This window comes from Cariama cristata, unplaced genomic scaffold, assembly GCF_000690535.1.
Source record: "Cariama cristata isolate BGI_N322 unplaced genomic scaffold, ASM69053v1 scaffold7744, whole genome shotgun sequence".
Classification (NCBI taxonomy): domain Eukaryota; kingdom Metazoa; phylum Chordata; class Aves; order Cariamiformes; family Cariamidae; genus Cariama; species Cariama cristata.
Window position 1 is genome coordinate 1 of NW_009612283.1, and position 57,668 is coordinate 57,668.

Below are 57,668 nucleotides of genomic sequence, written 5' to 3' on the forward strand. Positions count from 1 at the left end.
TGGATATTAGGAAGAATTTATTCATTGAAAGGATTTTCAGGCATTGAAATAGGCTGCCCAGGGAAGTGGTGGAGTCATCACCCCTAGAGGTATTTAAAAGACGTGTAGATGTGGTGCTTGTTGACATGGTTTAGTGGTGGACTTGGCTATGCTAGGTTTACGGTTGGACTCGATGATCTTAAAAGTCCTTTCCAACCTGAATGCTTCTATGATTCGATTCTATGATTCTATTTTTCTTCTCTTATGAGTGAAGCAGTTAGGTATAAGAGGCTGACAGTTCACAGAGTTAAAACTTTGAAGGATGTGGTGATACCAACAAGATAACATTTTCTTTATTGATTAAGTTGCTTCTGAAGCCAAAACTATTTTCTTTTGTATCCTGTTCACACTTTTACTATACCTCTATTGAACTTTTTTTTAAAAAAAACCCTATATTTTACTTGAACTCATGGTAAAACAAGTACTTAAGGCAATAGCATAGAAGACACAATTCTTAAAAAATGTTTTCTCGGAAATATTTTGGTAAGTTTGGATGGTTGCCTCCATTTCTTCTTAATTTTTTTTTTCTGCTTTTGTTACGTATATTTTATTCGTGTTCTGTATGTGGATAAGAAGAAAAACTATTTGTATTTCTTCTTCTTTTGCTACCCATTATATCAAATGTCAAGCTTTGCACAAGTAGCAATCTAATCTCATTTATGTTGGATCATTTATTTTTATTGTGTTAATTTTAATAAAAAATAGAATGTTTTAAATAACTGTGTTTTAAGGCAGTCTAACCAATCCCAATTTTCAAGCTAAGGTGGTTAAAAATAAAATATCCTATGCCTGATACACAGAAACATGCTCTAAAATGCAAAAAAAAAAAAAGATGAGGAAGCAATAGCTAATGACATTATAGGTGTTTATTCTGTAGTGCCACACAGTAATGTAGTACTCATCTGAACTAAGAGCAAATGATTTCTTTTTTTATCAATGATGGATTAAATCATACAAATGCAACTATGTCACAAGAAAGACTATTACATCAGCAAACTGAATGATCCAAAATATTTTTTTCCTTTGTATGGCAGACAATAGTCTTATTAATCAAAATCACAAACCCTTGCTCACTAGTTGTTAGAATTTAAAACAATTTATAATATACATACATGCACACATCAAAGTTTAAGAAATGCCAGATTAACACAGTGTTTAAATTGATGTAATGAGTATTTTAATATAATGCTCCCAGAACAGCGTATGAGAAACGTTAAGTTGCATTATTACTAAAGCAGGCAGTTAACTATTTTTGTTCTTTATAAACAGGATGCAATTTTAAATCTCTTAGGCTTTTCATAAATCAGTCTGTTTTCCCATTGAGATTTTCAAAATTATACCAAGAACATTTTCATCAGATTAAATTTTTTAACCTATTTTACATTTCTGTATTTGCAGCACAGTGCATGCAAATAAATGGGGAAATATACATGCAAACTTGGCTAAAGTTACATTGAAGTAACCCTCTCTTTTTCAAGTAATGACATCTGAAAAACATATTCCATACATTATACAGTATCTGTTCAAACAAACAAACAAAGAAAACAAAACAAATCAGGCCCAAAACATATAATAGTTGCTCTGGTCACAAAAGCAGTTTCCTTCAAGAAAAGCACAGCACAGCACATTAACTAACAGGCATAAAATAATTCACAATACATACAATATCAGAGGTTTACATACCATCAAGAAGGCAAGAAAAAAAGTGAAAAAGGAAGGCAAAAGAACAGGGAAAGATATGGGGAAAGGGAATACTACGAAAGTACTACATACTTTATGTGGTATGCAATATTTTTAAATTAGGTCTGATTTTATTTTTATGGACCTAATATTGTAGAAGAATAACCACAAACCAAAAGCATTTAAAATTTTCTACATCCATTCCCTCCTCCTGACTGTTGTTTTTTTTTATTTTGTTTTATTTCATAGCAAGTAAAATTCATAAATGGTAGTAAAAGTGGGAAAGAGATTTCCTAGAGAAATGTAGGCAGGAAGTTAAAGTTTTAAAGGTATCATCAGGTCTGATCTCCATGTAACCTGAGGCGTATACTTATTTATCAACAATTACATCACAGTTAGTTCTTGAATTACATTACATTAAATAAGAACACCCAAACAGGTTAGGAGATGATGTTAATATTACCTTTGTAAAATGAGTGGGCAAAGCTCTGCTCAGGAATTAACTTGGCAAGGAATCCATGGTTCAAACTTGGGTGAGGGATAGATGGTATGACCACAACTGTGGAGAAAATCATGGAATCAAATGTGAGCCAGCTAGTATTCATGTGTGGCCTGGTCCACTGTGGATCCATGACAGATATCCTATCTCATTGAAACATGCAAATATGGTATTATCAACAAAAAATGCATTTCTAAAGGAAGAAAACAAGTTCTGTATCAAGAGATAGGAAACAGCACACCTATTATTTGGGCACTTCAAGAGCAACATTCATGGGGAAAAAAAGACAGAGAGAGAGAGAGAGAGATATACGCACACAGGCAAGACAATCATGAATGAAATAGTTCACTAAACTAGCAGTTTCTTAGTGCAGAACCATAACATATAACCAGGAAGGCACAAAAAATTATGATTTCTCATAACTGATTATGTTCATGTAGTATATTTAAAATGGAAAGCCTACAAGCACATGGACTTTAAAAATTATGTATAAGTAGTAAATCAAAACGTCATGATGAATCAGAAAATAATGACTAAATGTAAATATGACACAAATTGGAAGATAAATTCTATGAAGAATGAAAATTAGCAACTCCATAAATGAAGAAAGCAATTAAAAATCAATACAAGAAGAAAAACGTACATAAAGAGCTTCATGGACAAATTCAGTTACTGTTTTCAGCTCTTTTAACACAGAAGGTACAGTTATAATCAATCCAATCAGACTTGAAAAAACCTACTGATCTGACAGTTAAAATATTTGAAACAAAGTGGGGTAAAGTTTGGATCCCTAATTTCTGACAAGTTCTGACAGCTAACAGACTCCCTCCCTCTCAGGCTGATGAACGCATGCTAGTAAAGATCACTACTACTAATAAAAATCACAAACAGTTCAGTCACAGAAGGCAATAGAAACGTTTCCTTTTTATTATATTGTTTCCATAGACTTTTAAATGCAGGCACCAACACAGCACGCCTCCAAGAAAGTACTCAGTCCTCCACCACTATCCTTTCACAAACCTCCTCACTCAAACAAAAGGAATTCACATGGGCAAACAGCTGTGTTTGTTCTTTATACGTTTCATGGTATAGAGTTAAAGATATCTGTTCTTCCTAACAAATAACAGATTCAGGAACTTGTGCTGATCAACTATCTTGTACTTTACAGCTTTAACTCCATCAGGCACCCTGCTTCTTTTCAATTATTTTCAAATTAAAGAAAAAAAAGCATAAAAAAAGCAATATGCAAATGAAAATTAGTTACAGCCTATAAGCAAATACACAGAATAACTGAACTCTGCCAATGTATGTTAAAGAACCGAATGATTATAGACAAAGAAAGTAGCAAGTAATTTCCTATTAGGATCTTGAGCTACTCACTAAAAATACCTGTTGTAAAATAATTACAGTTCTAAAAAAAAAAATCAAGTAAGATTTGAAGAAAATAAATGTACCTGTACTTGTTGGTGAATTTATTTCTTGTCTGATATTTCTACCTGCCTGGCTCCCAGACCTTGCAGTTTCTCGTTGTGGTTCTAGTATATCGCGGTATTTGGAGACCATCAGAACGGAAATAAAGTAGACTACTGCCAAAGCTAAGAACTGAGCCTGTTTGCTGTCATCCTGTGTTGGAGAAAAAGGAACAGATCTAAAATATCAAAAATTTCCATAGAATTTTCACACAAGATCATCACGAGCCTTAATAAATAATACCCTTCTGAAACTCTGCATCTGTTAGCATAGTAGCAAATGGATTACGTAGAAGATCTCATGGATTTTTTCAGTAGAGTACTATGCACACCACATATATTGAGTATTGAATTTTACAGGTAATTTGGCAACTACACAAATCTCTGGGACTGTGGAGTCAATGGGCTTTTCAGAACAGAGATCTGACTCCGCTTTGAGAGTGCTTTCAAGGCTTCCCAACAGCAAGGGCAAGTGACTTTTGCTACCCCAAGATGAGACCCTGAAAGCTCCTGCCACAAGAAGGTAAGAGGTACTACTGCTGAGAGGGAAAACTAAGCTCTCTGATGCTTTTCTAGCTAAGACTGGATGCATGAGCAGGCCTAACAGCTCCTGGTAACATGTAAAAGCAGGAGGGATATGGCCATTGTTTTTCTTCCAGCAATAAATCCCAGCTTATACATTCTGACTTCTCCTTCAACAGGATGGTCAGCTGCAATCCTAGTTTTTTCCAGGACTCTGATTTAAGGAAAAGCCAGGACCACAACTTTGCTGTCTTCTTTTCCTCCCACCCCACATAGTCTGCTGTTCTATGGCAACCACCATCTGTGGCTTAGATATCATCTTGATTGAGCTTAAGTTGCTGTAGTTCAACTGAAATGTCTATTATTATTATGGTGTAAAACTCAACATGGCAGAATCAAGACTTCAGCCTCTATCTACTCAATAGTGCTTTCACCTTTTCTCTATTCCACAAGTATGCATTTTCTATTACAAATCCAGTGCTTGCTTTCCATGTTTTCTGGGTGTTATTTAGTTTGGCTGCATGTCTTTGCGATTCTTAAAATAAATAGAAATCCTCTTATTAAGTTCTTCCATAGAAATGCCAGAAACAATATTTCCCCTATTCCCTCTCCTCTAGTTAAAAAAAGAGTAGGTGACAGAAGATCTCCACCGAAATTCAACCTTTCCCTCTCAAGATGATCAAGTCATCCTGACAGATAATTTTTTTTTGTGTCAAGATCTACTTTCTTCTTTTTAAAGCTATTTCTAACTTCAGTCTTCACTTCAATCCACTCCAACTTAGGTTGGAGAAATTTAAACATACCTATTTGCACATATATATAATAATAATTCCTATTGTACTACTTTCAAAAATAAACACATTGTGGTGCAGTTTTATGCTAAAAACACTTTCAATTAGCTGCAGCTCTGTAATACATATAATAGTTCTTCCTCTCACCCTGGTTGGACAAATAGCTGACACCTTTAGTAATTAAAACACCAGTTTTAATCAATGTAGGTCATAATTGATTTATTCTGGATGTGATTATTTGGCTAATATAACATCAAGTCTGACTGTTAAACACAGTTAGCTACTAATCTCAAATAGCTTATCAGTATGATTTTAAAGCACAGAAAATGGCTGGTAGTTACAAAGCCACAAGCAGATGGTTTGCAGATAATATACAAAGTGCAACACATGAAGGATATTTTTAATTCCGGTACAATCAAAATCTCTTTCAAAAGGTAAGTGATGATTTTGCAGAAGAAAGAATTACAGCACATATTACTCACCACATCACGAAAAACAACTGCTCGTAGACGATTAATATCAACATCCTGAAGAAGCCTATCAGGGTCTTTTATAGGAGAAAGATTGCCAGGGACATTTTCAAGGGGAGTCTAAAAATAAAAAGTAGTGAGATTTTTTTTTTCCACCCCCAAATATCAAAGCATTTCTGTTAGAACCTTAATTTGACACCTTTTTTAGATTTTGCAACAATCTTTGATGCTTTTTTACTACCAATATACTTCCAACATAATACTCAGACAAGGATTCTAGAAATACAGCAATGTTTTGAATTATTGTCTTAATACTAACTATTTAGATATAAATTGTTACTTCTTTCCAGTACCTCAGAACAACTCCATCTCTTTCCAGAGTTAAGATAATTATTTGCATGCAAAAGGTTATTTCAGATTACAGTTGTTTCATAGCAGTAGAATATATTATTTCTAATATGTGTGTTAAATTTAAAAATGAGCAGAAATATTTAAAAAAAATCAGTTTATGGTCATGTTACTGAGAATTATTACAGACTACTTACAGAATAACTGCTATTATTACAAAAGCATAGAGTAGTATGCTTCCTTTACAAAATGATAATGTATTACAAATGATGCCTAAACACCTAAAAGTCTCCTTCTAACTGATTTGTTTTGCATTGAACGAGATAACATGGAGAAATGTAACATTTTTGTGAGATTTAATGAAATAATATTGTGAAAGGAGCTGAGTTTGTAAATGCTGTCTGAAAAAATCTTTAGAGAAGAAAAAAACACAACTTAGTAATGAAAATATAGTAGCCATAAAAGGAATCCTTTACATCATACAAAATGTTGTATTTTAGTCATGGGCTGTGCTAAATTCTTCGAGGTTTTAGTTTCAGGACTCCTAAAGTCTTAAAGCTGTAAACAAGTTAAAAAAACAACAGATGAGCAACGAATTAATGAAACTGGAAAAACTAACCTGTAATTGAATATTAAACAAGTTTCATTCCTAAAATCAGTTAGAAAATACTGATGTCTAATACGCATGCAAAGGTCTGTTGAAGTTACCGGGACCCAGATGTTCCACCAACAAAGACGTGATCGCAGGATTTAATCAAAACTGCAAGTGCCCCGACAGATTAAAAAAGCTATGCAGCTATATATGACAGATGTGAGTAAGGGGATGTGCTTTTTGAAGTAGACTAAGCAAGAGTAAAAAAGCTCTTCAAAATTTCTCCAGTCATACTACTGCATTAACGTTTTCTTGTTTCAAATAAACCCCCTCACATGTTTTTACTTTAAACCAATTAATAGCAAAAATCTAAGCTTTTGCCAAGTATTTGGGAAGGCAGTTACAATTATTTTCTGATCCTATAAAGCAGTGGTTCAAACTTGTCATTGCTGTTGGTAACCGAAGACTGAATTACCTTGGTTGCTGCTGATGCAGTTACACCCTGAAGAGCATCTTGAGTTTTACTGCTGATTAACGATGTCTTGTTCACTCTCTCTCTCTGTCTTTGCCGACATTCTAAGCAGTTTCTCACAGCCACACAACAAACTAAAAAGAAGTTATTAAAATGCTACAAATTAGAATATTTTCTCATTATTATATTCAGAAAATCAATTAGCAGTTTGTACATCTAGTTTGATAATAAACATGTCCAAATAGTAAGTGCAACATAGTTCTCACATTAGACTCTCTGTCGCTACCAACAAAGCATTATGGTGACTTACTCAATTCATTCTTCAGTTGAACAACTAAATGTTTTACAAAACTGCTATATCACTGCATTAAAATTTGACAATTATTAGTCCTTGAACTGGAGTTCTCACATGTTATTGATCAGTTATCAACACTTAAAATTTAAAAGTACTTATGTACAGCTGGAATAGAAAAAAGTAGACAGTAATTTAGAATTTTATGAAAATTGATCATTGAGAATAAACCACAAGTTTTATAGCAAGAGTAGTACAATTATCAGTGACCTAATAAGTGGTATGAATAATAACAGGACAAAAATTTTTCATCATTTGAGAGATGAAGTAGTATGTGGAACATAACATTAGTAAAACAATATTGTGCCAGATGACAGTCAAAATTTAATGTGCACAAGGATAAAGTGATAAAGTTTGCATAGAATAGTTTGAATTATTCAGAAATTTTTACATTTCCTAAATTAATTGTAACAGTATATAGCAAATAGTGAATAGTGAAGAGAGGTGCCAGACTGTTGCAACATATATTAGGGTCTACAGAGTCTGCACATGCATCCCATGCTTTTAATCTTACACAGCCTATAAATAGTCTTCCAAATCCATGGAGACTTGGATAAGGAAACCTGCAACATGCAGGTAGCAAAGCAGTTTTTAGGGAAAAAAAATATTTCTCCATTTACTTACTTATATTTACTATTTTTATTCCCCCAAAATATATACAACTTGAAATACATAAGAAAGAACAATTTCAGACATGTCATTTTAACTTCTTCTTGTGCCTAAATTGAATCAACCTTAAAACTATACCAAATCAATAATAAATGGGATTTTTATTTTATCACTTCATAGTACAAGTCCTCCCTTACATGTGTCACTACTTGATCTGTCTGTAGCTCATTGATCTGTAAGTAATTATTTAATACATACTGTCTACCGACTTACCAAGCCTTAGGCACTGTCGCATTAGACCTCCAGAAGACATGTTTTTTTCAGCTTCAATCTCACTAAAATTTAGAGAACTGGCAAATACTAGTACATCAACCATTGCCATCAGACGGCTGAGAAAAGTTACTGCTGTCTCTGCTGACATTCCTTGTGTCACTTCAATATTTTCCAATTCAGTCTTTAAAAGGAGATAATTGAATTAAACAGTTTGAACACAACTGAAATATAAAGACAGCACATACACATACAAATCTAAATTGTTACGCTTAATGACAAACACATTGAAAAGTTATTTAAAAATCTCCTAGTATTACCATTAACATAAACTGTGAGTGAAATTTGAAGTAAGACAGCATGAAGAGTGAGAAAATTATTTATATTTACATGCTATAATAGATGAGAAAACTTCTAATATAAATGAGAAAGTTAATAGCAATTACATAAAGACAAAGTGTGGCCAGACAGTAAAACAAGTCACAGTATAGAAGGGTGCAACGTACTCTTATATTCTTCCACAGGCTAAGCAAACTGACAGGTAACAGATGAAAGTAATTACTGTCTGTATAGCTTTTATGTTCCTTTAGATAAACAAGTAAATGTGAGGAGTGGAGTGGGAAAAACCAGACAGTTTTGCCCTGTTTCCATGAATTGATTCTCCCTGGGAATACTTATACCATATAGGAACCTGACAGAGCCCATTCCTCCTGCAGATCAGAAGAGAGTACATTTACTCCCTCACGACAGCAACAGGGGGGAACTAAAATTGAAAACGGGATTTAGTACTTGACTGCGTCCACATTTATATGCCTAAATACTATTTTTAAAATTGTTTACAGATGGCTGATTCTTATTGTCAACAAGAGTTCAGATCGCAGATCTTTTCTGAACACAGAGTTCAGTCTCTTTGAAAAGTATTACTTTTGTTGTGTTTGTTTATTTTTATTAATTTGCTTAGTAGTATGTATAAAAAAAATTCAAAATATATTTTGTGCTGTTAAGGCCATTTCCTTCCAAAGAAAAAGAACTATAGAAAAATAAAAAATCCTTTATTTCCATACTTCTAAAAAATAAGTATCCTTACTTATAAGTCACTTTTTAGAATATTTTGCATGCAAAATGACAAAAGTGCAAACTGTGCCAAACAGTATTAAGGAAACAACTGTTTTGAAAGATGAAGGATATAATGTGGCGCGTGTCGCTACAATGATAGATACCACTTAATTTAATTTCTATTAAGGATGTTTCAGTTACATGGGTGATTTGGGAAGGGCTGCCATCTGTCTGATTCTCCCAATAATACCAGAAAAATGGTAAAACAACAACTCTCAGAAGAATGATTTCCAGCCTATCTTCTCTAGCCAGGTCTCCCCCGCTCAGTGTGTGCTGTATTCCTACTTTTTGGAAAAATGAGTTGCTGGTTTTTTATAACAGACTGGAACATCATTTTTCAAAGCACTCATCCAAAGAAAATATATTTGCAAAAATCTATAGCCATAACAGTCTGCTAGAAAAACTCATAGGGGGTTATAGAAACCTGAACTTCAAACTCATGCTTGAAACAACATCAGGCTTGCTAGCAGCCAATTGCCTGCTGTTGATTTTTCTCAAGCTTCAACTGTACTACATCAATCATAGCCTTAAATGTTCCCAGAATATCTATTGCTTTTTTCTTTTTTTTTTTTTGCAAGTTATATAATAAATTCTTTTTATATAACACTTGAGTGTATTTTACCAAGATTTTTGCAAACTTTGAATTGGGGAAAAAAAAATAAAATCTTTTTTACAATTCACCCTAAAACTCTGCTAGATGGAAGGGAAAAAAAAAGACTGACAGTTTTACAGCAAAACTTACCATCAGTTCTACCTGTTAAAAACAGCACATTGATATTCTAATAATGTTTAAAATAAGCTTCATTTTTGAGCAAGCTGTCTTCACGTTTTAGCAATATTTTAGATAGCTGTAGCTCAAAAACTCTCTAAGGAGTGAACTGATCACCTTTCCGTGACTACTCAGCATAGTTTAAGAACATTAACAAGTCTCCCATACAATTAACATGTTCAGGACCTAAAGAGTTTTTCTATTGACAACCATATTTATAACTTAAAATTAGCCCATGGACCTGCCTACGTTCAGTCCGGTAGCTGATAGTAAGCATCACACTTGACAATGCATTAAGTTACTCAAGGGAAACACGTTAGGAAAAGTGAATGATTACACCCAATATATTCCTATTCACATCCTACTATATGACACAGGAAAATAATAATACTACTAATAAAAAAAGCCAAAATATTAAATGATCAAAAATAAGATATTTTTGAAAATGCAAAAAACTGAAACTTACAGCGGCAATACTAACCTTAGAACCCTGGACATGCAACAGACAAAACAGACAACAGATCACAACAATAAAAGAAAAAGAAAATTATTTAAGTTAACTAAAAATACAATGTAAAATTGAAACAAATTAGTATCTTGGAATTATACATTTGTTTAATTTATAATTAGAACAGCAAAACATTTCAGCTCAGCATGAACATATGAAAATAAAGACTTCTAAGAGATAGCTATGCAAAGGAAAACTGTAAATCTTGTATTATGATGGAGTTCATGTAAACACTGATTCTTCCAAACCAATGTACATCTTTTATATAGTACACAGAGCAATTTTATGAAGCGATGTAAACCAAAGTAATGTTTTCACTGATTATATAGAAATAAAATGAGCGTTTTACAACAAGCCATTCAACTGAAATGTAATAAAGTAGTTAATCCTTGTATGAGGAGGCAAACACATTTAAAATGTTTTGACAAAACAAATATAAATCACAAAAAGCAAACTGGTTCTTCATGCATAACACTCCTTCCTTTGAAGCAACACAAGACAGCTCATTACATATATTACATTTTGGTGGGATTTCTTCAATATAAACCAATATCATACTGGATATTTGAATGATTTTGAATCACAGAAAAAAAATTAAGATTCACTACGTCCCTGGGACTGAGTCAGTCTTCAAATTCCAATGTTCATAATTAAATAGGTGTGTTAAAATTTTATGTTTTAGTTTTAGGTAGAAACACTTTCTCTCTTATCATAATGGGCTAGGAACTAATCCTAATTTTCATTGGTGATGTTTTAAAAAGAGAAAGAAACTGAATTTTCAAGAGCATGTCAGTATTTTTGTCATTTAAATAGTTGAAAAACCTAATCTAACAGAAAGAAAAACAAGCTGAAACAAAATGCTTGCTTTCCTTTTGGAACAGAAATTACCATGTTCAACGAGTTTTCAAATGTGTCTTCCTCTTTTGTAGCTGGATGCGTCTCAAGAATCAACATGTGGGTATTATCTCTTGATTACTAGCTGACAATTTTCACATCAGTATGCCACTGTTGATTCTCAGAATTGTTATAGATCACACAGCACCTGCAGCATCACGAGTCATGAACATGATGATCCTAACACTATACATGGGACACACAGAAAAATACCTCACCTTGGCTTTTAATCCACAGACCTAATAAAGCCATCTTTAAAAGTTTAACTGAGTTTTGTAGACAGCCGCTCATATAACACCAGCAGTCCTCAGATCACAATTTGAGAGCTGCTGTTTTAAATGCTGCCAGCAAGAATTAGAAATATAGACTTCATAGAACAAGTGGAAAAACAAACTAATTGCAAGGGATCTGGAAATTTACTTTCAATTGTCACATATATTTCAAATCCTCAAATCTCTTTTGCCTTACTCAATGTCCTCAAGTCCTTGTCACAGCTGCTATCCTTGTAGTAAGCAAAGATTACTTCAAATTCCTAGCTTGTACATAAAGTGTTTTATCTGGCCACCAGTTGCTATTAACAGAAAACATCTTCTGCAAACCTTTTTCCATACAGCTCCCCAAGTATGTTTTTTTTCATCCTTGTACATCATCTTAAAAATGTCTTTCTTATAGGTGTAATTAAAAAAAAAGCCTCAAAGATCTCCCTCACAGAAAGGAGGAAAAAAAATAAGGAAAACAGTACTTTATATTTTATGACCTCCTTATAATATTGGTAGAGTTATCCAATATCTCCAATTTAATAATCAATACATCAGAATCAACAGTGGAAGACTGCCCAGCTTACATTGTAAAACAACAAAACACTGGCTTTTTCAAATGTTTCATACATACAATTGACAACCCTTTAAAAACACCAGCATTTGAAGTAAGTCCTTATACAGGCCCTGAGACAGAGGTGGTACAGAACTGAAATCAAAATTGAAATGATTGAAATATTAAAAGATCTGGGAATAGATTACTGTGAATTACAGTAAACTTTCCCCTGTATTCCATAAAAATGTAAAATCTTCACTGTGCTCTTGAGTCACTCACAGATTTGTGAGTTGTTTGTTTTCACAGACAATACATTTTTTCTTTTCTTATTCCTATTCATATTTAAAGGCTCCTGTTCGCAGCACTATTCAGATCATCCTAGTCTGGATTAAAAAAAAAAGCAAGGCAAAAAAGACAGATTTCTACTACAAGAATTCAATAGTGAGGAAATTCTATAACTAAGATTGCCTGTTCTACAGCAGACAAAGGATCATGGAGTAATTTTCCACTCAGCCCAGAAGAATTGCCATTTCACTCCAAATGCTAACTATGCAAAGGAAAAAGTCTTTTTGAAATGGGAAATTTACCAAACATTCATCTTTGTAAAGAAACTGTGACAGTACTTCTTTTTCAGTAAGTGAGGAAACACAATACAGAATCTGTGGCAGAAAGAAAAGAAACACCTGCAATTCCTCCAGTATTCTGAAAGTAATTTTGCTAAATTTATCTCTTGATTCTTTTCTGCATATAGCCTTAATTAATTCAAGCATCCAATATTCAGTATCTATTCTACTAATGAGAAACAGGCAAAATGTCTTTAAAAAATGAGATGCAAAGGACACGTGTAGTAACAACTAACTGTATAGCAGATTGTTGAGAAGAAAGCTTTGTATTAGACATTTAGGACTGTTTAAGAACAAGCAGCCCAGGATAAGGCCTTGTTTGAACTCAGGCTGACACACTGAAGTCAAGGAACTGTGGATAGGTAGGATGGGGAGACTGATAAAGGAACTGTGTGTCTCTGTCTGTCATCTTCTCTGTTAGAAAACAGGAAAGCTAACTTGTAAAAAAAGAGGCTGGATTCAGCTCCAGGTTAACAATTGTTTCAGTCGATGGACCTTACAGGGATCTGGCTGACCAGCTATTACATGTCTACACCAGAGACAGCTGAATCATTTGCTTCTATTGAATAGATCTCCATTGGCTATAAATCTAGTCCACATGTAAGTACTTCAAGTGATACCTCAATTTACCCTAATCTCTTCCTGAATTCCATCCTGTTTTATCACCCCGAAGTAAAAGGTTGGAATGACCTTTACTGTCTGTCCTATAGCCTTTTTGCTCTCATATTTCTTTATTCCAGACAAAAAAAGTAAATTACTTTTTAGAAGTAGATGTAAATACATGTCCTGTGCAACACACTAGGAGGAAATGAGTAAGAACTACTACTTTAAAATTTCAATATGGGCCCAAAAGGCTTTCAGTGGGAATATTTGAGAGTTGCCATTCATGAAAGTGAAAAAGGAACAAATGAAGTAAAATGAGCTCATAGTTGTTGATAAACTGAATATATGTATTCTACAGGATCTACAAAATGTCTCATTTGACACCCCAGAAAAGGTCCACAGAACAGAGACATGGGGGATCAGAGGCATCCAAAGACAAGACAGACTAAACAAAATAAAGACTCTATGGATTCAAACAGGCACACCAGGAAATATGACTCAAGCCTACAAAGTTGTAAATGATCTGGAGATGAATAAAGACATGATTAACCACTCCTTTCATAGCATAAACAGTAAGGAACATAGTGACTTTATACATTTAAGCAGGCTTAAAATAAACAAAGACGAGAAGTGCTTCAAAGGTTACATAATTATTTTGTCAGACTCAATGTCATAGGACATTATGGAGGCCAAAGGCGTAAGAAGCTTCAAAAAATATTAGATAAAGTCCAGAAGGATAAATTCCTCAGTAGTTATTAAACATGACAGCCCAGACATCCTCTCAAACTGTTAAAAGCCGAAATGATGAAACAAAGTATCGTTAGAGCAATCAATATGCTTGCTCAGAATTCTGTATTTGGATGTAAGCTGCAAACAGTCACTGCTGGAGGTAGAACGCTAAACCAGCCGGGTCCTTGGGCTGACCCAGTACGGCAGCTTAAGTAACATGCGACCAGCTTGCTTTCGTAAGAGTAATGCAGTACTGCTTGACCAGACTTCTAATACTCTGCCCAGTTTAAATTACAGAATTACAAAATCACACAGAATCACAGAACAGAGGTTGGAAGGGATTCACGAGACGCAACGCAAAACTCGGACTGTACATCCTGTGGAAAAAAACATTCATTAATGTAATTAACTACAATTCAGCAGGTTCCATCTGAAAATCAAGAACCACTTTTTCACTGTGAGGGTGACCAAGCACTGGCACAGGTTGCCGAGGAAAGTGGTGGAGTCTCCATCCTTAGGGATACTCAAAAGCTGTCTGAACACGGTCCTGGGCAACTGGCTCTAGATGGCCCTGCTTGAGCAGGGGGAGTCGGACCAGGTGACCTCCAGAGGTGCCTTCCAGTCTCGACCATTCTGTGATTCTTTGATTTGGTGAGGGAAAAACCATATTAGCTCTTTCCCCCCTTGAGAGTTACTCTGGCAGAAAGTGTCACTAGAAGGCCTGCTATAAGGGTTTTTATGCAGTGGAGACGTCATATAAATCTTCCAGTTTCAGACCTCTCCTCTCTTCCAATTAGCAGCTCTTCGAGGGAGGAGAGTGAGACAGAGTCTTTTATAACTGACTGTAAGCACTGGACTACTTCATCCTTTCAAGACTGAGAAGAAATACATGCCTAAACAGTAGTTTCTCTGTTTAGGCATATCCACTTTCTCCACAGCAGTTCAAGGATGCAAAAGTATTAGAAGTCTGAGAATCAGTATGAAACTTCTTTTCATTCATCATACGATGGATATTCAGAAGTGGTCTGATACCCGAGAGGGCATCTGGTGCCTTCATAACTGTGATCCAGAGCAATACTGAGGGAGAGCACCTTCTCTAAGCAGGAGGAAGGATGTACTGGGCTCTTCGTATCTGTCACAATGACAAAAAAAATCCACCTTCCTGCTAATATTTATGGACAGGCAACGACGGAACAGGAATGGAGTTGAATGGGAGGGAAGAAGCTCTTTGCTAGGTGGAAATGATTATGAAATCATCATCTAGACAGTAACAGTTATTTCCAGGTGAAGGTAATTTGTGATTTTATCAATTACTTCTCCCCACCCTCCTTGTACATCTGGAACAAAAGTAATCCTTTTTTTTAATTTCACAGAGTAAGATTAATTCAATTTGAAGCCAGCTACTGATCTTTCAGTGAATTAGTTTATTTCACAATTTATTTTATTATCCTAAACAGATGGTAAAATTGAACATTTAAGTAATACACACAGTCCCTACGTAGTGGAGAAATGCAGGCATAATATACAAATTTGAAAATGTAATCTTTTGTATTAATGGATTAAAATCTGCTATTGTAGCAAGGCAGTATCAACATAAAATATTTTAACAAATGGACATGTAATTCATAAAGCTGTATCAGCTATCTATTCATACACACACATATATATTATCCAGAATTGTCCTGGTTTCGACTGAGACCCTTCTATTGCGGGGTTGCTGAAGGCTGATGAACAGGTGCGAATCACTACGACAACGGTGCACTGGCACCAATATTGCATCAACCATGACTCCCTGATTCCCATCCATACACTGATTTGTCAACTGGAGAGCCATGGAGCGATCAGCAAGACTTGCTCACACTTGAACAGCCCCTTATGGCCAGTGCGAAAGTCTAATGGAGAATGGAGACTAACAGTAGACTATCGTGGCCTGAATGAAGTCATGCCACCGTTGAGTGCTGCCATAGCGGCCAGGTTAGAATTTCAATATGAGCCGAAGTCAAAGGCAGCCAAGTGGTATGCCACAACCGATACTGCTAATGCATTTTTCTCAATCCTTTTGGTGGCAGAGTGCAGGCCGCAGTTCGCTTTCACGTGGAAGGGTGTCCAGTACCCCTCAAATCAATGGCACCCAGGGGGAAACACAGCCCTCCCATTTGCCACGGAACACCTGCAATATGTTGATGATATCATTACGTGGGCCAATAAAGCAGAAGAAATTATTGAGAAAGTGAAGAAAATAACCAAAATCCTTTTAAAAGCCAGTTTTGCCATAAAACAAAGTCAGGTCAAGGAACCTGCACAGGGGATTCAGTTTTTAGGAATAAAATGGCAAGATGGACAACATCAGATCCCAGTGGATGTGATCAACAAGATAACAGCTGTGTCTCCACCAACTAGTGAAAAAGAAACACAAGCTTTCTTAGGCATTGTGGATTTTTTGAGAATGCACATTTCAAATTATAGTCTGATTGTAAGCCCTATCAAGAAGGAATTGAGTCAGACAATGGGTCTCATTTCCAAAACAACCTTATAGACACTTGGGCCAAAAAGCATGGCACTGAATGGGTATATCACATCCCCTATCATGCACCAACCTCCAGAAAAATCAAACGATACAATGGATGATACAAAGACTACACTGAGACTAATGGGTGCTGGGACATTCAAACATTGGGGTACGCATTCAGCAAAAGCCACCTGGTTAGTGAACTCTAGAGGATGTGTCAATCGAGCAGGCCCTGTCCAATCAAAACTTTTACCTACTGTAGAAGTGGATAAAGTTCCTGCAGTGCACATAAAAATTATGCTAGGGAAAAACAGCTTGGGTTATTCCTGCCTCAGGCAAAGGCAAATCCACTCATGGGATGGCTTTTGCTCAAGGACCTAGCTGCACTTGGTGCATAACGTGAGGATGGGGAAGTCTGATGTGTACCTCAAGGGGATTTGATTTTGGGTGAGAATATCCAATGAATTAAATTGTATGACGTTAATTGCTATATAACAGTGTATATCATCACTTCTATGGTGGCTATATGCCATATCAAAGGTATTACAGTAAAAATCACCCAGATTAATAAAAAATGAATTTTAATGAAACCGGATAAGCTCAGTGGTGATGGAATCAGAACTGGCTTCAGCATGCAACAGTCCAACACCACACACCATCTCTCATGCCCTGAAAGACTATCATGACAGATGGAGCCCAAAGTGATTGACTAAATGAACTCAAGAGACATTTCACAGCGATGACCCATAGACTAAGGGAATGACATCTGTGTGTATATATTAAAAGACAGGAAAGGTGATGGTGGTTAACTGGGATGTATTGGAAAGTGTGGGACTTGGGTATGACATAAATGTTATAGGATAAAGGGTGGATACTGTCCTGGTTTCAACTGGGATAGAGTTAATTTTAACATACTGATGATTTAGTTGTTGCTGAGCAGTGCTTACCCTAAGTCAAAGACTTTTCAGTTTCCCATGCTCTGCCAGGGAGGAGGTGCACAAGAAGCTGGAAGGGAGCACAGTCAGGACAGCTGACCCCAACCAGCCAAAGGGATATCCCATACCATAGAACGTCAATGCCCAGGATAGAAACTGGGGGAGCTGGCCAGGAGGGGTGGATTGCTGCTTGGGAATGGACTGGGCACAAGTCAGCGGATGGTGAGGAATTATATAGTGCATCACTTGTTTTTCTTGGGTTTTATTTCTCTCTTTCTCTTTGTTATCTCCTTTTTCATTACTATTATTAATTATGATAAAATTTTATTTGCATTATTAAATTATTCTGATCTCAACCCACGGGTCTTACCTTTTTTCCAATTCTCCTCCCCGTTCTACTAGGGGTGGGAGGAGTGAGCGAGCAGCTGTGTGGTACTTAATTGACTGCTGGGGTTAAACCACAACACTAAATAGAGGGAAATGGTGAACTGCAAAATTACTGTTCTGTAGAGTGGCTCTGCAGTCATAAGCCAGGATGAGAGCTAAAAACCACAAGGATCATTCAATGGAATGGCAGCCTAATTAATGCTGTGCCTGTTTCATATTTTTAGATAAAAGATGGCAAAGAAAACATCTTCATTTTCAAATGATGCCTAAAAAGTTTGTTTTAAAAAACATCTCCAAATGTTGTTTTATCTAAAGACTGATAGTACAGTCTGCATCTCAAGATGGCTTGGTCTGCACTCTCTCATACTTGTCAATATTTACAATGAAGCACTTACAAAATCTTTTATTCAGCAACCTTGGTGTCATTCTTGTGACTACGGACAACTAAAGTCTTTCCTGCGAGTCTTGCACTTTTGCTTATTGCAAATATTTTCCCAGTTAACACAGTGAAAATAGTAAAGACATAGCATTTTACCACTAATTGCCTGGCTGAAAGTCATATTAATGTTTAGCCAATTGCTAGTCCATACCTTCATATCTTTCCAATAAAATCATGCAAAACAGGGGTTTTTTGCTAGCTAAGTAGAAATAATAGCAGAGGCAAAGTAATCTCAATTGCTGAATGGCTAAAACAAGGAATTGAGCTTTTACTGCCAAACTACACTTGAAGCCTCCAGTGCCTACTAGCCACATTACTTCAGAGAAGCCTCTTCATCCCTGCTGCGCCTCATTTTCTCCCCCTTCAAAGACCAATATTAACTGCAGATGCTTATGGGATTCTCAAGAGAAAACATTTAGTATGAAAGAAATAGTTACAGATATTATATGCATAGACAAGGTGTCACATTCAAATACTGTAATTACTATTGACAATCATGCAATATTTACAAAATATTTCTCCCTTTTTTGTGAAGCATTCTATTAGGCTACTCTGCCTGCCTGAGCTGTGATGAGCTAAGAGTTTACAACTTACTAAGAACATCAGAGTGGATAAAAATATCAGCCTATTTCAATGCAAGATTAAAAAAAAAAAACACAAAGGAAACAAATGTCAGGATCTACTGAAGGAAGAAGTAAACAGAGCAGTGAGGGGATGACTTCTGGTATCATTTGGCATGCAAACAAATGGTGGTCATGCAAAACAGATTTACGAATATCAATGACTAGCCATCATAAAGCATGTAATTTTGTTACAGTAATTATGATTCGTAACCATGATCCTAATGGTCTTCTCTTTCAAATGAAATATTAAATACCTATGAAATATTATTCTTACTTAGTACTACTTCTCTAATAAAATTAGCATTTCAAATGCAAAATATTATAAACACTCTGTATATCAAAGCTTAACAGTTTCGATTATAAATTTAAATTTTTTGAAGGAATTAGCAGACAGGGGCCAGGAGTCCCTAGAGAAAAAAAGTCAGCTGCAAAGAGTGGTTTGTGTTATTAACAACAATTTCTAATATGACCACTAGGTGGAAATGTTGTACTTACAGTTGGGGAAGTGGCGGCTGACAGCAATGGTAAAATTCCTCCACAAGCAATAATAATATTGTCTACCATCTGGGAAATGAGGTGTATTGTGTTGTGTACAAAAATAATATTTTCATTGCTATTGACAAAGTCCATCACAGACTTTGTGGAGTGACTGCAAGAACAGAAGAAAGGATGGATTAAAAACAAACAGTTAAAATAAGTTTAGATAAATTTATTCTTTGCAATCAGACCGCGAACGTTTTTTTGATATAAGGGCAAAATCTGGTCTACAAAACTTTACATGTAAATTGTCTAAAAATAGGTACAGGACTCATCTAATGAACAAATTGATTGCTATCTATTTTTACACCATGATTATTTTCCAATATCCAGTTGAGAACAACGGCTCATAACCTTTTATTCCCATCAACCAGTACTTCACTTCACATGCAGTTCTGCTGAAAGCAGTGGGGTTGTTTCTTCAGTGTGAAAGTTATTATTCAACATAGTTCACCATACTGCACCAGTGCCATTTGAAACACCGTTTATAACACCTAATGATAACACCTGCTAGTGTTTTAAAGGAAAAACTTGGTAATATGGTGATATCTTGATTACCTAAACACAAAGGAAAACCCCCTCCCACATATTTGGCCAAAATAGATTATCAAAATTGTCTGTTTCCTAGTGACTATCACAGAACAGATCACCAAATTGTAAATTAAATGCAATATAAATTGGTCCTTGGATATAAATATGCTCAAGTTTTCTGAAAATCAACTAACCTGTCCTGGAAATTAGATTAAATAGCGTCTATTATATCTACAGGTTCTGTTAACAATAAGTTATTGAGTATCTCCGTTAAAGTGTACAAAAAGCCTAGGAAATCGCATTGCTGTCATAAAATACAATATAACCACCAAGACTAACCACAACTAGGAGCTGGCACACACACACACAAAATTGTCAACTAGAAAGAGTGATTCCTTAGAAAATGTTATAGGAAAGAGGTTTTATTTATAAGGTTTGCAGGTAGAGAAGCTCCCTTTTAGCTAATCAGTCAAAGCAAATGGCCATTAGTAGACACACAAGTCTTCCTCATGTCTGAAACAGAAGCAGCAGATTCTAACGCTAAACACAAGCTGAAAGAGCAGCTCAGTTTAGTTAGGTATGTATGAGTTACACAATCCCTCAAGAAAACAGAAATCGCTACCTGTGAAATAGAGCTGTCACAGGCTGGGAAGGGGTGAAAAGAGAAGATACAATATACAGAAGGGCACTGCAGCTAACACCAACTCTTGCCCTTCCCACTATCCCAGTAACATCCCCTCTACAACACATCTAATTTTTCCTTGTTGATGGAAATACAAATCAGGAGTTAAAGAAGAAACAACCACCTACCTCCTCCAAACATGTACATCTGTTTCTAGTGCAAAAAGCAAGTCTGTCAGGAGCCGCTGGTGCATGGGAGACCATTTAAACTCTGGAATACGAAACATAGTTGTGCGTGGACCTGGACTAAACTGTCGTCGCTGCTCTTCCGTCATTGGCATTCCTCGAAATCCCAAGTCAACACGTAAATCCCGGTCTTGTTGGGTCACAGATCGACCCTGTACTGCCTACATCAACAAGAAGTTGAAAAATCATGTTAACTTTTTGTAATGTGTTTTTGAATGGATTACAGAATTCGAAAAAGGGTGGGCTAAAACTGGACTTGAGCACAAACTACAGGAGATATTGATACTCCAAAGCAGGCAGTATGCTACAGGTAAAGGAGCTGCTCCAACTCAAATCAATCAGCACTGAGAGGCTATGGCTGGCCTTTCTTTCAGCTATTCCTCAATGCTTTACACTTAGGTATTACAGAAAAGACCAAAGGCAGCACATACAAGGTCAGCAGTGACGAGACTTTGTTTATAGGAAAGAATTATTCTTTTGTGCTGATAACACAATTTTCTTTGAATATTTGACTCAAAACATGGACAAACTGCACAGTGATGGTTTCAAAGAACCAGTGTACTTTTAGACAGCTCCTCATTTTCCAAAACCAATTTGTTTATCTGGTCTTTTTAGCAGCGTCATTAGAGAAACAAGTCTAGACTCCCATATCTCATTTTCCTGATTTTGTTACACTTTGTTAATCGGATAGCAGTTTTATGTATCCTCGGGACATTCTTTAGATTCTCCTAACAGGTGCTGGATGTGAATTTCTTTCCCTTTCAATATCTACATAGTTATGACTGTTTCTACTTTGTAATTAAAGACAAAAGTAAAAGATACACATAGAGGATATGATGGAGAATACCATGAAGGAAAAAGTAATAACGAACACATATTTTGACTGAATTTGAGGCAAATACTCATAACGATGACATTACTTATAATGTGCAACATCTCTGAAAGGAAGAAATACAAAGTCTGAACCTTGAAATTATTTCAAAATGACTTTAGATTAGCTTAGAACTGGCAAAATAGAAAACATACTTGCTTTGCTCACATATCCATTTCCTGATCTCAGCGTACTGTTTTAAATCTGGACATTTAAAAGCAAAAAGACATTTATGAAGTATTTGTGCTAGCAGTGTAAGAATGGACATGGCATTACAGTTGAGCTGGAAAACTTCTTAGATTTTTAGTTTGATTTTGATCTTTTGTAGCCAGTGTTTTGAGAGCAGAGCAGGTTTCCTTCATTCAATTTGACCTATTGGGATCAAAATTGTTAATGTTGCTTTCATTTCCTGGGTTTTTCTTAAAGTTATCTTTAAATAATTCTTTGCTTTTTTCTTAGACTTATCTAAGATTTGAATTTTTTGCATGACCCTTCTGCATAGTGCTTTCAATTCTATTTTCAGTCTTTCCTAGTTGGGATCATAGGAAAGAGTTAATTCTGTATTCTGCAGTATTGGATCTACTATTGATAAAGGCATTAACTCTTCTTAGAAGTAAGCAGGAGTTCCCATCTCTACTTCGTTGTGCAATTTGTTCCTTCCTTTCAGTCCATTTGAACAAAAGACAGCTTACTTCTTACTGATAAGGTGGGGAGCTGATTGTAGACCTGTTTTCAGAGAATTTGAGGTTAGCAATTTCATTCACATACCACTTGTTCTCTTTCGGGTACAACTACAGGTACTTGTCATGTCAGCAGCAGTAATGGTATCATAATTGTACCGTAACAGGACAGTTTTATCTAGCCAACAATACTGTCTTTCCGAGAACGGGCTTTGATGTGAATTGCATAAACCACCATGAAACCCAACTACCTACATTTCGGAGGCCAGTCTTTAAGTCATTTTCAGTGGTTTCAGTGGTCTCAAAGAGATCAAATCTAACGTGGCAGTTTCCATGCATGCTGCAATCAAAACTCTAACCTCTGGCTCCACTGTAGACATGTTAAAATTAACCTTGCTCTTTACTCATGAAAACAATAATGCTTGATTTATGTTTTATTTAATACATATTTCTGTCTTTTTTAATTAAGGTTAACTTCATTTAAACAGAGAAGATTTAACTACGGAGTGCTTACAGTTCACAGAGTATTTCAAAACACCCAAAGAAGACATTAGAATATAACAACAATTCTGGTGGTTACACAGTTGATAATTGTTTTTAAGAAAATTATTTAAAAGATATATTAATGGCTACAGACTTAATTCATTGTAGTTTATCATTGATTTTAGCGGGAAATAACTGTAATTTAAGTCGTATATGGAGAATCAAGGGAGTTAAATAACTGGTACAGTCAGACTCTTGAAGAGTACACAGTTTGTAGAGAACTTGCAGATCCAAATGATATGTTCAGAATTTTGTGAGTAGCTAAGAGTAAAGCATTTGGAACATTTTATTTCTCCTATCTTACAATGATCTGAAAAAAGTTCATTAAGAATTATGAATCATTTTGATCCTAACAAATAATTGCATGTTTGAGGAATTTACATTTTTATAATTCACTTGTTTTAGGTGAAATTCATCAAGAAAAGAAGTTAAAGAACAGAAAAGTCGCAAAGTCACAGTGATAGGGTTTTCTACAGTAGCTAATACAAAGTCACATTATCTTTTTCATTAAAGATTTATCTTACAAATTCACAATGTTTATGAGTGCATATATGTACATAGCAAATGAATACTAGCATTTCACTTGTCTTTTACTCTTCAAACAAAAATGGACATTTCAAAATAAAACTTGATTGCTTCTTTTTTCTGCTATCCTCCATTCATTCCATTTTTCAGTTTCCATGGTATTAACAGTCTTAATTTTAAGACTTAAAAGAAGGTGTTTGGGAACTGATAATAATAGATACGCTATTTCTATCGCAAGCTTTCAGAGCTTGTACTTTATTACACAGAATGCTTTTAAATATAAGGAACCTACACAACACTTGATAGCCTGTCACTGATGTTATGAGGATTTTCATAGTTTTGAAAAAATACAAGAGAATTCCAAACTTCTTTAATAATACCTGTCTAGAGAATGCAAGAGCTCCATCTGCTTTTCTCTTCAAAACAGAGGTTCTTACCGTAGAAGAGAGACTTGGAACTGAGAGTGTTCTTTCTGTATGTCAGAACCCTCTGGTCTGACTACTCCTTTTTTAATATTTTTTTTTTTTTAAATGGAAAGTATCTGTTTTGGAAACCACAGATTGTATAAATAAATTAAAATGTCCATCCACTGGGGTTTTTCTGAAAGTATTGTCTCCCTGAAGACCAAAGCAGGCAGGGCAATCTGTGTTGTTTCATCATATGACATATACTTTGAGTGTACTTGAGTGTAGCTCTGAAACTGTTTCTTCTGACAATTTGGTGCACACTATGCAATACCGGGCAGAGCAATTTTTGTAATTTTTGTTTGGCAAATTTTTGTAATTTTTGTATAGGAAGTCTGCTTGATTTCTAAATCCTAGAAGATAAGTACTGCCGTACATAATGGACATACAGTCAGCAAGTAAAATCTTGAAGGTAGTCAATTCTTTTACCTGGTAACATCCTTAAAAATAGTCTTTGATTATGTGCTACAGCCTCTGAACAGTGCCAGTGAGGAAATTAATCCTGTGCTTTAAAAATTCAAAGTGTTCCTATATTTTGCTGTGTATACAGCAAAAGAACAAATTCTTTCAAAGAGTAGTCTTCTGCTTTGGCCTTCTCATTTTCAGAATGCTATGGCTCTTGCAAAAACACTGATTTATCAGAATTTTTCAGAGGGAGACCTAGTCAAGAAAGGATCTCCAAGAAGAAAGTAGATACTACTTCTTTTATTAATCATCTCTGGTCTGGAAATCAAGTCATGTTTTTCCTTCTACTATCCCTAAACTATTCTTTTTCTTGTGTTAGGATCAAATATAGATATTATTTATGCCAGCATTTCTGTACAGGAAGAAAGACAGTGTACTAAAGTGCTGTAAGACTACACTCTGAGAAAGGTATAGCAACAGTAAAAAACACTTCAATGTGTATTTCATAGTAAAATATAGATATTTCTAATCTCAAGATGTACTAACAAGAAAGTCTAAAGCAGAATTCTAAAAGTATCAGTTAATCTGTCCAGAAGAACTAAGGAAAATGGATGAGAGATTCTCTTAGCTAAGTTTTTTTTTTAAACGAAAGCATCCACAGTTGTAATACATATTTTCTACACAGACATGAAAGACTTCATAATCCTTACATGTTATGGCATTTTCAAAGCAAATAGGCTTCGAGGATGGACACCTTTCATATAATTAAAGAAATATACTTCAAACATCTCTCAGATTTCATCCTATTAAATTATCCAGCAGCAATGAACAGCGATTACATCAGACATATACATGGCTACAGCACTCGAAACTCACCTGGGTTGTGGTAGTTGTCTGGATCTTCCGTATCTCCTTTCCTGCCTCCTTACCATCATCAGATCTTTCCGTATCTGATATTATACTTCCTGCATCAACGCTAGGTACAGTTTTGCTACCAGAAGACTCTGTCTCAAGAGTTGTGGCAGTCATTTCAGCGTATTCTAATCCTTTAGATGACGAAGCCAACTCCCTCTCAGAAATGCTACTCATTCCATCTGAAGTTGTGTGAATCTTGAACTCCTTGTCCTCTATTATACTTGAAGCACATGTTATATCTACACTACCTGTCATATGTGCAAGCAATCCCAAATCATCATTTACACCAAGATGCATCTGTGTCTCTTGCACATTTGGAATAGAAATGTGATTACTTGAAAGTTCAGGTAGCAGTTTCTCCTCTTGACTAGGTATTTTATCAAAGAGAAATGAGGTACTGTTAGTAGAAGGTTCATCTTTCTCATCAGCCAGAGTTATTAATGGACCATTATCCTTTTCCTCATTCTTCTTAATAATACCCACACTTCCATGAACATTGTTTTGCAGCTTCTCAACAGCAGCGCTATATACGTTATCTAGAAGAGATTCGACTTCTACAAGTGCACCATTTTCTCCAGTTACCAGTGTCTCTGGTGATAAATCCATATCATCAAGTTTTACTTCAGTAGCTTCTACCTTTTCAGCTTTTATATCAACTAAAAGGTCATGAACTTCCACATGTACTCCTCCTCCTGGTCTCTCAGCACTTCCAAGCACATCATCTGACACCTTTGTAGCCATGAGCAAGTCCCTCGTATCTGTACTGACAGGGTAATCTGTTTCACTTTCTGGACTTTGACTTTGCGAAAGGTCTTCTATCTCTCGAATTTCCATTCCACCTTTTGCTCCTGTTGTCTGAGAGGAAAGACCTGAGATGGTGCTCACGTTCCCCTTCTTCCCCTTTTTTATGTTTTCTTCCTCTTGCCTTTGATACTCTTCATACATTTTTGCTAGATACTCCTTGTGAGCCTCATACGTGACCTTAAAAAGAAAAGAACAGATTAGGTGGATGAATATATGCTACAGGAAGTTGGACAAAAACTAACAAGAATCTTATCAGCATGTTACATACAGCTTACAAATTGTTTCACAGCAAAGGACCGACGACACAAAAATGCCACCTTGACATGTATGGAGATACCCACCAGATGGCACTAAATCACTTTACATCTTATCTCACTATATTGCTAGTCCCTTTGGGGGAGTTACCAGTATTAAAAAAACATCCACGAGCCATTTCTTACCTTGGAATGGGCTATAGAAAGAGTATCCACCCACACTCTCCAGCCTCCCCATTCATATTTTATTGCATGATACAAGAGAATGCGGAAAATGTTGTAAACCATCTCTGTGATCTTCTGCTCTTCAGAGTTCTTAGGGTTAATGTATCCCAGAGAAAACATCCAGTCCTGCCACACTGAACACTGAAGTAAACATCTAAAGTGAAATAATTAGGTCAAAATATATCCAAACAAAGCTTCTTTATTTTAACATTATGATAGTTAAAATGGGAGGAACATCTCCTCTGAACATCAATCCAATGGTAGGAAGAAACCTAAAAATACTTCGGGATGAATAAACATTTAAAGTATGTTCTGAACAGAAGAACCTAATATTAGTTGCTGAACTAAGAAAAGTTACCACAAACCTATTCCATTTATTTTCTGTAAGTTCCATTTAATATATAGCATAAAACTTTACACAGAATATAACAGATTGCTATTGCCCACAAATCCAGGATAAGAAAACACTATTTGTAGTGACATACCTTCTGTTTTCACGGCTATTACTAAAGAGTTTTATCATATCAGATAAGAACAAACGTCGAACTTCCATCAGCTCTGCACTTGGCGTGGAGTTTTTTAACAGCGTTGCCACCACCTTAAGAATCACTTTGAAAGAATAAATTAGTTACATAACACATTTTAACAACATTAAAAAAAAAGTTCCTGACAGTAACTAATGTAAGTAGTAACTGAAACTTATATGTATTTGAGATACACTAAAGAATTGTTCTCAATTCCTGAACTATATTCTTTCAAAAAGCCCCACAACCTCTAGGCAACACTTTTATCATACAAACATAATATATTGTCCTTACTTGGATTCTGAATTTTCACTGTAGAATCTGGCTCTGGATGTGGTTTATGAACAACTTGAGTGCATACTTGTTCTGTCAAAATCTAAAACAAAATATTAAGTTCCTTTTACCATTTTTAATTAAGCGCTACAGCATTTCTTTGTTATTTTTAAGTTTGTTAAGAACATTTACCATGGTCATAATGTAACTTTCGGTAAAACATTTTTATTCTTGAAGAATGGAAACAAGCAATTCCTCTATGCAAGGACCAAGATTTTCATGGTTGTACAGTGGTTGGTTAACTAACTTTTTAGTTAGCTGACTAAATATACAATCATGGTGTTTTAAAGATATTTCATTCGTATTCCTCATAATGTTATACATTCACAGATAAAAAACTACTTCATAAGCACTGTACATCAAAAGTTATTCTCATACATTCCATCCATAATCAAATCAAATAATTCTTAAAAGTGGGTTTGGTTTTCTCCAGCTAGGAAAGAGGAACAGTCACAGACAGCATTCCATAGGAATAATCCTGGGGCTTCACATAATGAGCAAGACAGATCGTTCTCCTATTTTATGAATTGTACCTGACAAACTAATTTACCTTTATTGAGGAAACACCACAGCCCTTTCACACTGGGATATGTACGCAACTTTATTTTTAAGAACAAGCTAAAAATTTAACGATATTAACATGGGATTCTCAATAAGTATATTCAAGCAAATGTATTTCAAAATAGAATCATTTCACTAGTAATTCCTATTTATTTTAAAGAGAACTTCAGCTCATTCATTAATCAATAATTAATAATCAGTGTCAGCTGTAAACACAGTATCTTTGAATGGGTCTTTACATATTGGTATTTAAAACAGAATGCAAACATGCCTTTTCTTTTTATGAGGGTACATGGAAAATATCTGCATCAATTCCTTGGCAGATCTTTTGTACTTACGGCACAACTCCTTTTTCTCCTCCTCTGGTTATTCTTTCAAATGTAAACGTCTGTGGATGCGGGACTCCATTAGGACTTTAATTTTGTCACTTAGTTATGTATTTTCTGAGAATACCAATCACAGAACCTCTCAGAAATCTGAATGCAGGGACTAGACTGTGAGACCCAAGTGGTCAAACCACACAGGGTAAGCTTAGATATGTGCAATAAAAAAGAACTTGACATCTGAGTAACTAACTGGCAAACAGATGATATTCAAGTTTTTACAATCATAGGAGAACATTTTCTACATCACTCAGACTCAGAACCCTAAATACGAAGCACTCCTTTAGTCTTCTGTGTCTTTTCTAGAACCAATCCTGAGTATCTAGCCATTACATCTATTTGTGACTAAAAAAAAAAAATAATGCACAAGATCCTCAGAAATGAAAAGATTCAATGCTAAGTAACCATTTTAAAAATAACTGAAGATTGGACATGATCTTTATGCACTTGCAGGCATGATGACATGGGTTTCGATGAACTTGGTGTTGACAACCTTTTGCTTTAAAACAATTGCTTAACATCAAAACTGAAGTTTCTACAAGAGCCTAGTAGAACAGTTGAATGCTTTGAGGACATATTCACTTGCCTCAAGCAGTATCTGTTACATAAAAGTGGCTGTGTTATCATTTTGGCATACTATCAGCATTACTAGCTGAAAAGAAAATCAGCACTTTTCAAAATTTTGTGAACTTGAAAGGAATGGCACAGAAAAGAAAAAGAAAAAAATGGCATCTCTGGCTCCAGCGCTTTCCATTGCAATGGAAATAAACTCCTCCAAACAATGGAGTAGTAAGAGCAATTGGAGGTCTGCGATAATTTTTTTTTTGTGGAAATTGATGAAAATCTTAAATAGCAGGATCTCTTCCATCACCCTTTGTAATGCTATAAGTGGAAAGTTTGATATAGACTATGTAAAATCTATGACATTGTTAAAAAAAATATCCAAAGCATAGCAAAATACATTCTGAACCAAGAAATTCTTTCTTAAAATTTCTATCTAAAAATTTCTCAAAAGTTTTGAGAATCAGGATATTGTAAAGCGCAGAGTCACAGCAATATAATTAAGTCATTATTTTTACCATAGAGAAGACAATCTCTATGTTTAATAATTTGTACCTCATAAAGCGTATTATATGTTGTAACGGTCACTGTATTTGTATGCAGCATCAATCTTTCTCCAAGAAGTGTGAAAAGACTGTGAGTATGCATGATTTCAACCTTTCGCCTGGAAGAGAAAATAAGAACAGGAAAATGACAAGCTTGTTGACCATTTTCCGTAAGTGCAAAAAAACCAAAAGCTAAATATTTTGATGAACTAAAAAGTTTTCAAACTTGTTATTCTGTAAATATTATGAAACAAACATCATTTAAAATCTTCCCTAATATGAACACAATTGTAGTAATACACAAAGGTTCTCAGAAGGTAATGTTTGTATTTGGGACTGGCTTTTGCATAAAACAAATCACACCCCATTCTACCATTCTCACCCTCCATGTTTTTCACAGTGGAAAAGGACAAAGGAATCCCTTTCTATCTTACTTAGGCTGAGAGAGTTCAAGATGTCCACAGACTGGCTAAAATGCAATCACTGCAGAACATATCTTTTGTGGTTCTCCCAAGGACTCAGGATAACCCAACCTCAGATCTTCCAATATAAATACCAAGACATACAGATTTATCAGTACTGCCATTCTCTTTATACAGCATTCTCTCATGCAGCCAAAATAATTAAATCCTGGAATAACATATGTTACAATGCAAAGGAAACAAAATCTGGAAAATTATGAAATTCCAAGTGATTGAAGTGAATTTTATAGCTAGGATCAAAATAATAATCAAATCTTAAAAAGCGGAGAAGAAAGCAGCTCACATCAGCTAATTCTGTCTGTCCCAAAACACTACTCTCTTAAAATTGGATATAACATCATAAATAGAGTACTTCTTTTAAATTGGATCATTAAATTTATCTACTACTGTAATGAATATGAAATAAAAAGCATTATTCAAAATAATTAATAATCTATATTAAAGCAGCAGAAAAATATGAAACAAGATAAAATACAGTAAAGTTCCTGTAAAATTTTATGCATTCCAAAGCTAAGAAACTCCCTTTTCAAGATTACTGATAATAATACAGGTTTAAATTACATAGATTCATTCCAGAATGTTGAAATTAATACATTATATCACAATTTCCAAATAACGACAAAAGAGAGTGGCAACAACTTGTACCAGTGTGTACTCTTCTGTGCACAGAAGAGAATTCATGAGTTACTTATGAGAAAAACTACAGGTATTCAACCTTGTGAGCTATGGAGTAGCACATGGAAGTGAAAATTCATTGGAAGGTTTAAATGTGCAGATAAAAAACAAAGGTAAATAACAGACTACGATTTCAGTGGTGGTGCAGAAAGAATCAAAGATGGCAGAGAAGGAAAAGAACAGGATTGTATCAAATGTTAAGGTTAGACAAAGTAGTCTATCATCACAGATCACAAAGAAAAATCAATTAAGTTATTTAGGCTCTCATCTAACACATTACTGGTTACTACTCCTAAGAATCAATTACCTCCACTCTATAGCTTCATCTGCAATGAATATATATGAACTACCGCAATAGTAATTGGTTTTGTACTATGCATTTGTTATTAATATTGTATTGGTTCAGATTTCATAAATCACATTATAACATCTCTTTCTGCAATACTGCTTTAGTGTATTAAGATACAATGTTGGTGTCCTGGACCTTGAAACAAAAATTTATGCTTTATGATTTTATTTAGTTTATAATTTTATAATCACTTCAAATTTTCTGTAGTCGACTACAATTTTGTAAACCATGTGTATGTACACATATGTATGTGCACAAATAGGCACACCTCACAAGCGCTAGCTGTAAGATATGGAGGGGGGGGACATTTTTACTTGCTGAAATCTACATAAAATGTGAACATTTACAGATGTTCCAAGGTCTGAAAATTTTAAAAAAATTTTGAAAGTTACACAGAATATTCAAGTGGACTTCAGTGACTTCAATTACATGAAAAATAAAGTTAACTTTGTGCAAAGTACTTACTTTCACCCAACAATGGAAACTACACTGATATATTAGGACAAGAGGAAACGGTCTCAAGCTGCACCAGGGGAGGTTCAGGTTGGATATTAGGAAGAATTTCTTCACTGTAAGAGTCGTTAGGCATTGGAACGGGCTCCCAAGGGAGGTGGTGGAGTCACCATCCCTGGAGGTGTTCAAAAAACATTTAAGTGTGGCGTTTTGAGACATGGTTTAGTGGGCATCGTGGCATTGGGTATATGGTTGGACTTGATGATCTTTGAGGTCTCTTCCAACCATAATGATTCTATGATTCTATCATTCTATATCCATAACTACAAGTAGATGCTAAGGACCAGGAAATGAAATTTCAGCTTCTGAAAAATCTGTAACATTCCACTGACAGAGTTTGCTACTTGATTTACCGGATAAGCGATAAATATTTTAAACAAATGTACTTATTTGGACACAACCAAGTTTCTGCACAAGTCAGACCTTCTTCTGGTGTATCTTACTTAATCCAACTCCTATCAATGTGAACGATTTTTAGTAAGTAATGTTTGAAAAGCCCTTGGAGATTCTTGAGTGGACTATCAATTTGATTTATTAATTCCCAGAACACTATTTGGCTTGCTGAATCCCAAAAGAAAAATCCCATTTGGGAACACATTCTCAGCTAACTGTCTCTCAATTATACAGTCATACTTTATTGATCTTACTGAGAAAAGCTCATCTAGCAATACCGCAATCTGGCTGGACTCCTAACTCCTTTCCCTTCTAAGGAGGTTTTACATGACGAAGTTTCTTGTGTAGCACACGGCTAATTTTTATACCGCACAGTCTCCCACTGGAACATTGTTTTGAGTCAATCCCAGCAGGAAGCTAAACACCACACGTAGAAGGGGAAAAGTGAGCAGCGACAGGTCACACAGCACCGCATGCTTTTTAAGTCTTTCTTAACACGAAAACATGGAAGATGAGACTAAGTACATCTATTTCATGACAGAAATTCTTTTAAAATGTGAATATTTCTTGCTGCCACATTTTATATGTATTTCTTGCATAGAAGCATGTCCTTATCCTCTTTTTTTATGACCATGTACTTAGTCGGTTTGCTTTTCCCTCTGAAACTTTCCCATGTGAATAACATATTGTTCTATTTCATTTTTCCCATCATTTTAAAGCTATTTTTAAAAGTAGTGCCCTGAAACTTTTATTGCAATGACACTGAAAATTCCAATAACAAATTTTTGATGACATTCAAATGCTCCCTGTTATCCTTAGCTGAACATAGAATACACATCTATAAAACATATTTTTGAAAAATGTTTTTCCATCATTTCAAGACTTGAATTTCAGTATATCGGATATTTGGCAGACAATCACTGTATCTTTTCAAATATCATAGTAGTAACAAGTTAACTGGAAAATTAATTTTATCCCAATGTACAAAGGTAACAGAGTGTGCAAATTATTAAACAGAAAACCTAACAATTTTTTAAAACAATTTCTAAAGACTGTCAAAGAATATACAGTAATCATGACAAAAAGACAACAATTGTGAACTTAAACACATGAGTATAAAAATTTTAAAACTACACTTACTTATGACCCAAGTGTTTAAGAAAATATCCAAGGACCTTCAAAGCTTGCACCCATATACTCTCACTTTTGGAAGCCAATAACTTATAAATTACTCTAAAAAAGAAAAACAAATTCAACAATTTTTTTCAGTTTATTACTGAGCATCACACATATAGATTGTATTTCACTGAACACAGGTATTTCTTAATAAACAAAACTATAAAAATAGCAATTTACACAAAATGGAAGGATATACTGAAAGCACCAAGCACAGTGTAAGAGTTTGATTATGAATACTTTAGGTTAGAGATAGGGTGTCTTTTGTTCCAGTTCAATGTTTTATAACAGAAAGCAACAACCTTCTCTTCTACTTCTACCTTGGAACAATCAAAACAAACTGAGCAGTTGTAGCTTAAGGGAAGCAGAATGGAGCACAAAGTCACATCCTGGAGTTTCTTGGAGTAGCTGGATGCTACTGAAAACATCCTTTCATTATTAAAAACCCTACTCAAAATCCTTTCTACACAGGATAGGGTACCTGCATTTAATCAAAGCATGTTTATACTGAAATGTCATTTGTCAAAAGTAAAATATGGCAGTATGTTACACAAAATCCCATAAACACCTATGAAGCTGCATCCTCATTGCATCAAAACTTTAACTAGAAAAAAAATACACCCTCTGTTTTTAAATTCTGGATAAAAAAGCCCCCCCTTCCCCTCCCATTTTACAAGCCCCTTGCATTTTCCAAAGTATTTTCAGAACAGCACAAAATAAAATTTGGTAGTAAATATTAAATTATTAACATGAAAATTATTTATCTCTGAAAAAAACTGCATTACCACATTAGGTTTAAAAAGACAACAAAAACACTGCTTCTCTGGGAATTATCAGTTATTAATTTTACTGTCAAACAGATAAACATATGAATTCCACACATAGTTTTTTTAACGTCCTCAGAGAGAATTTGAGAAGTTAGAGTATGATTTGTCTTGTCTTCCTCTTCTTCGCTCCAGATTATGTTAAACATCTGAATACGGAATATTCAAAACTATTCTGAGATAGGTACTTGGCTTTTTGATGCATCTTGTCAATTACATATTCTATTTGAGATTGAGAAGCAAGTACAAGAGTACATTTACCTTCAAATATCATAATGATAACCTTAAACGGAAAATTTTTTCCTCCAAGCTATCAAAACCAGTCTTTTTTTTAACAAAAAAATATAGCCTAAGTTAATAAAATTGTAGTTTGAAAGATCAGCAAGTGTGATATTCCTGTGAAAAAGAAGCAATCTGGACAGTGGTGATACTGGAACTACTTTTAAGATATTTTCTCACTTCACTGTCTTACCGTATCCCATTTCTCTGATCAAAGGCAGGTATCATGGATGCTGGATGTTCGGACATTAGTGCCACTAGCAGCTGCAGCACATCATGAATATTTTCATCCTGTATGACAAGCATCAACGTTATTCTACAAACTAACCTCAACAGCAGGCTTCCCATAGAGTTGGTACAATTGGTTACAGTAAAAGATAGGTAATTACAGAAATGTACCTCATGCATTGTTAGTAAGTAATTTAATATGCTCTGTAATTCATCTTCTTTCACTCCTCGATCCTGAAAAAAAAAAAAAAAAAAGAGGGGCGTTATTCAGAGAAAATACATTTCTTTAATTTGGCTCAAGAAAAACTTGGACCAAATCAAATAATCCCACAATTTTTTCTATTTAAACTTAAAAGACTAAATTTTCTTTTCCATTCCATTGCTTTTCCTTATCACATTGACAATTCAAAATACAAAATAGTATGAAGTCAGCCTGCTATTCCTGCTAGAAAGGATTCTTATAGTGTGGGCCCTCAGATACTACAAACTATTACTGCCACTCCTCCAGTCCCTGAGACAGAATAGAAAAAACAGGATAAGCAAGCCAGACCAGAAAATACTGGTTTTCAGTCTAGTCTCAAACGGCAGATTATACCTCAAAGACTAGCATTCAGCTGCAACAGAGAAAAAGAGTTCTAGATCTTTTCAACCAGTGGTAGACCAAAAAAAAGGATAAAATAATAACTAACTTAACAACAGCCATTAACTTTTTCATTTGACCAATCAAGCAACTATCTACTATCACCAAATACCTGAAAGATTCTGTAGTGTCACATACTATTTCTGCAAGTACTTTCAATAAAATATATATAGCATAGTTTGGTGAGGTTAATTAGAAATATTGTACAGAATTACTACCTTTATATTGATTTAAAGTATGTGTATGAACATTAAAATTAATCAGAAACAGATACAACACCTGACAGGTATTACATATTTACTACTATGAAAGATCCTAGAACATGTATATAACAGAGCTCAATGTTTTCCATCTGGAATAGACTGTTTTACCTTCAATATAAGTTGTTTCAAAAACAGAAGCATAAATGCCCTTAGTGATATGATTTCTTTCTGTGAGGGCCGAGGACCATCTGGAAGAAGCAAAATATACCACTTTTAAATATAAACTAATTCCTTTAATGACTGCAGCTTCCTAAGGAAATCAGAGTTCCTACAACAGATTTAGTATTCTATTCATTATATAAAAGTTCACATATGCAAATGATATCATTTATAACCTTTCAGAATCACATTTTACAACACCAATGTGATGTTTCATTTGGAAAAAAATAAATCCTTTTTTTTGTTTGTTTGTTTAAACAAAGATGCAGGAAGATGAAAGGTAGTAATCAGGTCTAGACTCACACATATAAATTAAGGTATATGTTCTACGGGTGTCTTCATATGAGCCATGAGTTTCAAATCCCAATATAAGCAACTGCTCTCTTTATCGACTAGATCTAGTCAAGTGACCCAAAGTCAGTGCTCAGTTCAGGATAAAAATTATTATTTCTATTAACTACATTGAGTTGCATTCCACTGAAAACAATGGGAGTTTAAACACCTAGTACAAGCTACACTGTGGATGTGTAAATTTAAAAGGGTCTGACTACAAAGTTGAATCTCATCTAAAATATATGAAAACGACTTGGAATAACTAAGCCACTATGTTAAATACCATCTGCATGAGAACCAACAGAGAAAGGATTAACGAAATATTAGTGGTGGACATTACCTGTAGCAGAAACTGAAGGTATTAACCAAAGAGAAACTACCATCTGAAGAAATTATTAAATTTAAACCAGAAAAAAAAATCTGTAATCCATAATATTTTAAACAATTGTGCTTGAGAAAGTATATTAGGAAAATCAAGTGAAGAAGTACCTAAAAACTGAGTAAGAAACAGAGTCTGAACAACTGTACTCACTTGAAACTTGCTCTATTGTATTTTCTATTCTGCCCTTTCATAAATAGTTAAAGTTGAAATGGAAATTCCTCTACGTTCCTACTTTTCAAACAATATGTGTCATAGACAGTCTTAAATTTTGCACAGTGAAAATAAACGCAGCCTAATTTATTTTTTCATCAACCATTTCATCTTATGTTGATAAACATGTATCAAAGCCTAATAACACTCTATGTCTGAGTATTATTTCCAATCCAGATGAATACAACTTTTTAATGAAGATTTTTTTTTTATAGTCTCCAGTGCCGTTCTTCAAAGTGAAGCCACTGCTGTACACATGGTAATGCAAGTTTGCATCAAGGGCAAACCTGAACTTATATTTGTTTGACTAGCAGGAACTAAAAGAGTGGTTAATCCTCTGAAGTTTTCTTTCCTGTTTAGGAGGGGAGAGAGGAAAACTGGGTACTTTTCAGAAAGAAGCAAATAAATCTCAACCTCTCCCCACCACCATGTCTAAAAACAGTAAGGATATTGTTGTAAAAAATCTATCATATAGGCTTTAAAGATATAGGAATAGTTTTATATTCATACATTTTAATGGCACCGTGAAACATCTATTTCCCCATTGTAAAAACACAAATAAGTTGGATCTTTTGGTACCAGATGCAACTACGTTAAATATTGCATGTGTTTTTATGGCCATGGTGTGCTTCTAGCCAACAGCTATTTTTTTCCCTAATTCCAATGCAGACTCAACTCCTTGAACTGCATCACAGAAATCTGTTTCTTCGCACACCCTCTTCCCTCCTACACCTTACTGGGATTCAATATCAGACAATATCTGAAAACCAGGTCTAAAAACTGAGACATTTTTGTAATTATGGAAAGAGAAAACAGAACACTAAGGCAATGGGGAGCTCTGCAAAGCATTTCTGTAATAGAAATTTTAAGGAGGAAATAAAAAGAAGATATCCCAAGATAACTCAGAACTTGTTCAAAGATGCCCGAGTTTCATACTTCTTATTCACATACCCACTAGTTTCTCTGGAGATGTGTGAGAACCCTGAAAATGGTTCTTCAGCACACAAAAGACACTAAAGGACTTGTTGCCTGCAGGTTATATGCCAAGCAGGCAAAATGGTGCTTTTTCCATCAGTCCTCCAGTATTATTTATTCCTTGTGTTTTGCTTATGTCCTGAAGCTTCACTGCATTAGATTCGGAAAAAGGGGACAGCCTCTACCAAAAACACTTCATTACTTTGAAGAACTGAAAGAGGACTGGTAGAGAAAAATAAGAGAGGCTGGAGAAACTGGAGGCTACGTAATCAGTAGGCAGCTACAAAGAGTCGAAGAAAGGACTGTAGCAACAGTAATGCAACAGTCATCTGATACAGATTGAATGGAATTAAATTAATGTGGGAAGCTGTAAAGCTACATAGAAGAGATTTGCCACTATAATTGTTATGTTATGACACTTCTTGGTTTCATTACTAGTTGGAGATTTATTTAAAAAAAATGAATTATTGACGAAACAATGATATAATTTATGTTATAACTAAAAGTATACATTATACAAACACATACTGAGGTAAAGAGAGACACATAGATCTTGTTTTTCAACTCAAACATTGAAAAGCAGTTTTCTTTATTGTCTAGTAATTTTTGTGCCCATCACTGGATGTAGAGAATTCAGTGTCACCATCGCTCAGAAACTGATAAACAGCACTGCTAAAGACTAAAACCAAACCCAAACCAACTCAACAACAAAAATAATGCTTTTAAGATCTGGTACAGCAACCATAGGTGCCTAATACAAAACAGGAACATTCTTGTTAATTGGCAAAGAGAAATGATGCCTCCCTTTTCCAACACCTGGATGAGTCACTGTCATGGTTTAACCCCAGCCAGCAACGAAGAACCACACAGCTGCTTGCTCACTTCTCCCACCCCTGGTGGGATGGGGAGGAGAATCGGAAAAAGGTTAGACCCATTGGTTGAGATAAGAACAATTTAATAATTGAAATGAAGTAAAATATTAACAAAGAGGAGAGAGAAATAAAAGCCAAGAAAAACAAGTGATGCACAATACAATTGCTCACCACCTGCTGACTGATGCCCAGCCCATTCCTGAGCAGCGATCGGCACCTCCCGGCCAACTTGCCCCAGTTTCTATACTGGACATGACATTCTATGGTATGGAATAGCCCTTTGGTTAGTTTGGGTCAGCTGTCCTGGCTGTCCCCCCTCCCAGCTTCTTGTGCCCCTTTTGTCATACTAAACCCAAAACACAGCACTGTACCAGCTACCAGGAAGAAAATTAACTCTATCCGAGCCAAAACCAGGACAGTCATGAAATAATTTCCTGCTTTTAGATACTTTGCGTATGTATGTATTGCAGACAGCACATGATTTGCATCAGATTTTTTTTAATATACACTCATAGTGAGAGTTAGCCAGCTTTATCGAGACAAAAATAAATGCAAAAAAAATTATCCAATTCATCCTTGCAGCACAAAGCAATTATCGGGGCATAAACCAGAGCTAATTAAGAGGGAATAAGTAAACACATTCATAGAGTAAAGTACAATCAGTACTGGTGTAAAAAACTGATTGGGAGCTTTGAATAACAGAAATAATGATTTCTATGCCTGTCTTTGGAAATAAAATGTTGTGTTATCAATTCCACAAGTAACCAAATGCAACATTCTTCCATGTGGCCTTTTTGTATGTAAAAAAGTATGGAAAAATACTGTAAAAAGTATGTAAAAAGGAGTAGAAAATACTCCTTAAATTAATAAAATATGCTAACAGCAGAATCTGATCTTTACACATACATAAGTAACACTACATGTTATGTGTATCACAGAAGGACCTACTTTTTCTTACTGTTGTAAAGCTAATAAGAACTGAGTTCCACTCTAACCCAGCCCTTGAAATAACTCTGTGCAACTTTTTCTGTCCACAAAAAGAAAAACTATAGTTACTTTCTCCTTATAACATAGTAATTTTCATAATTCCCACTTTTCTAGCTCATGCTCAAAAATATTGGACATTAAAAATGTTCTTGAAAACTCTAACATGAGGTAACTTGGACATTAACAACCATGCACTGCCAGCAGGAGCAAGATACTGCTCATAAAGGTCTGTTCAAAGAGTTGGGAAGCACACAGGAAACGCTAATGGAGAAAAAGAAATGCTTGACCAACAGCTCAAGACTGAACTACGCTACTCAGTAGTCTGGAACTTAAATGCACATTTCTCTCATGCAACAATGAAGTTGCAAGTATTTCATAGGGATGCTCCACAACAGGGTCCAAAATTACAATTTAGCACACTACACTTCTAAGCGCTGTTAACACCAATTATCCTAATTTATTTTTTCTTAGAAAAAAACTCCACAATATTTAGTTTATTTTTCTGTTATTGCCTTCATTTTATGCTTTCTCATTACTGCACCACTGTTGGTCCATCAGTATTTTCAGAGAATGCCATTCAGTTGGTAAGTAATTCCAATGAAGATTTTTCAAGGCATAAATATCCTGGTGGGCTCTAATGAGTTCTCTTTTAAATTTGCAGAAATTGTACATCAAATTAATTCAGCTACATGGAGATTATTTTTTAAAGTGCATTAATATTTTATTTTTCTTTAAAAAGGTTAATAAAGAAATTAAACTATGTAACAGTTAGCAGACATCCAAAGATGAAAATAAAAAACCGTGCTTAAATTTTTCTCTGTTGCTTTGATATTAAAAATGTGTGTTTTGCCCTTCTGAAAGACAACCACAGCTTGTTTTTTCTTTAAATATCAGTCTAGTATATATTCTGAAAAGACAAAACATCAAAGAAGAACAAAGTCTGTTAACACAATGCTAAGACGTCTCCGGCAGCTAGAAGTATTCTCACTGAAATGCATCACCTACCATAGTAAGGTAAAGAGTTAAATCTCTCCCCACTTATCCTCTTATTCATTTCCAAAATCCACAAGAGCAAATAATTATGGAAAGAAGTAACATAATTTTAAATAATCTTTACTCAATTGCCTGCTTCACTGTGTTTTTAGATGCTTCAACTGTTGGGCAACCCTATGATCTTCTGTCTTCACATCTTATTCTGTATGATTTAACAAAATGTTAAAGGCACACATGCGGCAAATCAAAAGAATAGTTACAACCATAGTTCAAGTGTAAAATGTAAAATATAATAACATTTAGAGATTCTTTCCTGTGGATATTGGTTTGACTTTTTCTGCTCTTCCTGGCATTAGAATTATTTCACAAGTTTACTTTTAATATGGTTTTAATAAAACACAAGTCACTTTTGTCCTGTCACCTATTTATAACTGGTAATTTAAAACAAACACAACACAAAAAACGAAAGTAAAATTCATAATTTTAAACAGAAAACTTGCCTCCACTATGTGGATCTGTATCTAAAATGTAAAACCTACTAAGAATAATCATCAAGCAAGCTGATAAGTATACATTTTGAAAAAATGTTTCTAATACTTCATAAGGAAACAAAACAATACAAATTTAGTATCGTGAATCCAAGAAGAAATACCACCTTGAAACAGGAAAGCAATAGTGAAAGAGAAGATGCAAAAGCAGATTTGAAAGAAATATCTGACCCTTTTAAATAATTCAAAACATTTACACATCCTATTTTATAAGCTGAATACCAGGAGAAGCAAGGGGGAAACTTTCATTTTTTAAGAAAACAGCATTAGCCAAATGGGAGGCTTCAGTATTGAGCCACTTTAGCTTTAAACAAAGTATACTAAATCATCAGTACAGAAAACTCATCCACTTTGTGCTTTATTAAGACAGGGGAAGGCAATAAAACCTTGAAGCAGAGTAACTGCAAGTAATAGTAAAATAAACGACTAATACTAAAAAGTTTTTCAGTATCTCTGCATAAAAAATGGTATGCCTAGAATACAAGAAAGCATCACACTACTAAAATGTCTGCATCAATGAGCTTAATTTCTAACATGACAGCAAATTATTTGAAAGCAGTATTTGAAAGAACATACAGTCAAATTTTGGATATTGGCAAGATTTCCATTAAAGTCGTCTTCAGATCTGAAAAGTCTCATGCCAAATTAGTTTAGCTTCAGTTGCCTCTGATGCCATTTTCTCACATTATGACATTTTTCTGTTTCTTACAGTAAAATTACTGTTCTCAGACAATGGGTTCTTTTCTTTCATTTTGAAATATCAAATGCTACTTAAAATGCAGCAACTAATATTCACATAATTGTATTTTTACAGTGTAAGTTTCTTACTTTTACAAACTTCTTTACTGAAAGAGGGAAGATTTAGATTAGATACTAGGAAGAAATTCTTCCCGATGAAGGTGGTGAGGTAGTGGCAGAGGTTGCCCAGAGCAGCTGTGGACGCCCCATCCCTGGGAGTGGTCAAGGCCAGGGTGGATGGGGCCTTGGAGTGTTCAAGGCCAGGTTGGATGGGGCTTTGAGCAACCTGGTCTGGTGGAAGGTGTCCCTGCCCAGAGCAGGGGGTTGGAACAAGATGGGCTTTAAAGTCCCTTCCAACCCAAACCATTCTATGATTCTATGATTCTTTTTACACATTTTTCTATATTTTAACAAATGATAAACTTGCCGGCTACATGTGGCAGAAGTGGCTGTACGCAGGCTAATAGAAATCAACACAAACCCAAAATCCTGGAACAGATAACTTTATTTAAATATTAGGAATGAGTTGCTGAAAACAGAGGTGGAAAGAAAAAAAGTATTAAGTGTATTAACTACAGCTACTTATAGTATTCTAAGACTAAAAGCCTGAATAAGCGAGACCTGCATATCTCATTGGCAGATTGCACTTAATGTTAAAAGAAAGAGTATCTGGTGAAGAAAAGTGATATAATATCCAGGTGATTAAACATTTTGAAAAGTTTTCAGAAATTTTATCAATTTAAAGTAATTAATGTGAATTTGATAAAAAACTAGTATTAAGTTAATACGAAATTAAATTTAGCAACCCATCACCTCAGCAATTATTATATTTCCACAGTCATTTGCTTGCAAATCACCACAGTTATTACAGCTGTATTAGTCAGAAGCAGAAGCTACCTGTGAAATAGTAACAAAAAAAGTTCTAGTGTTGATTTGCATGGAGAAAATTCCATTTGCACACCCATTGCTATGTCACTGATCTTCCTCCCTGATAAACCAAATCATTCAACTCAACACAAGGAAAGCCATTTTTACAGACAGGAAAGATCTAGTTGTATCAATTACATCGGACTTTCTGCAGTCTAAGCAACAGGGTGGAAGGAAGAGGATAAGGAATAAAGTTGAGATTAACCTTTTAAAAAAGTCAAGTTTATCTATAAATCTAACTTAAGAAAAAAAAAAGGAGAAAATTCAGATATAGTGGATAATAATATGTATTTTGAAAATGTGCATGGCCTCACAGTTTATCAAACGCCTTCCCAACTATTGCAGTAAGGCCTTAGTAATTGCAATTTTTGTTGTCATACTGCTACACCAAACAACCAGTAATTTGCACTATATAATGGCCTTTCAGAGACCTTCCTGATTGCCTTCCTGAGGAAAACTGAATATTGTCTGAAATTGATATAAATAAGAAGAGAATGTACTATATCCTTAAAATAGGTAAGAATGAAAGAGAAGGTAGGGAAGTACAACAGTCATATGTATGCTAATTCAGACTTAACAGATTCATTTCTCATTCCTAATTTTCTGTCCTTGTGTACCCCATGCCTTCTGTTCAGATTTTGATGAATACATTATATATTTTTTTGTAGCTATTCAACTGGCATTACACATACAAATACTGCAAAAATACAGCTAACTGCAGAGAGACAGATCTGGGCAAGATAAAAACAAGCCATACCTCCTACAGAAAGAAATGTCACACTGTTTCCACAAAAGAGCAAATCTAGCCAGAGGGAAGTCTGTAATATGCAATACATTTTCAAAGTGTTGTTAGGTCCTAGTATCAAGACAGATAACTACAGGAATTCTTTAATTAAAAAAAAAAAAACAACCAAACAACAAAAAACCAAACCCCAAAAAGAATTACAGCAATCACAAGTAGACAATATGATCAAACTTACAGTCTCAAACTAGTTGAGCAGTTCTCCAGGTCTCTGTCTAGATGTAAATATGGTTGACACCTGGAAGCTTTACCTCCCAACAGCTGATTATTCAACAGTCACAAACACAATGTACATACTGTAAGGTGATCAGCTGAGTTTTTAATATCCTTATTCCTCACGGAGCTCAGATACGGTTAACCTGTCTGATAGTAAAACTGTACCTATGCAGTACAACAGTGTAACCCTCAACAGAGTTGAGTTCTGAAAGCATGAAGCTGGATAAAGTCAGTCCCAGAGTAGGATTCAGCTCACCCTAACTTCAGACATCTAGAGTCTAGTTGTCAACACGTGAGACTAGCTTCTAACCCTCCCACTGAAGTCACTGGAGATCTAATCAATATAGTCAGTGGAGTCTAGAAAGCAACTACCTTTCAAACTAACTAGTTCTCAAGGCTCTGTCAACTAGGGGTAGGACACAGCTTCCTAAACATACTTATCAGTGTGATTTGACACGTCATATGGTACCCAAAGCATCTACACAACAAGCAGATTTGATGCAGGATGCACAGGATACCTGCATCCTTCTGAAAGGCAAGTGGGATCCCCCACAGAGACTAAAATGATGTTAGAAACCCATATTCAGGCAACTGACCCTGCATTCCACTGTCTATAATCAGTAGACATCTAGCTCAGATGGAGACACCTTCATTGTAGGTACAAAAAATGAACTTAATTCTATTTGGGCAGAGGGAAACCAAAATCACTGTAAGTGGAAAATACATTCTATCACTGACAAAAATTTCAAGCTAATTAACCATCACAGTGAATTTTCATAATCTGATATTACAAACTTTTCATTCAAATGAACAGAGAACAGTGTGCTTTTGTTAGGCATTTTTAAAGCAGATTTTAATAATTTTCTGAAGAATATTGTTCATTTATTATACTATGAAAGAACTATAAATGAGATCCCAGCTCCAGCAGTAGCTCTTTCTGTGAGCCTCAACAAGTTACAATTTCACTGTCCATTAGGATACCTAACCTAGGACAAGAATTGTTCCTTCCATTTTTATTTATTAAAAAATAATAAATAAATGAAGAAGGCATACAGCTCACTTACAAATGAAGAATTATCCAATAACTTACATGTTATATATGTCACATTCTTAAATATTTGGATATGTGATAGCACTAAAATATTCCCAAATTATTCAGTTTCTCAGCATGACAGTAATAATTACAGAATAAAGATAATAAGTTCCTCTATATCAATTAATTTTTTTAAGAGACTTTCAGCCAAATCCTCTCTGCTTTACACAAGTAGTCAACTAAATGTAATGACATTACAGCTGGAGTGTACAGGATTACAATGATTTGATGTTCTGGTTAATACACATCTGTTATATGCAGCATTTAGCTGGTATGCATTACTGTATTTTGTAGTTGTCATTCAATGCTTCCTGAGCTGAGTTAAGCGCATGACTATAAGCAAAGTTAAATCAATCTCTATTTTATAAGGGCAGAGAAAAAAAAATTATTAAACTAGAAATACAGCTTCAGAGATCTCAGCAGTGAGAACTAGAAGTTTCCACTCTGTTTTCAAGGTCACTTAACACTACCAATCATTCAAACTCCACAAAGCTTTCTCTGGCATATGAAATACATTTAACAACTCCTCTTTGTTACAGAAGAAGAAAAAACAGTGACTTTAATATGTTTCCTAAAGTATGCCCACATAAGTACAGTCTATGAGAGTGAAAACCAGAGTTGGAATCATCTGGGAATACATACAAACATAAGGAATTATCAACAGAGGTGTATGATACAACAAAGTACTTGCATAGTCCTTCTACTGTTGACCACTGGTTCCAATTATTGCCATTTCCTTACCTCCTTGTCTACAGATCCAAGGAGCTTTCACACATTTATAACATAAATCTTTCTATATAAATACTTATATTTTCTTTCTTACGCATTGTACTTACCCAATCCTTTAGGAGTAATGCCACTGCTATCAGCAGGATTAACCACCCAGTAGTAGTATTTCAGTGTGTGCATTAACTGCAGTACAGTTCCTACTCTGCGTATAGTGTTATAGATAGTAGCAGTTCCAATGAATTCAGCTGACAAGTAGGTATACAAAGACAGCTGCACCTGCAGAATGAAATAGATATCCACATAAATGCAAGTTCTGTATTAGTAACCTTAACGTCTAGGTTTTTTAGGATTTACTTTGGATATGATACAAAAAAAACTAAAAAATAATTACAACTTTAGTTAGGGCAGAGACTGGACTGACACCTGGAATGCCCTTCAGAGATCCCTTCCAAACTAAAGTTTCTATCATTTAAGTCAAAATAAATGTACTGGTTTGTTTTCTATTCTAGCTTTTTATACTAAAAGTATGTATTTTCAGATTTTAGGACCATGCCACTTTTCACTTTGGTCCACATTACTCATCTGTGATCATTTAGGAAAATAACCACTTCATTATTACCAGAGATGAACGATAACTCTTTATAGTTTCTACCAAACCAAAACGCATAATTTAAATTAAAATAAAAGCTTATGTGAATCTGTAACAAAAGATATCTCACCTTTTGCTTACAATTAAAAATACATACTTTCATGCTTAATCTTTAGAAAAACAATGTAATGCAACCACTGAAAAAGGGACTGGGTTTCTAGAAACAGTCTTTTAATAGAATTAGCCAGAACCTTAGGCAAGAATGTAACTGCTTTTAGGAACTTATAAAAGACATTGGAAAATACAGTTAAGCTGGGTATAGACTTCATGATTGAAAAAATCTTTGCTATTACCATGTTTTAAAATAAAAAAAATTAAAAATCTAGGTACAATGGTATAAAAGAAGACTAGTATTTCACTTCATTGTAGGAGAGTCGTAACATCATTCAAGTATATAATTACCTTTGCAGGGGTATGTATCCAGATAGCAGGATTAAAAAGGATGTGATCACATAATTGCTTCAGTAGAGGTGCTCCATGAGACAATCCATCCAAATATTTTGCAAATGACAAAAATTGTTCCAGAACTGCTCTGGTTATATGAACTCTAGATGACTGAGGAAAAATAATCACAAAGAACAAAGATAAAGAAAAACCTTCTTCCTTAATATACTTAGATCAGAAATGTGAAGTGGTATTTTCACCAGCCTCATCTTTACTAAGTACATGCAACCTCATATGTTTTTACGTCATTGAAAATGAGCAGAAAGTAAGAAAAAAATTATCAGGAACATATACTTTCTAATAACATTCACAGTCTTTCTAATGGCTACATTTCACAAGTTAAAAATTACTCATCAATAACTGAGGTTAAATCCTTTTCCTTTTTTTTTTTTTTTTGTTTCTTCTGTTTCGTTTGTTTGTTTTCATTTTACTATAATCCAGTCAGGATTCTACATTTTACAGCACAGTGCCTTGAGATCTTCATCTGAAGCCCTTAAATCGTCTTCAGTTAATTACGTGTCTTACCGAAATTGGGTGTCTCAGTATGTAAACACATATTACTGGTAGATTTGCTTTGTTTCTTAAACATAAGTAGGTATTTGAAGGACTGGGTTCAAGGTTTCCTCAAATTTTAAGACAGTCCTTCAGTTTCATAGTTTATGCTATAAAATCACTGTTGAGATCTGCTCCCATGCAGTAACATGGCATGCAGACTTTGACAAACTTCTTTATATACTAAGTTAACAAAATGAACTAATAGGAAAAACCACTAAACATCCTTTCCCTTGCCTTCTCTACAAAATGTTCCAATTACTTTTAATGCTGTAAGTAGAGTGTAGGAATATGCAGATTTATTATTTTTAGAAGTGAAGTCCATTTGTCAGTAATACAAGTTCAGCCTGGATGCTAAGTTTCCTTTGGCTTATACATCATGATTCACAATAAATAGTCTGCAACTAATGAGAGCAAAAATGTTATTTTGAAGTTCAAGTCAGAAAAAAACAACAACTTTCTCTCTGAAGTACTTGATCACGTGCAAATGAACAGCAGATAATTTACAAATAATAAAATTGAGCCTGGCTAGGAAACAAAAGGATTTCTTCCAGCCATGTGTGCCAACTGAATATAAGCATATACTGAAAAAATAAAATACATCCTTTTGAAAACCTGCAGTGAAGGAGAATATACCATAAAAAAGACCCAGAAAACAGCATATGCTGTAAGAATTGCGTTGTGACAGAAATCAATCAAAATCCTTTAAATATTCACATACCGTGAGTTTAATGCTTGTAGCAGGTGTTAATTAGAATAGTATGCAAACTTTTTTTTTAATTTCATGTACAACATTCGAAATTGATGTATTTAATGTGCGTAAACCATAGTGCTCTATTCAAGAGAAAGGAACCCCATGAGGGCTCCCTGGCCTGCCTGTATATAACTTACAGAACTGGAGCTAACAGCTTTGTAAATTCATTCTGGTTATGTCACAAGAAAACCTACTATTGCAAAAAAATCACCTTAGACTAGTTCTTTGACATTCTAAATCACACTTGTTTAATACAAAAAAAACCAGAAGCATAGAAGCCCAGAAAATAATCTGCTTTTAGGTATTACTTCAGTGAAGAATGTATTTCCCTAGCTGAAAGTAATATAGGGAGCAGAATGAGAGAAACTATTTATCATTCTTCTTCAAAATTCAGTACGTTTTTGAAGGTGGGATTATCGTTATTTAATTTCACCATTGGACAACACAAAGCTCTGGTCATAACTTCTTCTCAAATGATCGTTACACTGACCACATGCTAATGAAAAATGCAGTAGCAGACATTCAAGAATGTCAGAGCTATGAGATTCAATCGTAAGAGTATTACTTAGGACAGCTGACAGTAGTTTGTTCTCAGATTATAAAACCACAGTAACAGGGTTTCATGAGGGCTTTGGGCCAGGAGGCAGGTAATGTTCCTCAGAGAAGCATCTGAACTGAACCTCAGTTTTGTGATAACTGCTTATCATATCTGAAAATGAGCAAGTGAAGGGAATGCCCTTTGCAACTGTTTCTTTCAGAAATGAAATCACAGTTTTTCTTCTTCAAAAAACAGAACAACTATTTCAACAATTTCAGAACTCAGCCACAGAGGATTAACTAAATTTTTATCAACATACTCATAAAAAAAGAAATTAAAACCTGAATTATGACATGTCTGTGATATGCTTGTACAAACTGGGAACAAAGGAACTTTTCTAAATGAGAGTTTGGGGGACAGAGACTGGAGAAACACAAATGAAAATACATTAAAGTGATTCACAAATAGATCTAAAGTCAAAGTATAAATGAGACAAACAGGATCAACTCCAGAAGATTGATTCTTTGAGTATTGGCATATAAGTGGATAAGGAAGATGAAAAGTCTCCTGTAGACAACTTGCAAGTATTACAAATCAAAAATATCTTATACCACAAATATATTTTATTCCACCAGTCCTTTGAGCTAAGTGATTGAAAATATCACAATGACAGTAGAAATACTAAGAACAAAGATTCAAGAAACCTCCACACGTACCTTTTCAAGGAGGTAGCCAATGACTAGAAAGCCTTTTCCACCAAGCATTTGTTCTTGCATGGCTACTGAACTCTTAAGAAGCTCAACCAAGAAAGCCAATAGGGTAGCACTGCATGTAAAGAACAAGCATTTTTTCAGAATAGAAATGTAGAAAAATCAATCTGTTACATTTTCAATATTCACCAGCTATTAAGTGAACAGAAACAGGCTTAAAGTGGTCAACAATTCCTTGAAAGAATACAAATCTTACTTTCTCTGTTGACAAATTTCTCCAATGATCGCTCACATACTACAACAGTAGGAGTGGGAGTTCATATACAAAGAGAAGTGCAAAATCATTTTGTCAGACCTCCTGATTTGACCAGGACCATCCCATGTTTCAAATGTCCAGTCCGGCAGCTTGCACTTCTAGCCAAAGGTTTTGCAGTTGGAAGAGGCAGATGATGAGTGGGATCCAGCTGACAGTGCTAGAATGATGCAGGCAGGGGCCTTGTCAACCATTTTACCATCCAGACTAACTATGCTAAACAGCAAAATTTGCAGCCACTAGATATATCGTCATTCCACACTTTCAGTCCCTAGAGTCACTACTACCATAGAAATGAGGCATAAAATGGCTGAACATGCACATGGGCAATGATGCCCACCATGTTCCACTGTGGAACAACAGCAGGATGGTTAGTTTCCTTCATACTTTCTCCAGACCAAACATGAGAATAATATCTAGGCCTGACCAAATAAAGGTTGAGAATCACTTTCATCCAGTTAGGAAAGCACAGAGAGACTCGAGAGGCCACAAGGAAATCACCCAGCAGCCCATCCCAGCAGTATCTGTTGTAAGGGGTTCACAAAGCACAGGGAGGGAAAAAAATTGTTCAGAAAAGGTGACAATTTAGAAACAGAAGAAATATGAAAGACTTCAGGGGCCAGACTTGGCAAGAAAGTGAAACTAAGTTATGAAAACCAACAGCAGAAATGTATGCCAGATCAATGGACTATGGGAAAAAACCCACAATTGACTCTCGGGTGGTGAGAGGGAAACAAAAATACACTCATCTGTTTCTGAAAAACCCAGAGGAAAGGAAGAAAGGAAAAAAATCACATTTATGTCAGAAAGGAAATATTTAAAATTATTTTTCAAAAATCTCAAAAAGGTAGATGACAGAATGCATTGTCCTGCATATACAATGCATACGTAAAGTCATTAGCCTTTTTCTAAAAATAAAATAGCTATAAGAGTTCCTAGCTGTACAGACAAATATCTGCAAACATGAAAGTTCTCACACAGGTGGTAGGCATAGGCAAGGGTGAACACAGTGGCTTTTGCAGCTATGAAAAAGTGAATTAAAGGAAATGCCCAACCTGCATTTTATAAATTTCAACTTTACCTACAGTATCTAGTCAACTAAAGGTTCACTTGCTCTCCAAATACAGTCTTTTACTTTGAAATAAATGTTGAGATTGGTTAATCCATGCCAGCACCAAAAAAATCATAGAATCATAGAATCATTTGGGCTGGAAGGGACCTTTAGAGGTCATCTAGTCCAACCCCCCTGCGGTGAGCAGGGACATCTCCAACTAGATGAGGTTGCTCAGAGCCCCATCCGGCCTGACCTTGAATGCCTCCAGGGATGGGGCTTCCACCACCTCTCTGGGCAACCTGTTCCAGTGCTTCACCACCCTCATTGTAAAAAATTTTTTCCTTATGTCAAGTCTAAATCTATCCTCTTTTAGTTTAAAACCATTACCCCTTGTTCTGTCACAGTAGACTCTGCCAAAAAGTCTGCCCCCATCTCTCATATAGGCCCCCTTCGGGTATTGGAAGGCTGCAATGAGGTCACCTCGAAGCCTCCTCTTCTCCAGGCTGAACAACCCCAACTCTCTCAGCCTGTCTTCACAGGAGAGGGGCTCCTGCCCTCAGATCATTTTCGTTGCCCTCCTCTGGACCTTCTCCAACAGGTCCATGTCTTTCCTGTGCTGAATAATCAATGTGCTGAGGTAAACAAGATTCATTTTATTTGGTGAGCAAGGCTACCACGCAAAAAGTACACAGTGTAGGAAAGTACATGCTGTGGACATGAAATAGTGTCTTGTCTTGCTTCATTGTTGAATGGTCACAATAATCAGTCTAAAATCACACACAGAATGCTCCACACAGTGTCAGCAGTAAAAGAACACAGATAATATCCATTTACAGTACTCCAAAGCTTTTATCAAAACAGCCTGTCAAGCTGTCACATCTATTTCAAATCAGGTTATATGCATCAATATTTTTCTTATCCTGACTGAAAGTTTCTAATTTGTCATGTAAAATAAGATACTCATCATTTTTACTACATGGCAATTCGTAAGAAGCTCATGTAGAGTTGAAGATTTATATTTAGAAACTTTTTTTTTTAATTGAATAGGTCAAAGAAAATTCCATATAGATGGTACTTCCTATCATCCTTTATGAGTAACCTTATGACTTAGGAGGACAACCCATTACGCATAAAGCCAAGAAACAAAGTACATCTTTGCAGGATTAGGACTTAAGTTACAAAAATAAATTCTATTAATATTATATTGAAAAATCAAAAAATATTCTTAAAATGGATTTAAAAGATTGTTGTACCATGAACATGGAACCAGACTTAAGTTTAAAAGGTTCTACTTCCACTTCTGTAAGTGATTTATCAAAAGTCCTTTTCTTTGTATTGCAGCTTATCTGTCCATTCTATGAACTTAGATGTAAATTCATGGGCTGGAGTTATTCTTATCTCATATTAATACAATCTCTATGCAATTGTTAGAAATTCTGATAGGACTCCAAATACAAGTTATAAGACACACTGACACTCTAACAATAAAAAATTTTCTCTCTTTCCTTCTTTTTAAGTACACATAAAACACACTAGTCAACTCAGATATCATCAGTGGCCAGTTAACATTTAACCATGGCACAGAAACATAAAAGCTGGTTCTATGTAAGAAAGACTGAATCAACCAAGTTTTTTAATTCAAATGCCGACAGAGCCCAAAGACCACTTTTTAGACATTAACCATCTTTATCTGGGATATGGGTGAACTAATTAATCCCGTGTGCCCACATTAGCTCTGCACAGAGCGACCTTAGCTGTCACTGCAAAGTGATGCCAATGTTTCCAGTTCCAGGAAAATGTATTAATTCAGCCCATACCTTTGTGAATGAGCTATGCCTTTTCCTAAGTCCAAAATGGCTTTTAACATCTATCAAACCAGACACATAAAGACACCACAAGCCAGCTCTGCAGAGTCAGCTCAGGTCTGCAAGCAGTAACTCCAGCTTCTAATCCTTCTGCATTATCCAAGATTGCTACCATAAATAATAGGGTTGACTGTAGTATATAGTAATTCAAATCTTGGGATAGCACACGTGAATGCATCATTACACTTTACCTTCAAGCACATAAAAAATTTCAAGTACCAGAAAAAGCAGCAGTTAAGGAGAACCATCTGGCAGTCACATAGAGGCACAACGAAGTTTGAGGTGAATACTGTATAGGACCACAGTATTGGTAAAAATTAGTACCATAATTAAATGTAACTAGCAGTTCGTCCACATCATTATGCAGGAAATGAAGTAATTAAAAGATCTGTAATATTTTAATTGATAGAAGAACTGTAAAATCAAAATGGAACTGTTTTCAAATTCTCACTGCACATAGAGTACTGCAGCTATTACTACCTGAAGAGACAGGCAGAAAACAGATTACATGCTTAGTCTGATTTTTTTCCCCAGAAATCTTGCTTACACTTGTTTCAGGTGAAACTTCTTTTTTGGAGGAGGAAGGAGGGAATGAAACTGCACTAAATAACAGCTGTTACACAAAACACTGTCTTTACATGTTATGTTCTCTACCTTGTATACTTCATGCTAGAAAGTATTCAATCTGCCTGAAAAGACCCAACAGTTAACAATTCTCAGATAAGCTTTCCCAACCTTTTCAAAACTCCTCTTTCCCCACATGTTCAGACTGACCTCAAGCAAACATTTAAGTGTGTGTATGTGTGTGTGTGTATATATATGTTTATAAATCCATACTGACATACTGGATCTTTACTCCTCAATATTGCATTCTAAGAATTTAGCCTTCTAGAGAATTGACTGCCTAATTTAGAGGATGGTATCCAGAACTTTTAACATATTTGTAAGGATAGTCAATTTATGTGGTCATCTTGGCAGCTGAAAATAAATTAAACCTGAAGATTTTAAATATAAAAATCTTTATCAGCAGAACCAGGTTGCCAAAATTACGGTTTTAAAAAGGCTGCTGTTGACACAGGGGAAATAATACTGATTAGAAGACTGTCTTCTAAGATGAACAACTTTTCAAACAGAATTTAACAAACTTACCAGTAACTAAAATGCATCGGATTGCTGCAGGGCTCACATTAAACTTGCAAAATTCTGTGCACTGCCACACAAAATTTCTCTCCATTCTTGCCTATTTTCAACTCCCCTAGATACAGAGGCAAATATAAAGGATACTTCAGCCCACTCCTACATCTTCTCTATGCCATGCCCTGCCTAGAACAGATGTTTGGCTGCAGTGCAGGTAAGATACAGATACACAATGAAAGCACGTATGTCAAGCAACACTGAATCAGACAGAATTAAGATTTCTACTGAAAATATAATTAATTTCAGAGCAAATTTTTTGCAGTAGTTTTCCATTACTAAGAAGCAGAAAGAAAAGGTTGCAGACCAAAACATGAAGATGCTGCCTTATATATATATACACTGCTTATCCTATGATTAGCATATTGTAAAGACAGTAAGTCTCTGGAATACTGGTATGTAAAAAATTGAAGATTAATTACATTGTTACAGCATTGCTTGATTTTCCCCTCAAACATACCTGTCCCTTGCAAAGATTTATTTTTTTTTTTTTTTAATAAATAAAACAGGAGCACAGAATTGGTGTACACAGCATACACTGTCTGACTAGAAGACATTCTTAAGGATGCTTTCATGTCTATACATATTTATTATATTTGTGAAGTCCCTACCTTTATAATTCAGTTATTCTTATGATGTGCACTGTGAAGCTACAAATATCACCTAGCTTATTTAATTCATCTAAATATATAGATATCATATAAATAACTACTACATTTCAATAGTTCATCATTATGTTTTAACATTACAATGTTTCATTGTCACAATCTGGAGTCAACAGTCATGCAATCTTACTCCTTAAATAAAAAATATACTACAGATCTTCACAAAAACAACAGCTTCTGCAGGTAACAATCTTAAAAATTCCAAAATATGACACTTACTTCTTCATTAAAAATATGAATAACTACATACATAAATAAATATTTCATTTTGACTGCCCATTTGTATCTACGGAAATTTTAAAGAACCTTTTCATATTACATGTAGAAGAAGCTCACAGTGCAAATCCCAGGGTTACGAAGGCTTTATGCTATGCCAATCATTGAACAAGAAAGAGCCACCTTTGTCAAATTCTAAATTGACTCGTGGTTCCCACTAACTGAACAATTATTACTGTTTTGTGGAGCTAAAATACAGGACAAACAGGAGAAACTATTCTTATGAAATGAGTTTCTATGACTTCACATACGAATGAAGCATCCTATTAGGAACATCAGTCATATATTCAAACAAACTCAGACGACAAAGGCTTTGGAGAAATAAAGAAACCCCTAGAAGTCAGGAATTTGCACTGCTAGGATAAAAGTGAAAATTGCCTCATAATTGTGAAATTTGGGTTTGGTTTTTTGTTTGTTTCATTTTTTAAAAATCATTACATAGATCAATTTCTCTAGTCTACTCAAAAAAAATCCTCTGAAAGATTTACCTTAATTACTGTAAGTTTCATCTTGGACTGTGTATTCCAAAGTGATCTTGATTGTGCTTTACAAGAGGCACCTTTAATTAACGTAGGCATGTAGCTATAAAGATCTAAGTCGATCGATAACAGATGATTTAACTTGAAGAGGCTATGTAAAAGAGAATGATGCAGGTATTTGTTTGATTTGTCTGATTATCTTTGGGAAGGATCCTTTATAAACTAATTCTGTTTGTATTTCCAGCTTCTCCAACATAATGACCGTACGATTAATTCCAAAACAGACTATTAATATGATAAGTTTTGAAAACTAAACTTAGCATAAACAGATAAAATGGTACAATGAAAATCATACACCAACAATTAATGTTTTGTTTTTAAACAAACAAAAAAAACCCCTAAGGTACTTGCCCCTTAACATCAATTCAAAATGCAATGCTGGCTGTATTGACATAAATTATTATTATTATCAATTTCTATTATCATTCTTTGTCTGCTGGCTGCCCATTACATCTCATTGTTAGCAAACAGTTTTAAATGAGTTTAGCTGATTCATTAAGTAATTTGTTACTTCACCAGAATATTTACTAAATGTTATACAGTATGGGCTTAGAAGTCCTCATGGAGAAGCATTAGCAATATATGAGCAATACACTTCTATGCACAGAAAGCGTGAGATGATCTCCACTTCCTTACTTCATTCCTTCAGGAAGAAAAATCAAAGCACGAAGGGTCAGCATGGGTCTCAGAAACTGTTTTGACCGCACTTATAATACAGGTTGGGAATATGGAAAGGGATCTTCATCAAGGTATATTCACTGCTAAAGCACGAAATCAAACATTTGTGCATGTTTTAACGCAGTCAATTGCTCTGCTGCTATGTTACTAATTACTCATATTAATTCATTCATATTTATACATGGCCACTAAAGCCTGTGTGCCACAAAGCCAAGAAGGGTGCCCCTGACCAGGCTGGAGGTAAGATCAACTTGGAGCAGAAGAGACACGGACAGACGGTGGGGTTGGAGAGGAAGTTTCCATGAGCTACAGCTACAGCAGCTCTCTAAACTGCTTCCTTAGCTTCCAGCTTAACTTTCTTTTTTCTTTCTGTAAGCTTGTGGGAGAGAAAGGGGACATTACTTCTTTCTTTTCCCTTTTCCACTTCTTTTTCTCCTAACATATGATAAGGACACTAAGAGAAGACTACTAAACATGTTTCATCCAAACCGATGCCACTAAACACGAGTCAGAAGAATAGGTGTTGTGTGAAAGAACAAGAGAGGCAACTCATTACACACCTCTGCTTATGGGCATAACATTTTGGGATACAGATTCCAGTCATAAATTAACCACCCTTAAAAGTGCCTAGATCTTCTAGAGTATGCGGAGGTATCGCAGTCCAGGAGTTTACAAAGGATTTCTACCACATGATACAGCGACTGCATTTTCATTATAAACTATCATCCAGGCAGGATGATTTGGCAAGTCACAAAAACAGTTTGGGAAGATTCCAGTACAACTGATTTCATCCGAGCACAGCTAGGTTTTACCAGAGCTGTGACATTTCAGGTGTGATATTCAGCCTTCTTCCCTTCAGAACGCACGAGGAGAGGGTTATCAGCACCTGACTCTGCAAACTCTAAATTGTAGACCGGAGGTAGCAATGGCCTGGGACCTTGGCTCTCCATCAGAGGCACAAAGGTAAATGCAACAACCTCAGAGAGGATGACTTTTGTACCTACTCTCAAGTTTAAATATTTGGGCCAGCTGTGGCAAACTAGAAAATTCTTGAAAGACAGTAGGAGAGGACAGGTTGGGTAGGTAACATACTACTTGGCATTCATCTTATTTGCTGTCATGATCTTAAAGATAAATTCAATTAAACTAATGACATTATTAAGAATTATTTGAAAATTAAGCTAATACAAAAATCAAGACATGAAATTGTATTTCCTATCAAGTCGTACTATTTCCTGAGTGGAAAACTGCCTATTTCCTATCAAACTATTCATCTATCAAAAAGCAGATGCAGCAACACTACTAGTTACAGACAGGAATCCAAGAAGTCATCCTTTGAATATAAAAAATACTAAAAAAAAAAAAGTACAAGAAATTAATTGATCAAAGCAAAACACACAAAACATATACAGGAAAAGATGAAGACCAGGAGTTGAAGTATTATTATTGTCTTCCTCACCAATGTTTGCATTTCACTGGGTTATGATAGGTAAGCAATATACTCTGTAACAGGGTTACCTGCATTACAGAGTGAAAATAATGTCAGTAATAAAACTGACTGAAAAGATGCCTACGTTTACTTTGCTACGAATTTTAGGTGAGTGTATGTATCACCTTTAAGAAAATTATGGGAGGGCTAGGCACTGCATTTATATAATATGATAAGCAGTAAAAGTATCTTTAATTTTTATTGTATACTGTATGCGATCTAGCAAATCCAGTTAGTAACTTCTAGAATAAGTATATAAAAGAATTATTGAAATTACTTTTCCCAATATGGTACAGTCCAAAGCAACAATCTCATCTGAATTAACACTTGTTATTTATTCTGTGATGGAACTAGGTCAATACCAAAGGCTGCACACCCAACACCTTGTTAGGATCAGTCTGTATGTCAGTGCTCAGCAGGTCCAAATGAATTCAAAACCATGTACGAGAGACCACAAATGAACAAAGCAAGTCCTTCCTATCATATTACCCACACAGTACAACCAAAGGTAACAACAACAGTATCATAACAGAAAGCAGCACTGTATTGGATTTGTGTGGCAAGATTTTGGTA

At 35.1% G+C, this 57,668-nt stretch overlaps 1 protein-coding gene across 1 annotated transcript; it reads right to left on the reverse strand.

Moving 5' to 3' along the window:
- Positions 1 to 2,182: 2,182 nt before the first annotated feature.
- NBEA (neurobeachin) lies at positions 2,183 to 49,137 on the reverse strand (the record flags this gene model as incomplete). The annotated part of the gene is made up of 20 exons (XM_009698554.1): positions 2,183 to 2,278; positions 3,673 to 3,841; positions 5,483 to 5,590; positions 6,886 to 7,016; positions 8,117 to 8,297; positions 10,480 to 10,488; positions 19,557 to 19,710; positions 20,940 to 21,157; positions 25,361 to 26,380; positions 26,644 to 26,836; positions 27,168 to 27,291; positions 27,501 to 27,582; positions 29,600 to 29,708; positions 33,142 to 33,234; positions 34,474 to 34,571; positions 34,680 to 34,742; positions 35,520 to 35,599; positions 45,483 to 45,651; positions 46,427 to 46,579; positions 49,029 to 49,137. Coding segments are annotated over 20 exons (3,359 nt in total), but the record flags the coding sequence as incomplete, so codon positions are not given.
- Between the last annotated feature and the right edge of the window lie 8,531 nt (positions 49,138 to 57,668).